Source organism: Capra hircus, chromosome 13, assembly GCF_001704415.2.
Source record: "Capra hircus breed San Clemente chromosome 13, ASM170441v1, whole genome shotgun sequence".
Taxonomy (NCBI): domain Eukaryota; kingdom Metazoa; phylum Chordata; class Mammalia; order Artiodactyla; family Bovidae; genus Capra; species Capra hircus.
Window position 1 is genome coordinate 36,496,683 of NC_030820.1, and position 72,089 is coordinate 36,568,771.

Consider the following 72,089-nt stretch of genomic DNA (forward strand, 5'->3'; position numbering starts at 1 on the left):
CAATGTAAACTGGATATGGAAAAAGATATATAATAGTTTTGATGTTAGCAACACTAGACTTTTGAGTTAATTACTTTTCTCTTTGTTATATATCACTGCACTCCTCTTGTGTCCTTGCTATGTAAGAATGTAACTTTATTTAGTGCTTTCTGAGAGTGCACCAGACTTTGGGAAGATCAACACAAATAAGTCTTATGGTTGACAAACCCTTATCAGAAAAAAGGCTGTAAAATGTTAATTGGCCCTTTTGGCCAGAAGATGATGTAAATTACCTAAGACTTGTGTATACAACTAGGTATGCAGAGAGAAAATCCTGGTTTTGATAAGATCTGGGCTGCTAACGCTGCATAACTTTGTGTTACCCACTGATCTCTATGTATAATCAAAAAGTATAAAAGGCCCTCTGAACAATAGAGGACGGGCAAGTCGCTGGACTGGTTTCCCCCGTGTCTCCTAGTTTCTGGCTGAATTCCCATCTGGGGCGTGGAGGCTCACCATGTTAATTACTGGTCCCGGCTTTTAAGATCCACGCGAGGGGGAGCCCAAGGCGGGGCACCCCCCGATATTCAAGAGGACGCCGGTGGCCTAACGTAGATGGTGCAAGCTCCTTGTCTGGAACTTTATTGGCTTCCCACGTAAACCAAGTTATTCAGCCTTCTTTCTCCACTTAATTTTCCTACTACACTATTTCTCCCTAATCTAATCTTATATTAATAAATAAATAAGTTTCTTCCTCGCCGACTCCATCTACCCTTTGAATTCCCTGGATCCACCGGGGCTGGACCCCGGCAATTTCTGTCCTTTATTGTGCCCATCTTTGCATGAGATGTTCCTTTTATATCTCTAATTTTCTTGAGAGATCTGTATTCTTTCCCATTCTATTGTTTTCTTTATTTCTTTGCATTGATCACTGAGGAAGTCTTTCTTATCTCTCCTTGCTATTCTTTGGAACTCTGCATTCAAATAGGTATATCTTTCCTTTTCTCCCTTGCCTTTAGCTTCTTGTCTTTTCTCAGCTATTTGTAAGGCCTCCTCAGACAACCATTTTGCCTTTTTGCATTTCTTTTTCTTGGGGCTGTACGATGTCACAAGCCTCCATCCATAATCTTCAGGCACTCTGTCTATCAGATCTAATCCTTTGCATCTATTTGACACTTCTACTATATAATTATAAGGTATTTGATTTAGATCATACCTGAATGGCTGCAAAGAATGTAATCAATCTGATTTCGGTAGTGACCATCTGGTGATGTCCATGTGTAGAGTCTTTTCTTGCGTTGTTGGAAGAGGGTGTTTGCTATGATCACTGCATTCTCTTGGTTAAACTCTGTTAGCCTGTGCCCTGCTTCATTTGTACTCCAAGGCCAAATTTGCCTGTTACCCCATGCATCTAATGACTTTCTACTTTTGCATTCCACTCCCCTATACTGAAAAGGACATCTTTTTTGGGTATTTGTATTAACACCCAGATTATCTAGAATTATCTAGAAGGTCTTGTAGGTCTTCATAGAACTGTTCAACTTCAGCTTCTTCAGCATTACTGCAATTACTGGGAGTTGATATACTACTTAATAAATGACAGGGAGCAGGAGAAAAAGGCATCTTGTAAAAAACAGGTGATTTGGGTGAGGAGGGATACTTATGGGAGAACAAATACCATATAGGAAGGATAAATGGTACCTCAGGTGGACATATGGGAGATAAGGGAGTTTTGTGAAAATGTTTGTTTGTCTGGTGCTTTTTCCAAAATGAAAAGTCTTTTCCCAAGACTTTTTCCAAAAAGCAAAGCAAAAATAGATAGCTAGATAGGTAGATAGGTAAAGAAAAGGCGAAATTCTTAAGCAAATCTTATTTATCCATGAGGAACTTTCTCTAATTTTAACAGTCTCCAAAAGTAAATCAAAAGTCAATTAAAACTGACTCAAATGCATTCCTTTTTATAGCTGAATAATACACAGCTTCTTTATCCATTCATCTGTTAATGGTCATCTAGGTTACTTCCATTGGAGAAGGCAATGGTAACCCACTCCAGTACTCTTGCCTGGAAAATCCCATGGACAGAGAGCCTGGTAGGCTGCAGTCCATGTGGTCTCTTAGAGCCGGACACAACTGAGCGACTTCACTTTCACTTTTCACTTTCATGCATTGGAGAAGGACATGGCAACCCACTCCCGTATTCTTGCCTACAGAATCCCAGGGACAGAGGAGCCTGGTGGGCTGCCATCTATGGGGTTGCACAGAGTGGGACACGACAGAAGCGACTTAGCAGCAGCAACAGCAGCAGCAGGTTACTTCCATGTCCTAGCTATTGTAAACAGTGCTGCAATAAACACTGGGGCACATGTGTCTTTTTGGAATTTGCTGTATGATGCAGGGAACTCAAAGCTGGTGCTTTGTGACAACCTAGAGGGGTGGAAAGGGGAGGGAAGTGGGAGGGAGGTTCAAGAGGGAGGGGGCATGTGCATACCTATGGCCGATTCAAGTAAATGTATGGCAGAAAACCATCACAATATTGTAGAGTAATTATCCTCTAATTAAAACTAAAAAAAAAATTTAAGTTCATTCATTTAAAAGGCGAAAACTCAGGCAAACATTATTTATCCATGAGGAAGGACCTATGAATCTGTGCTTAAAGTTACATATAGTAAGTTTTATGCCTCTATAAACAATTGTAATACATCAAAACATTGATGGTAGCCATAATATCAGTATCTAAATCTTTGGTTTATATATAGTGATAAAAAGTGGGACATACAAAAAAGCTATCAATCAACATCACTAAAAATTAATGACAAGTCTGGCTCTTTGGGTGCTGTTTAAACAGCTGGTATTAGGGCTCGGTCTGAGTTTGTAAAGGGTGTCCCTGGAGACTCAAATGGTAAAGAATCCACCTGCAATGCACGTGATCCGAGTTTGATCCCAGGGTCTGGAAGATCCCCCTGGAGAGGGAATGGCTCCCTGCTCCAATATTCCTGCCTGGAGAGTTCCATGGACAGAGGAGCCTGGTGGGCTACAGTCCATGGGGTTGCAAACAGTCGGACGTGATTGTATGACTACACTATTGCTTAGAATATGGAAAACTCAGCAGTGTTGGTTTTTAAATCTGCTTAAAAGTAAGTTAGATGCAGAGAAACATCACTTAAAATGCTATATAAATTTTCATCATACAGATGTAATACAAACATAGTTTCCTTTAATAAAGATTTTTCTCATCATCTTTAATGGGAAACAATGAAATGTCATGGAAACAGTCCAGTAGGGAAACTTTAATGATTTATCATTCTAAATCATAAATTTTTCCTTCAAAATCTGTGTATACTGTGCTTTTGTTTTCAAAATTTGTTCATCATACACATTTGACCCATCTGCAGATACCTGAGACACTGTAAAGGCATCAGATGCAAATTCAGCATCAACTGGAAAGAAAAGGAAAGAATTATATTCTTTACCTAAAATACTTGAGTTAACTAAGTATTAGTAAAAAAAAAAAAAACAAAAACAACTGCCCAAAAACCTGAGACCTTTCCTAGTGTTCTGGAAAATGAAATATATCTATAGATCGCATGACATAAAATACAAGATTACAATTTTATAATCTGCTCATGGTCACACATATGACTGAGTACCAGAGTTTCTAGTTTTCTCATCCTCCATTCATTTACTCAGTAACTATGTGCAAAGGTGCGCATAGTGACAAGCACTGGAATTATAAGATGAAGGTGACCCAGTCCACCCTGAAAGATGAAATGCAAACTGGAAAAATAAACAGGTAATCTCCATATGGAGTCATAAATACAAAGACAGATATAAAAGATGGCACAAGGAACACTCAGAAGGGACAGCCAGCTTTGTGTCAATACTGCCAGCTTTTTGGTGGAAGTGATATATATGTAGCTACCTGAAGGACAGGGAAATGTACAAGAGATAGAGGGGAGAAGCACATACAAGGACCAGAGATGAGGAAGCGCACCTGTGGGATCCTACACAGTCTGGCTGGTTAGATGCAGAGCTGAGGGGCAGAGTAGGGTGGTAAAGAGATAAGGCCAAATTCTTTGGCAGGACCCAAATTGATGTGGGTGTTTGGGGCTTTTCCTGAGAATAAAATATAAACTGGTGACAAAGTCAGTGACAGAAATTTTAAAGTCACCCACCCAGTGGCAGCTACACAAATGTGACTGCTTGAGTCTGGATTTCTTAGCCTTAACCACTACCAACACTTGAGAAATTGATGAACTCCACGTTTTCTGAGAATAGTGTCAGGTGTAGGCAGATAGTTTCACAGGGATGGAGGAAGTAGAAGAAGGATATAACCAGAAATAAAAAGAAATACATAGACCTTTAGAGATTGTTTTTCAAGCTATGGAACATGATGAATAAATGAGGAAGAAGGATATTTTTCACTATGACTGCTCATACTTTCACATTTTTCATTAGCTATGTATAAGAAGAAATACTTAATATGCCATCTGTTATCCAAACAGTGGACAGAGATCCCATTTACTGCTTACAGAGTATTTCAGAAATCAATGTCTAAATTTAATTCATATGTTTTGGCAACATACCTTTTCTTATTTCTCTAGTTATACTCCTGTCCAACTCCTGCTGCATCTGAAATAAGTCAAATATTATTTATGTTTAAGATAAACGAGATATTATCATAGGAATGACATAAAACTTACTAAATGTGACTTTGAAATAATACTTTTAGAGACTAGACTTAACTTCAAGATTACTTCAGTAGAAAAAAAAATCACATAAATAAAAGAAAATGAATTCCTACTTATTCTGCTTATAGATAAAAGAACCATATATATGAATGCTATTTAGATTAATCTGATAAAAAGTACAATAAATATCAGTCTATAGTACACATAATTTCAGAGAATTAGGGAATGACCCATAATCCTAGGAATGACCCACAGAATTACTATCTTCTCCCCCAACAGCTCCTGCCCTAAATATGTACTTCTGAGACCTTTGATTTTTGGTAAGGATCGTGTTCAAATGGAGGAAGTCTGAAGTCAAATGTTAATAAGGAGAACACATCTGTGATTTTCTTTACATTTCTCCATTTAACGAAAAGACAGAAAGGTGAGAAAGTTACACACAAGAAACGATGTACCAGCAAGTTTCAATTCTGAAGATGTTTAGCAAGAAGGATTCTCTCATAAGTGTTAGTTTCTGAACTATGTCTCACAGAAGGGGAAGGTCCCACAGGGGTCACTGCAGGGTTGAGGACCAGAGAAGTCACAGCTGCAGTGCCTCGGCCACTCTTTAGCTAAAAGGCTCTATACTCGGCTCTGTTTTATATAACACAGTTCCATGCAGAAGTTTTTTTTTTTTTTTTCAAAGAAAGGTTGTTTTCTTTGGGGAAAAACAAAACAAAACAAAACTTTTTTTAAGGTATGAGAATCATTGATTTAGTCAAGGTTCCTAATTCTACAAAAGAAGTAACAATGTCCTTCTTACTGAGTCCAGAGTCCTATGCCAGCTATTTCCTCAGATTAAGGAAAAAAACACATAGATTTTAAACAATAACATAGATAAAATGAATGTGTAAAACCATGCTATATAGTTCAATAATGCTAGTGGGCATGACATGACTTTCTAAGTAAATGTGTTTTAAATGCATGAACAAGAATAAAATCAATATCAAATTCTGATTTGTAGCAATTGATACAGTTAATTTAGAAAGCATAAGTATTTTTTAGACACAGGACAGGGAACTTGAAGAAATCTTTAGTTGATCAAGCAGGCCAAAACTGAAGAGATTCAACCTTAAAAGGATGTTTGTTCATTTTCTCTAGATAAAACCTGGCTTGCTAAAATGAGTCAAGAATGAATTATCCAAATTTTGGGTTATTGAGGACAAAATTTAAAACACACAACAGATCTCTGTTTACTGTTTAGCATACTTCTATCCAAGCTCTCATCATCAGTTGGTATATACAAAAAGTATGCATGTAATCTCAATTATCTAAATCTGGTCAGAAATTGCAGTTGAACTTCATTTCCTCAGCCTGAAGTTTCAAGGGGAGGACTTATACTCCTACCCTCCTTATGAGAAGTGAGGAGATTTACCTAACAGGTGAGTTCGGGAGAAGGAACTACGAAGTGCTTGCTTGGTTCTGAATCTCTTTTTGAAAAGATGTATGTTTCCACAGCACCGTGAACTTGGGTCTACAGTAGGCAGCCTGCCCCTGGGACGGGGTCAAGCATTTGCTTCCTCCTCTTAGGCCTGCGTGGGGAAGTGTCTGACTTGGTATGAAGTGTTTGGAGGCCTGCTGTGATTGCACAGCTAAAACACGTCCTCCAGGTTCAAGGCTCTCAAGTACTAAGACCCAACATAGCTGCAGTGCTTTCGAAGAAACCTTAGACTGCTCTTCTATGATGGCAAGAAGCCAAATGAGAAAACAGGTTGCGACTGCATTTAACAAAGGCTATTTTTCTCTGCATCATCAACATCATGAAAACACCATCAAAACCATAAAACCCATGTGCACTGACTGAAATGGATATTTTAATTATAATGACTACACAATGAAAACTAGTTGCAATTTAAAGACTCCCCATCATTGCTATCTCAGTCATCATTCATTCAGGTGATGTCAAAAGAGAGACAAAAGTGAGCTTCATTTACAATTTTTAAATATTTGATTTAACTGCAAACTTAGAAACATTCTAAAACTGTTTAGCAAGATATTTTTTAGAAATTTAAATCAAAGTTCTGTAAGTAAAATAGCAGTTAAAGATGTACTCTTGTATAAGAAAATAATAAAAAATGTTAACCTAAAACCAGAAATTAATCTTTGATTAAGTATTACAAGTTTGTTTAATTCACAAAAAGGATTTATCTAGGATTCCTTCAAATAAAAAACATCTATATGTGGTTAGTGTTTAGATGCCAGTCATTCACTTATGCTTAGGGGTAGAAAAACTGTGGTGGGTGCAGCAGAGCCTGGAAATGATTATGAACCACTGCCAAAGTGAAATAATTTAGAAAGTAAATCAAACATCTGAACGTATACTTTTGGTTACTAGACAATAAGATTTCATTTCTAAAGTTGAATTTAAATGCAGCTTTTCAAGAAATTTAAACATTTAATAAGTATCTCTTAAAAATGAGAGATCTAGGACAAAAAAAATCATTAAATGTCTCCTTGATTATCACAGTTAAGTATGGTTTTACTTAGTGCGCATAAGTCAAAAAAAAAAAAAAAACAATGCAGAAGTTCACCAAATTTTAAACAAGGATCATTCATATCAGAAATCGGAAACCCAATGAAAAAAATAGAATAGAACTAACCTTGGTCAAGTAAGTCTCCATGCTGTCATTTGAAGGGCATGGGATTGAGGTAGAAAACCCTCTGTTCGCTCTTGAAATAACATTTGTGTTGAACCCTGAAGCAGGATTGAAATTTCCAACAGAAGAGGACTCCAGGACCGGCCTTGTGCTAAGAGTGCTGTGTATAGATCTGTTCTGCTGCTTCTCCACCTCAAGTTCAGCCCTGGTCTCTATCAGCCTCTCATCAGTCCTGGGGAAGATGGAAAACACCAATTTCGTTCATGTTTCCCTAAGTGATTTGCGTTGTTAAGGTTGCCATAGAGTAAATGGAATTCCCATTAAACTGTTTGAACACTGAAAGCACAGACCTCTTGTAAACAATGACAGCTGTAACCTTGTTCTAAAAAAGTACACATGTGTCTGGGGCTCCTCCAGTAACAAGCCACAGCTGGGAGAGGAGAGAAAGGGCATCAGAGAGAAAGGGAGGTGGCCTCACAGTGACACCTGCTGCCGCTGGGACACACCTCCCTCCAGGAAACAGTTCAGGGACGAAGAAACACACCGTGCCACAAAGTTACTTTCAAGTGTTTCCTTTCACCACCCTTGTATATATGTTTCACTCATGACCTTGGAGAAATTAAGCATTTGGCTCTGGGATATCATCTAGAGCCACAATGTCAAGGGGAGGATGAGAAAGTCAGTGGGTGAGACTGAAAAGAGCTAAAACAGCCCCAGGAATAATTATAAGTATCCCCTGCTTTCCCAAAGTCCACTTTATGTTACTTCACTTCTACTATGGGCCTATGTCAGCACCTGTTTCTGATGGTCCAAAAAAAAAAAAAAAAAAAAATCTGAAGACAAATTTTGGTCTCATTTAAAAAGCCAAAACTCTAAACAGTAGTGTATGTTTTAGAGTGAGAGGCATCACGCTCCCCAAGCAGGGAAACTGGCCCCACCATGCTCCTTCCCTGGGAGCCACACCCCACATCTCAGCATCAAGTTGCCACAGCCCTGAACCTTGTCTGGGATCACCTGTGCTTCACTTGGGCCCATTCATTTTAGCGTCGACTTGCAGGATGTGTCCTCGGGTACCTGCTTCTTTGCTTTATGCTGTTTTGGCTTATGAAAGGCGTCCTAGGAATGCTTTGCTTTCAGATGGTGGGGAAAGCTGGACTAGGCACTGCAGGTGGGATCTGCTCTTTCCATCGTCCACACACTCCCTGGGTAAGGTCACTATATTATTTCTAGCCACTTTGTGATTTATCCTGCCTTTCACCCCTGTGTTAATTTCCCCCCTTTTCACAAGCATGCCTCTACATAGTGTGGAAAAACTTGATACAGTACTAATAGTTTGTCTTAAAGCGCCCCCTCAGCAGTGACTATCCAGTTAGCTTTCACTTCCTAGTAATCTCAGAAACCACACTCTATAAAAATAGGCTTTAGAGACAAATTAATGACCTAAATTTATTTTCTGTGATTCTGTGTTTTGACTTACTTGTCTAGTTTATCTTGCAATGACTTTCTAACTTCAAGTTCTACTAGGTAGAGATGCTTATATTTTTCCAACTCAGCTTTATTAGAATCTTCTTGCAAAGTTTTCATCTTAGACAGTTCAGATTCCAAGTCTTTAATTCTGAGTTCCATCTGTTGAGATCCTGCTTGTATCTAAGGCAAGTTGAAATAGATGACATTTAAAATAATTATAACCTGGAAAATTATATTTGTTTCCTTTAGTTTTGAGTCAGTGATTCAGAGAGTGATTACAAAGGCGAAAACAAAAAGAGCAGAAGTTTAAAACAATTATCATCAATGTGAAGTGAATTAAATATGAATTATAAAACTAAAGTGGAATGACTGTTATAGTAGTATTTATATAATCTGATAATTCAAAGAATAGGAGGATCAACTTAAAATCTTAAAAATTGAACGAGACAACTTTAGAATAATTCAAGAGGATGATATCAGTTCTAAACCACAATATTTTCTTTTCTTCCTGATGGTCTTATTTTATACCAACTGGTCTTATAAGTAAGAGGATTCTCTAGTAAGAATCATTCTGATAGGACAATTCAGTGAAAACTGTGGGGGAAACTGAAATATTTAAAGGGAAAGCAAGTGCCCTCCCCTTCCAGAAACCTACAAAACATACTGCTCTAAGGGAGGTAGAGGAAACACACAAGTTGTATATGTCTGAAATGTAATATACAGTGAAAGTGACTTCAAGCACATGACAGAGCAACAAATTAACCTACAAAGATAGGTTGACTTCTTTTCATTTCTCTGCTTAAGATTCTGTCTCACTCTTTCTTCAGTAGCCTGCTGATACTGCTCTACTTGACTGTGTCCTATCATATTCATGTTTATATGACTTTTGAGAGTCACTACATCTTGCTCCAACTTTTTTTTTCTTCTCTCTAGTTTTTTCACATTTCTTTTGCATTCATTTCATAGAAAATTAACTTCTGTTGAAATCCTTGATTTTTCTGCATCCACATGCAGACATTTTGAAGATGCAGTTTCCAGCTCTGCTGGAAAATCATCACTCTTCAAGAAGAAAATGAGACTATTTGGTAATGAGGAATGTGGATTAAGCACAGCCTAATTCAAACCCAGGATCAAACTAAAAGGGTGGTATGTGTATTGTAGAATGTAGGACCAGGGATTACTCAGAGAATCAAGAAAGATGTTCACACCACCAAGATTCACAAAATATATTCTTCACTGTCATCTTTGTCAAACAACATTTGCACTTGATTTTATACTCTTTTATTGTTCTACAATAATATTTTTCTATCTTTCCTCCATAAAATGACTACAAGGCCCCTCTCAGTAGAACGTCTCTTAATCCTTCCCCCATCTTAATGACCCAGGGTTTTAAAGTAGTTTAAGGGATACTATATTGAGTTATCTAGGGCTAAGTTAATAAATGCCTCCCAAAAGAAGTCTGTGAGAATAAGACTCTAATTAATAAATCTTATAAATACAGAGTCTAATCCCATAAGCCTTTTTCTGAACTACAAAGACTTTTTGCTAATTTGAATTGCAATCCAAAGAGAAATGATTTGCAAAGATAAAGATATCCCATCTCCTAATAGTTTACAGAGATGATCCATACATTTTTCTGAACAGCAACAACAAAAAATGCCTCATTCTTATAATCCTTTGTTACTGTCCTTTTATGCAAGACAAGTGCGATGCATATCTTAAAATATTCCCTATAACACCAATGTATACTTAGACAAGATTCCCCCTCATGGAAAAAAATGGCAACAGTGTAAAATTAGGGGTTAAACTCTTCCTCAGAGACTAGATAACAATGGCTGAAGTGAAAAGGCTCCATGAGAGGTGGACATTCAGGAAAGCTCCACGAAGGAGGAGAGACTGGGCACCAAGTCTCAAATAATGGAGGCCTAGTCAAGAGGAAACGGAGAAGGTGATGGCACCCCACTCCAGTACTCTTGCCTGGAAAATCCCATGGATGGAGGAGCCTGATAGGCTGCAGTCCATGGGGTTGCAAAGAGTCAGACACGACTGAGTGACTTCACTTTCACTTTTCACTTTCATGCATTGGAGAAGGACACGGCAACCCACTCCAGTATTCTTGCCTGGAGAATTCCAGGGACAGGGGAGCCTGGTGGGCTGCCGTCTATGGCGTCACACAGAGCCGGACACTACTGAAGCGACTTAGCAGCAGCAGCAGCAGCAGCAGCAGCAGCAGCAGCAGCAGCAGTCAAGGGGAAAAGAAACTGTAAGCATAGCCTGAGCAAGGGCAGAGAAAGCTGAAATCAGCCAGTTACCTCTGAGGATAAAATTCAACCACAGGGAAATAAAAACATGTCCACACAAAAATGTGTAAATCAGTATTCACAGCAGCATTATTAATTGCCCCAAAGTGCAAACAACCCAAAGCTCCATCAACTGATGATGGACACATGGCTTAGCCGCATACTATTGATTGATTGACAAACAACAAACAGAAGAACTGATGCGTGCAATCACACAGGTGAACCTTGAAAACATGACGTCAGGTGAGAAAAGCTAATCCCAAAGAAGCACATATTGTATGATTGCATTCATATAAAATACCCAGAACAGGCATGTCTACAGAGACAGATATTAGACTAGGGGTTGCCTGGGGCTGAGGGATGGAAGGCCATAGGGGGTGGCTAAGGGATACAGGGTTTCTTTTGCAGGGTGATGGAAAGGCTCTAAAATTGACTGTGGTCACAGGTGACACATCTCTAGACTAAGAGATACTGAACTACACATGTTGAGTGGGTGAATTCTATGATATGTGAATTATTTCTCAATAGCTTTAAAAAAAAATCCAATGGTAGGATCTAGATAATCTTCTTAATTCTCTAGTTTGGATGTACGTACTATACATCATCTGAGAACCTCCATGCTTTTGCAATATACTTAAAATGAAAAGGAAAGAAGGCAATGCCTATATTTCACCTGGTTTTTGGAATACCCTTTCTGCACAAGTTATTCTGAAATCCATGAAATAAATAAATACAGAACTCTACAGCCAGTCATAAAAAGAAAGATGAGAAATGATAATTTTCTGGAACCTTCCATTAAACATTATCCTTTGATTTTATCTGGCTAGCCTCATTATGTAATACAGCTATCACTACAAAAAAAAAAGTATTATTTTAAATAAAAAAATGTCTCTCAACTTGTGTGAGCAGTGAGGCACAATTCTCAACTTTCCTAAGGGTAAATAATATAAGAAAAAAAATGTATAATGCAAATGGCAGAATGAAAGTCAGAGATTAAGAAATGAGTGCATTATAAAGATAAGAAAATTGTAGTTAATTACTTGTAACAAAAATACAAAAGAAAGCTGACCATGAAAATGAGTGTCCTAAAACCCTTCATCCTACATATCAACTGTTGACACGTCAGTTTCATACATACCTGACTTGTGGGTTGATGTAAGTTGTTCTTGAAATCCTGTGTCTCAGCCTCTAATTTAGCCCAATAACTTGACATGATTTCCAGTGAAGCCTCTGACATAGACTTCTTTTGCAGGGCATCAGCCAGTTCTTGTTGAAGTTGTCTCACAACTGCCTAGTAAGACACTCTGTCACTGAGTTTATCAAATCACTTTACTATTCCGTTACATTAAGAATAGATAACTCCAACATATGTACTTTGAAAACTATCACCACAGACAGCAACTCGCCTTCTTTTCCCTCCTCACTGAATTTGGTTACAGACACGGAAGGGGCCACCTTCCGGCCTTTCTGATATTAAGTTATTCGGACAAAAGATGCAGACCTGCTGTCCACGCCCTGCTCCTCCCAATAGATCTGCAGAGCTTCATTACCTCACAACCAGAAAGAAATGGGTTTGAATGTGGGACAAATGGTGGAAAATTCCACTCTATGGAACATTTTCCCTTTTTCTTTATTAGAGGCTTCTATTAACTTCAGAGATCTTCACATATTCCAACCAGTGCTCAGATCTTCCCAACAGATTCCTAGCTCAGCAGAAAACTGAGGCCATTCCCTTGTGGCTTAACTATTTTCTATCTAATAGTATGTCTATGTTAATCCCTAACTCCTAGTTTATCCCTCCTCCCCACCTTTGCCCTTGGCTAACCATAAGGACCTACTGTAGAGCACAGTGAACTCTACTCAATATTCTGTAGTCACCTATATGGGAAAAGGAACTGAAAAAGAATGGATATATGTATAAGTATAGCTGAATCAATTTCCTGTACATCTGAAACTAACACAAAATTGTAAATCAACTACACTCCAATATAAAAGAAAAATAAAATTTTAAAAATCAGGTTGCTCCCATGGCCTTCAAGGAGCCTCGTTAAAGTGGCCTCTTCTTCCTGTCTCCAGACTGCAGGCCCTACAATCCTCTCCCTGACTCACTCCATTCCTGCTGATCATGAATCCTGACACCCTTCATTTTTAGTGGACAAGCTTGTATCTAAATGATATTAATTGATACTGAAAATGAGAATTATGAGCAAATTGTTGTAAAAATATTCTACGTAAATCATAAATAGCAGTGGGAAGATTAAATCAAGAAGAATTTTGCTAAAGCTCACCACTTGAGTCCCAAATTATGTTTTAATGATAAGTAGATGCATTTAAAGAGTTGAGAGGCTTTAAGAATAAATGATTCAAGGCTAAAATGTTTCCCATATTAACTCAAATTGACGTGAATAAACATAAAATTATACCAACAAATATGACACAAAGCTATGACAAGCTACCAAAGCCAAAGTACGATATAGCCTCTGGGAAATCTGGAATTGACCGTCAAGGTAATCCATGTAACTGAAGCTAAATTTTGTAATGTTCATTTTAGATTTGAGCATTTCATTTATCTGCTTCATCACGATACTGACATGTGGTAACATAAAGATTAAAATGATTACCTTAATAGTAAAAGAGTAAATTACTAATATCTGTATTAACAATTTAGAACTGAATCTCTTAATATTTCATAAGACACGATGTCTCTACTCAAAGTAAAGCATTTCCTGGGTCTAATTTTTATTTGCTGGATACAAGTTGTGCTTTTAGGCTGGTTTAGAGACTATAGATTCATAGCCTATGTATTTTTTATATTCAACTAGATTCAACATTTAGCCAGAATCAAGCCAAAATCAAAACTTTGAATTTTCTTTCAGGAAGTCTGAGAATTATTTCTCCTTCTGGATACTTACTTCTCTTTCTGTTTTTTCATTTTCGTACTGATACATTCTCTCTTTTAAATGATTACGTTCCTGGATTAACTCCTTGTTTCTTTCCTCCAGTATCAGACCTTGTTTCTCATTTTCAGCGTGAAGTTTTCTCACGATCTGCTGAAACTGGTCTTGTATGCTAATGTCTGTCTTCTCCTTACTGTTGGCTTTGTTTTGTGTATCACCCAGTTGCTGTCGGAGCAACATGTTTTCACTCTGGAGTTGAGATAATGTTTCCTCTAAGGAGTCCTGCTTTCCAAGGTATTTATTCACCTTGCCTTGTTCATTCTGATACATGTGTTCAGTTTCCTGCTTTTGACACTCTGCTTGGCGAAGGTCTCTCTGGACACGTTCTAACATCAAAGTCTTTTCTCTAAGATTATCTCTTGTGTGCTGCAACTTGATTTTTACCTGATGGAATTTACTTTCCGCTGTAGAAAGTTGCTGGGAAAGTGCCTCATTCTTTTCTTTTAGGTTAGCCACATCAGACTTCATTTTGTCCTGCAAGCATAACCACTCATCTTTTGCTTTCTGGAAGGCAAGCTCCAGGTCTCTTTGTGATGTTTGATCTTGATCATGATCGTGAAAGGCAGCAGCCAGTCTAGAACGGTAGGATTCCACTTCTGTTTCCAGTCTTTGTTTGTTTTCTTTTTCGTTCTCCAGCTTAGACTTTAACATTATATTCTCAGCTGTCAGAACATTAAGCTGGCCTGTATACTGGGATATAGTTTTTGTTAACCTTTCCTCATTCAATTTTATTGCCTTTTGAGCATCATCATTCTTTGCTTTGACAATTTCAATGTCCTCAAAATAGTTCTTTTCCTTTTCCAAGTTCTGGTTTTTCACTGTGTCTATTTCCAGTTTTAGCATGGCAATTTCATCCTGCAGCATTTGGTTTTTGCACAACAGGTCTTTTGGTTCTTCAGGACCAGCAGAAGCCTAAGTGAAACAAAGGAGATTTTTAGCTAGTACACAATAAAGTAACATTTCATGATTTCCTCTGAAATGAAAGACGATCTTGTATGCTTATACAATGAAAGGCTGCACCAAGTATGTCTCCAAACAGAAAAAATAAGGCTATATACAAACCTCAGACTTTATAAAAGCAGAAATTTTCAAATGTTCAAAAAGTTAATTGAAGACAATGAATCCATGAAAGTAAAAAAGAAATCCCAAGAGACTTTTCAAGAAGCTCAGACCTGGAGAGGCTTTTCTCTGAACTATAATAAACCCAAAAGGCTTAAAATATAAGATTTACAGACCTGACTACACTTAAAAATGGCATGTGATGTGAATATTTATACAATGGAAAACTACTAAGTCATAAAAAAGAATGATATAATGCTATTTGCAGCAACAGGGATGGACCTAGACATTATCACCCTAAGTGAAGAAAGTCAGACAAAGACAAGTATTATATCATACTGCTTATATGTGAAATCCAAGATGAACTTATTCACAAAACAGAAAGACACAGAAAAAAAACTTACGGTCATCATATGGGATGGGGGGGTAGGGGAGGGGATAAGTTAGGAGGTTGGGATTAACATATACACACTAGTAGATGTAAAATAACCAGCAAGGATCTACTGCGCAACATAAGGAACTACACTTAATGTTCTGTAAAAAGAATCTGAAAAGGAAAATGTGTGTATGTATGAGTGTGTGTGTGTGAGTGAGTGTGGATGTGTGTTAGTCACTCAGTCATGTTTGACTCTTTGCGACCCCATGGACTGTAGTCCACCAGGCTTCTCTGTCCATGGAATTTTCCAGGCAAGAATACGGGAGTGGGTAGCCATTTCCTTCTCCAGGGGATCTTCCCAACCCAGGGATTGAACCCAGGTCTCCTGCATTGCAGGCAGGTTCTTTACAGTCTGAGCCAGCAGGGAAGCCTCATTTATACACACACATATACAAATATATCTGAATCACTGTGCTGTATACCTGAAACTAATGCAATATTGTAAATCAACTATAATTCAATAAACAACAGCACTTGCTGGCTTTACAAATACTACATCTGATACCTCCTATACAGCCACTTCACAGTAAGAGTGATTACTGTGTATATATTTAAATTTATTTAAATATATCAAATATATTAAATTTAATATTTAAATTTAATAGACTTAAATAGGTTAAATTTCATACAAAGATTTTCCTTGAGAATATGCTACCTTCTAACATTTTCATAGGCAATTATAAGAATTATACCTATTGACAACTGTACTAAGTACTTCTACAAACATCAATTAACTCATTAGCTATAATGATTCTGGAAAGGGAGAAGTTAAAAATATAAGTAAGCTGCAGGCATTTCACCAGGTCTTTTGACTCTACTAGTCCTCTTACATCAAACTACAGTTACTTCTCTAATACAAACATATAAATTCAAAATAAGCCTCCTATTTCATTCATGGCACATACACGAATGGTAAATAAGGTGAAATTTAGAGAGCTCTTCTTAGAAAACCATGAGATTATTTGCTGCTGCAATAAATTTCATTATTTTTCCATAATGTTTAACATAGTGAGATGGGGGAAATACAATGAAAAACACTTAATAGCTATCACTAAATATATATTACGGCATATCTATCACTGTTTTCAAAAGTTCCTTGTACTGAAATAAGACACTACACAGAGCAGAGTGTTCATTTCCTCACAAGTAGCAGAATGACTTCCAAAATATGATGTCTGAACTGCCTATAGTTTCCTCCTTACCATCAGTGGAAGTGATGAACTACCCTAACGATCGATCAAGGAAGTGAATTCACTACCAAAACCCAGAATATCTATTATTAGTAGCCAGTGTTTTTTTCCCCCTGCCCTTGGTGGGGGAGAGGCACTTTTATAAGTTTATTCTAAAGAAACAACTTTTTAAAGTGTTCAAAAGTGTTTTTACAATGGATGTCGCACTTTTTACAAATTGAAAAACAATAAATGATGTGAAAAGGTCATTGACAGGGTATTGGTTAAAGAAATGACAGTGGAACCAAGAACGGACTCTGATTTAGACACTGATGGTGATGACGTGCACTGAGTGACGCTCACCCCAAAGCAGAGGGACTCTGTCGGGTAGCTCAGTCGATGGGGGAGCACACGCGGTCTTCCTGGCCTAAACCACAATCAGGGTTCCGGGTCCTTCGAGACAGTCGCAAAAGATTTGAGATCAGTTTCTATGGAAAATATTAAAGGCCTCTCCTTGGACAAAGCCATTGTATGTCCCTACCTGACTGCTGTAGACAAACGGATTTGAATTACAAATAATACTTTTCCTGAGCTCTCCCTGAGAGCTTTTCATTGTAGGAGATCTGCTAGGACCTTGGGGATGAGACCCAGTCTGTATTTGACAGGGATATCAGGCAGGGGAGTGAATTCCTCTGCTCTGAGATGCCACTCGACAACTCTTCAGAATGAAGGACAATCAACTTCAGTAGTGTCTGGTTTCTACCAACTGCTGGAAAAAAATTCCCCGCGGAGCATTCCTGCTCCTCTCGAGGATGCCAGTTAACACCTATCCTTGACTCTACTGTGAGGGAGAACTCAGCTGGGAAAGCTGGAGCCAGCTTCTGAGCTGTTCAGGGGGAAGGTGGACTGGAGGGCTGGACAGCACAGAGGGAGGGGTGTGGTCCATGACCCTCAGCCACCTGCCAGATTGAAGGCCAGAGGTAACTTCATGTAAAATTAGGTACCATCTTCCCTCCCAGTTCCCCTTCTCTTCTAGACCTATTCACTCATGAATTGTCCCTCAAGGCAGAAGGATCTGTTGCCTGAAGTGGGCAGAGAGCTTAACCTCTAGTTTCTACACCAATCTCAACCCTGTGATTTTTCAGTATCTATTGTGTGAGCTACTGACCATGACCTTTTCGTCCCTCTGATCATAAAAGTGCACCCAGCATTTTAGGATTATAGAATTCTTATTTCCAGCCCTATTATTATAGAATTCTTATTTCCAGCCCTGTTACTTTGGGAATTTTTAATTTCTTTGCTTTGGTTTTTAAGATGCAGACTAAAATTTCCTATAACACTAAATAAAATGACACTAAATAACTGGTACAACACAAAATAAAATGGTATTTTTTCAAAAAAAAGGGGGATATCAGATATAATAATGATGAAATAGTGTTAGAAATTTGAAATTTTCACCACAGATAACTCTACCTGACTCTGATTATTTGTCACAGTCTTCAGTTCCATTTCTAGTGCTCGGAGACTGAGTTCAAGTTGCTGCTTCATTTCAACTTCTTTGCTATATTTATCTTCATTTCTTCGTAACTGCTCCCTAGTTTTTTCATACAACATATTGGCATTTCTTCTATTCTCTTCTTCTTGCTTTAAGGTGAATCTGCAAAATTTAGAGACCTCTTTTTAGAAAATTATGAGATTATTCACTGCTGCTGCAATAACTTTTGTTCCCTCTTCACAATGTTTAAAATAGTAAAAATGGGGGGAATACACTGAAAAACACTTAATAATGATCACTGTTTTCATACAGAGGGTTAAGAATAAAATTGCATAAAATTTTGTTTTTATTTTGTCTGGAGAAAAATGGCTACTTCATATATCTGGGGGTCAGAATGTAAAGCAATATAGGCTTTCCTAAGAATAGTTTAGAAATATAGGTCACAGATCTTTTTAAAACTTCTCATATTTTAACCAAATAACACAATATTATTAAAGAAAATGTATTCAAAATAATTAGAAAGGTAGAAATGAATTTATAGAAAAGATGTTCCTTGCAGTATTAAATAGAATACACAAAAGTGGAAAACAAATGAAAGTCAATTTGGTAAATAATTAATGGGGTTTCCATTATGGTGGACTTCTGTATGGTCATCAAAATGATGTTTCAGAAAAAATATACATTAAGTTATTAGAAGCATTCACTATTAAGAACCTGTTATAGTATTTCCAAGAATTTCACACTCCACAATACTAATGATGTTTTCTCCCCTGTAAAATCTGAGAAGGCAAGTTAGTCCTTATAATTCATCTACATCTCTGCAGTATTAAGGGAAACAACAGTTCAAATATTTCTTTAAAAGTGAGATGTACAGTACCTCAAGCTTCTGTGCTCTTGTTCCCACTCCACTTTCTGATGCTCTAACTGTGATTTCACTTCTTTGGTTTCTGATAGCTCTTTTTGTAGCTCACAAAACTTGCTTTTCATTCTGTGAATTTCTCCTCTAAGTAGTTCACAGTGTTTTCTTTGAAAATCTACTAATCTGTCATGTGAAAAAATTGCATCCTGAATTTTCAACAAGCTACCAGAGTCTGCATGATGAGAAAACAAAGCTAGAAACAAACAAAAAAAATTATGTGAGTAAGTTCTGAATATAAAGGACAGTGCCTTTCACGGTCACTCATTCACGCACTGAACAAATATTAAGTGTCTATAGTGCAGAAGACATTATTCTAAGCCCTGACGATAAAACAGACATCCCTGGCTCTTGTTTAGCTTGAAGTCTAGTACAAGAGAAAGAGAAATCAAATAATTATGATCTCAGATAGATACTATAAGAAAAGAGAGTTCTACGATAACAGAACTTAAAATAGACTGGGTCCAGGAAAAATTTCCCTGGGGAAGAGATGTCACGCTGAGAAATGGAGGATGAGCAGGAAGTAGTAAGCAGAGTAGGAAGAACAACCCTGTGGACAGTCTCCAGCTGCCATATGTTTCTAACCAAGACAGAGTGAACAGCTACCGATCTACCTTCCTGAGCGGAGCAAGCAAACACGACACAGACAAAATACATTAAACAATGATTTTCATGACAAGAACTTCAGGGAATGAAGGACAATGATCCTGGAAACACACGAGGTTATCCTAAGGAACGCCCCAGCTCACTGCCTTGAGAGAATTTCTAAGCCCCGACATGGGGGGAAGGAACAGAAGCACAGTCCACTGGACTACCCAAGTGGAGGTGATGAAGCTGAGAGTCTGGTGAAACCAACGTGGGCAGAGATCACAGGACAGAACCATGGAGAGGAAAGAGTGGAACAGAGAAAAAGGACCCAGGAGAACTGAGGAGGAGCCCCTCGGGTATTCAGCAGAGGAACAAACAGTGCACGTAAGTGAGAAACCACCTGAGAACAGGGAAAAACCACATGGAAAGAAAACCGTGCCTGGTGCTCACTCAGTCAGAGGAATTCTATCTATTCTCCTGAGCCAGCCTGGAAAAACTCCTACTTATAGCAGAATGATGGTAGTCAGCAAGTCCTTGCCTCCAAGGCAGGAAATAGTTGGCGCTAGTCCCAGGGCCCCTTTGGATGCACCTAACAAATCATGAGAGGCAAGAGCACAGCAGGATCTCTGGAAACCTCTCAATATTTGGAAACTAAATCATATGGATCTAAATAACCCTTATCAAAGAGGTAATGAAAAGAGAAAGTACAAAGTATTTTGAACTGAAGGAAAATGAAAACGTTAAGACCAGCAGACATATTAGGACATTGACAAGCTGATTCTAAAATTCATGTAGAAAGAAGGATAAAAAGTAAAACCAAATGAAGTTAGACAGTTGTGACCTTTAAGCATGCAGCAAAAAGAATCAACAGTTGGGCTTTAAGCAAAGGGGAAACATGATGAGACCTGAATTTTTCAAAATAGGTAATAATAACAGTTGCTGTGAAGACTGAGGTTCCGTGAGGTGGAGTGGCAGGGAAAGAAGTCTTGATTATTTCAGTTATTCTAGGAGGAAAATGATGCTGACCTGACCATGGGTGAAGGTACAGGAAAGAATAAAAGTCAACAGAAGGTACAGTGAGTGAGAGGATCATAGGCCTGTGGCTCAGAGTATACACTCACTTCCATGTTCCTTTAATGCAAAACATACTTCTGAGATGCACAGCACTGTAACACACCCCTGGCTCTAGAGCAGTACTGACAATGTGTGCATATATCACTGCTCTATACACAGACAGGCTTTCTGTTAACATTTACACTGTGGTCCTACCTTCACACCCCAAGTCAAGAGGTTCTGCTTGCAACGTGGAATTTGTAGAGCAAAGAGCGTCGCCATCCTCAGAAACCATCTCAGATGACTGAGTTAAGTCATCCAGGTCGTTCACGTAATTCATTTGTTCTTTGACCTACACATAAATAATACTGTTTCACAATGTCCTTAAAATATGTATAAAATATACTAAGTGTACAGAGGTGGTAAATATCTCTTTATCAAAGCAAACACAGGCATTTCGTAAAAGAAGAGAGTTTTATCAAAAGGGTAAATTTACCAACAGTGTTTCTAAAAGATGTGTTCAAAATAAACTTCTCTACAACAAAGGAAAATTTTTTACTTTACCACTATTTCTTTTACAAAGTATTTTTGACAAGGATAATAATATTTTTGAAAGTTCATTTTTTTTACTATACCTTCTTCTTTTCATACGGTGTTTTCCTTGCAGGCCTAAAAGAACAAATGATTCTTGTCAGGCTAATAGTAAATATTCAAAAATACAAACAATACCTAAACTTTTATTTTTTTATATAAACTCTTTGCATTGGCAAGTAATTTTCTATAAAAAGTGCAACAATAAACAAGAGGAGCATTAAAGCACAAAGAAAATATGTCAGTAATATTAATAAAGTATTAAAGTTAGATCCAGGAAAAGGAAAAACATAATATTACTTGCATTATATGATAGGAAACAGTATACCAGTGTTTTTTGCACCTGTCCTTTTCAATAAGAACTAACTTTCATGGCAATAAAACCTATCTGGGAGGTATTCCTTCAGTCCTTCTAAGAAAGAAACTCATTTGAATAACCAAGATATTAGCTTTTTGAGGACTTCCTAGGCATCGGTTATGCATTATTAGAAACACTTGACATGTCTCAAAGGCATTTTAATCCTCACAGTCATTCTGGGAGATAGGTATAGGGAGAAATGGAGCACACAAAGGCTGAGGAACTTGCCCAAGCCCACTCAGCATGTCACCAACAGACCCAGAATTCAAGCGCAGGAAATCTGGCTTCAACACTGCTTTTCCAAAATATGCTGAGAAAGGAATATTGAGAAGTCTTTTTAAGTAAGAGCAAATGAATCTATAGTATTATTCCATGTCTAGCTATAGCTATAAATAATAATTTCTGAATCTTAAAACATATTTCTCAAAAATTATAAAGACTTCAGAGGTAGGCAAGACTGGAAACCTACTTTAATAAAGTTTTGTTTTTTATAAAGAAATTCATCAATAAGCCTTCATTCAGCCATTCTGCTGTTTCTTCATTCATCTGACATACACTTATTGAGCACACAATATGTGTTAATGACACTCTTAGTACAGGAAGCATGGTTTTTGTCATTTAGATGTTTATCATCCAAAAGGAATAATTTGTGAAAGACTGTTAGTAATTTTTTTCTATTGAATATAAATAAAATCTTCCCCTTTTGCCTGGAATCTATAAACAACTATGAAGTTAATATGATGTGATGTTTCAGAGTATCTTACCAAATCAAAGCTATTCACGATGTTACTATCAACTGAATCATCAAGAATGATCAAATCCTATTCAGTATAGCCTAAATGTTTGTAAATTCACAATTATGTAATTTTTGAAAATCTTTCTATGATAGAACTAACTTAAGTAATCATCTGCATATTCTATTACATAGCAATATTACTCTTCAGAACCAATGAACAAGCCCTTATCATAAAACTAATACATGAACAGAAGTTATTATGTACAATTAGTTTACTGTAATGGTTTAAAGATAATGTCATACAATCAATAAGCTTTCAGGTACTGGAAATGCAAACAACATGAAACTAAACACATCCTCTGCTGGCTCATTTCCAATAACATACATACTCTGAAAGCTTCCTTCTTAACATAAAACAAGAAACACCTTTGAACTCCACATTCCTCTTCAGTTACCATCCAGTTCTGCATTGTCTGTCCCAATAATATTCCCCAGGGAATGTTTACATGTATTCACTACAGTCCAGCTTCCAAATGGACCATTTACTGAAATGACTTCTGGCCAAAGGCACTGGTCCTCACCTTAACCTTTCAGCAGTGTTCATCCACTGTAGTTGAGGAATCTCTTGTCTTGGCCCGAGCACTGTATTATGCTGCTCTGTTTCCAGAAGAAGTATTTAATGCTAATATTTCTTCCCCTACAAACAAAGAATCTGTAGAATGTACCTGTCATCATCCTGATGCACTTCCCTTAAAATGCTGTCATCGTTCACGTGCAGCAGATCACCAGTCAGCGAATCAGTCTTTTCAAATACTGGTACAATCACACATTCTTCTGGTGTCCGTTTGTCATTGTTCTTTTTCTTTACTTCTTTCTTGTGCACACCAGGATTGCTACTTTAAAAAACCACAAAAAAGCCAATGTTTTCTAATCATTTGACTGATAAAGAATAGAAAAATTTTTAATAAAATTCCAACTCTTACCCATCTAAAGTCATTAATTCACAAAACAATTATGAAGTACCAACCATATACAAGAAAACAAATTCTTCCTTCAAACACAGATATACAATTATGATACAATATGATACGTGAAGTTGACATATGAAAGTGATAAGTGAAATAAGGAAGAATTTGCAGAAGTGAAGACAGGAGGTCGTGAGAAACAGAAAAGGAAGAAAATCATTGTACTTGAAGATTCGAATATGAGTGCAAACATCAGGCACATGGCATCTAGGTTGTTTCCTAGGAACCTGGAAGGAAGAGTACAAAATACATGGAAGAAAGCAGAGAGATGGATCTGGAAAGACATTGAGAAGAACCTCAAGAGCTATACTGAAAACCTGGATGGAGCCCACTGGCTAAGCACCTGACTCTTAGACATGGGAGTCATAATTAGATTTACACTATATTTGTTATTTTGCTTCTAAATATAACAATGGTGAATTTAGGGATTTCCTTGGTGGTCCAGTGCTTAGGAATCCACCTGCCAATACAGGTGGCATGGGTTCAATTCCTGGTCAGGGAAGATCCCACATGCCATGGTGCAACTAAACCCATGCTCTGCAACTACTGAAGTCAGCACCCTAGAGCCCATGCTCAGCATCAAGAGAAGCCACCACACTGAGGAGCCCAAGCACTACAGCAGCAAAGAACCAGCGCAGCCAAAAATAAATTTAAAAGGTAACAATTAATTTAGATGGTATTTGAAATGATGTGAGGCATATATACCATGAAAGAAGAAATCAAGGAAATATTTGGCCAGGGGAGGGGAGTTTACTTTTAAACATGATGGGGTGACATCAGCATCATGGCTGAAAGACAGGTGCCTCATCAGTTTTCTTGCCACCAACAACAATTTGGCCTCCATCCATGGACATACTCAAAGGAGGAAAAACCCTGCCAACCAAGGGTACTCTATCCAGAAAAGTCTTTCAGAAATGAAGGATCAATAAAAACTTTCCCAGACAAAGCAAACCTGATGGAGTTCATCACCACTAGTCTCGCCTCATAATAAATGCTGAAAGAAGTCCTCAAACTGAAATGAAAGGATGTTCATTAGTGACATAAAATAAATTTAAATATATAACACACTGGTTAAGGCAAATATGCAGTCAAATCCAGAATACTCTAATATGTAACATGGTGGTATGTTAACAAAGGAACTCTAGTATGAAGGCTAAAGAACAAGAGTATTAAAAATAACTATATCTCTAGTAAAATAGAAAATCTGTAAATCACAGACATTAGCTCAAGTTAGAAATTATTTTATAGGAAAATAACAAGTGACTTGATGTTAAATATTGATATAGGATTACCTATCAGAATCTTCATTCTCCATAGCAGGAAACTCCTGGTTGCTGTTTCCTCCACTCTTTCTCTGCTGAATCAGTCCACTCTCATCAGCAGCATTGCATACACTGTCTGATACTTCCACTTCACTACTTTTGTGCTTCTTTTCTTCTTCAATCTTTAACGAAAGTTTGACACTAAGAATAATTGCTACTTCTTTATTATAAAGATCTTTGTTTTCAATTTTATTATTTGACTCAGTGTTTGCCCTGAATTTAACTGATAAAAATATTTTTCTGTTTATTTTATCACTTACAAGTCACTGGAATTTTTGTAAAATCTGCTCCTTTCTGTTTGAGGAAAAGAAACAAAATTCTCAAAATTTCAAAAACGGCTTTCTTAATAAGATGCAGTTATTCAAATTCAGTCTTCCCCATCTGACTGGCAGAGACAGAGAAATAAAAAGACAAAGATGCAAAATCTGTCCTCTTTGGTCTTTACCACCTGGATTCTCCATTAAACAGCCAGACGTAGAGGATGTAACACCGTAGTGCCTCAGAAAGGAAACATTCTTTCTGCACGAAAGCTGTTCTTTCCCCACTGCCTTTTACGATTCTTTTTTCACTTGGATCTGGGAGATAGCAAAAAGGTGATGGTGTTCACTGAAATAAATGAACCAAAGTTTACCAAAACACAAGGAGCAGAAAGAAACTGAGGAGTTGTTAGTTAGTGTGGAATTCTGGAAAATAAGTAATGCTTCCCAATTCCACATTCAATAACCATCAAACCTTACAGCTAGAAGGTATAGAAATAATTGCCTATTACTGCCCCACTATTTAACAAAAACAGTAATAAAATTAAAAAAATGTTCAAGGTTTTGTTCAAAGCCCCTAAAGCAGTACTCCCTAGCATTTTATGGCACCAAAAGACATGATACAATTCTGTTGACATTGAATGTAATAAATTACCAAATGAATTCATCAGATTAATCAGAAAAGTTAAAACCATGACTTTGGCACAGTAATTCAATGCCTTAGTTGGGGGTAGGGCTCATCTTTTTTTTTTTTTTTAACAGGAGAATATAGTTTTTTCTTTTTTTTTCCCATCTATTGTTCAAAGTCAGTCAAAGCACCTCTTACACAAAAGAGCAAACAAACAATTTTAAAAACCTATTACTGAAGAAAGAAAAATCTCACATTATCTCAAAACTCAGTTTTCTCCTTTGGAGATAAACACTTAAAATTTTTTAATTTTTCCTTTTTTTCTCAGGGTTTATACTACCTTTGGGTTTCCCCGGTGGCTCAAATGTTAAAGAATCCACCTTCAATGTGGGAGACCTGAGTTTGAGCCCTGGGTTGGGAAGTTCCCCTGGAGATGGGAACGGCTATCCACTGTGGTATTCTTTCTGGCCTGCAGAAGTCTACGGACAGAGGAGCCTGGCAGGCTACAGTCCAAGGGTTCGCAAGGAGTTGGACATGAGTGAGCAACTTTCACACACACACACACACACACACACACACAAACACACAAAATCATACATGTCAAAACTTTCTACATTCTAGTAAGCAACATAATGGAATGGTCTGTCTCAAAAGAAACATCTAAGAGTGGTGATTAAAGCATATGTGGGAGCACATGTATTTGTTATTAAAAAGATCCTAAAGCGGTCATGCTGGAAATCTAAGTGCCCAGGGACTGCGGAAAGCAGAGAAGATCACACATATTCAACCACAACGAAGAGATTAGAGGGAACATGCATTCATGTCCCTTCTCTCAGTCACTGCTTTCTTCCCATTCTATGGAAATACAAATTATATTTAACCCAACAGAGCTAAAGGAAAAAACCCCACAAAACCCTAGCTGATTATACTTCTTAAGCAATTTCCTTGGTGCTTATTCTGGCTCAGAAGATCACATGGTAGATAGTTAAATGAGTTTCCCAGTCCACAGGAAAGACTGATAGATACAGAATTAGATATTAGATTGATTGAAGGACAAAAGTCATGAAAATAGTTTCCCAAATTCCTATTATTGAGATAACAATTGATTTCTACACAATTACCTATTTAGATGACCCCGCTTTATTCATAAGTGGAAAATCAAAATGGACCAGATCAGCGAGAAAGAGAAGAACCAAAGCAAGAGTAAATGAACCTCTACCTCTTTTGGAAGGTGAATTTTCTCTTTTTCCAGAGCCAGCAACTCTACTTGTAACTTGTCTGTTTCATTCTTAAACCTCTGCATATCCTTCTCTAATTCTTCATTTACATACACTTCAGATGCTCTGTGACTACCAGGTGGAGAAGAATTCGCATTTTCTAATTTGGCTTCCACTCTTTTGTTGTCCCTAGCGCTGCAATTATCTGCGTGCAGCAGCTTCTGGAACCAGTCTTTTATTGCTTTATTTTTCAGATCAGTATTTTAACAACAGCAGGAGGACTGTGAATTTTTATCTGAACTATGTGTTTCATCTTACCAGAGCAGACTATTGACATGCCTGTCCCATGTCTAATTTCCGATTAGTGGGATCTTGCCTCATATTTTGTGACATTCGCATATCAAACTCTTGGTCTTCTTTCACTTCAAATGTAATTACTGGGTCCCCTACATTTTTATTTTCTCTATCATTATAAAAACTCTCCTCAGTTTTGATAAACACATGTTCAATGTCTAGCTGATCATTTTCAAAGTCTACTTTATTTTCAGGGAAACAAAGTTTTGAAGATGACTGACAAGTCTATCCCAGGGACCCAGAATTTACAGATGATGGGAAAACATTTTTGAGACTGGGTTCTTTTTGTTCAGAAAATGCTTAGACTATTAGAGAGACAGATACTCTAAATGCATCTTTTTCCTCACAATCAGGTATATTATTTGTGAGATAAGGAGATATTTCCTTTTGGTTTGCTCCTTCTTTAGGGTTATCACATAGTAGATCTTCCTCAGGACAAACGATAATTTGATATTCCTCACAAATTTCACCGAACTTCTGCTTTAACTCACTTGTGATGGGTTTTAACTTATCTTTCCATTCTCATTTGCCTTGTTTGATACACATTTTCTCATACAGTATTAAACCAGAAATTGAAATTTACAGTTTTACATACCTGTGAATGGTTATTTTCATCTCCATCAAGTTTTTCTTGTTCTTCCTCTGATATCATTTCCAAGTCTAGTTTTGTTGACAATTCTGCATGTTTAGTTAAAATTACTTAGAATGTTTAGATAAAAGACATAATCTTCATTTAAAACATAGATCTACAACATTGTATCAAATGACAGATTAAGTCAATCTCAATCTTCAGCTGAATATTTACTTCTTTTTTTGTGTGCTCTTCATTTTTTATTTATTTATTTTTTTTACTTTACAATACTGTATTGGTTTTTGCCACACATTGACATGAATCCGCCACGGGTGTACATGAGTTCCCAATCCCGAACCCCCCTCCCACCACCCTCCCCATATCATCTCTCTGGGTCATCCCAGTGCACCAGCCCCAAGCATCCTGTACCCTGTATCAAACCTAGACTGGTGATTCGTTTCTTACATGATAGCATACATGTTTCAATGCCATTCTCCCAAATATTTACTTCTTTAAGAACTACTTCCAATGATCTAAAAACTTCAACAAACCATTTGGGATATACCAGATGTCACCAGGTTACAGGCAAACAGCTCAAAGATTCATTCACAGATTCATCCAAATATCAGTGAACAAAACGAAATGTCAAAATACAGGACAGACATATAAAGTCACCATATATTCTTGTCTCTACTTCATAACAGAACCTTTTTAACAATACACCAAGCTTCAACTGTAACATTATCCATGGTTTATAAAATTCCTCTTACTTTTTATGCTTTTATCAGTTCTTTAATCCGAAATGCTTCCCTGTGCTCTTCTGACAAATTACTTTTCATCTTTTGAAGCTCAACCTGCTTTGTGAAGTTGTCTTTGATTACGGCTATCTTTCCCCTGATAAACAGGTATCTCTCTCCTTGTAGCTACCTTACGTTAAAGATTTTTCTAGTGTATCTTTCTAGATTTTCCTAGTGATAGATAAACATCTGAACTGTAAATTATTTCTTCACACGTCATCCCCTTGTCTCCTAGACTACACAGGAGAAGCTCTTAAAAATCATGTGGGTATAAATTGTCCTTTTTTCCCATTTGTTATTTTACTGAAGGATAATTACATTACAGAATTTTGTTGTTTTCTGTCAAACCTCAACATGAATCAGCCATAGGTATACATGTATCCTCTTCCTTTTGAACCTCCTTCCCATCTCCCTCCCCATCCCACCCCGCTAGGTTGATACAGAGCCCCTGTGTTTCTTATTCAATAATTATTTCTCAGGTTTCTTAGTACTAGACCCTGGAGTTTAAAGGAAAATGTAGATAAAAGGTGTCAGGGATGGCTTTTCTAGAGATAATGACTGAGTGCAGACTTACACAGTTCAAGGGCACAGAGGGCAGGAGGGGGAGAGCACTTAAGGCTGGAGCAAGACGGGGAGAGAAGCACACTCACAACAGGGTAGATTCTTGTCCAAAGTAAAGGGACAGGGGCTGATAGAGATCATGGCATCTGGTCCCAACACTTCGTAGCAAAGAGATGGGGAAACAATGGAAACAGGGACAGACTTTATTTTCCTGGGCTCCAAAATCAATGCCGATGATGACTGCAGTCATGAAATTAGAGGATTCCTGCTTCTTTGAAGAAAAGCTATGACAAACTTAGACAGCGTATTAAAAAACAGATATTACTTTGCTGACAAAGGTCTGTCTAGTTAAAGCTAAAGCTTTTCCGGTAGTCATGTATGGATGTGAGAGTTGGACCAAAAAGAAGACTGAGCACGGAAGAATGGATGCTTTGCAACTGTGGTGTTGGAAAAGGCTCTTGAGAGTCCAGGGGACTTTCTGCAAGGAGATCAAACCAGTCAATCCTAAACAAAATCAGTTCTGAATATTCACTGGAAGGACTGACGCTGATGCTGAAGCTCCAGTACTTTGGCCACCAGATTCGAAGAACTGACTCATTAGAAAAGACCCTGATGCTGGGAAAGATTGAAGTCGAGTGGAGAAGGGAATGACAGAGGATGAGATGGTTGCATGGCATCACTGACTCCATGAACGTGAGTGGAGCAAGCTCCGGGAGATGGTGAAGGACACAGAAGCCTGGTGTGCTGTAGTCCACGGGGTTGCACAGAATCAGACACGACTGAGCAACTGACTAACAACAACAGCTAGAGGTGAGGAGGGCATCCACAGCAGTTGATGGGCACCAGTGGCACTTTAGGAGGTCTAGACATTAATATGATTTAGAGTGCTTCATGGTCACGTGTGCTTTTGAGATTGGTGACTCTAAATGCTATGGGAGGGGTGAATTTGAAGGGCATACAAATAACTGGAGGAAGACAAATCTGAAGGCATTAATACTGGGGGAAAAAAGGTGATGCAGGCCTGAACTGAGGGAGTGTTTACAGAAATATTTTAGGATATAAAACTTTCAGGGTACAGTATAGATAAGTTTTTAAGAAACCAATAAATGTACAAATCCAGGGACTCTGAAAAAGTAGATTCTGCTTATTTTATAAAAGGTATCAAATGAGAAGGGAAATGATCAACATGAACTGACTGAATTTGCTTCTATTTATTTCGTAGTTTTCCTATTTCACATTGTCCAGTGTTGAAGGGACTCGTGTAGGTGTTTTATTTGAATTTGCTTTTCCTGGACCTACCAAGCTCATGGAGAAACAGGAGCAAACGACTCAGTTGTATAGATTAAAAGAAGAAAAAGACAAACACTTTGAGTTTAGAGCTTGTAGTCACTGTTCTAGGAGATAACTGAGAATCTTCTGTAAGTGCAAAGGTGAGGATAGAAAAGAAAAAAGTACAGGAGTGAAAAAAGAAACAGTGTATAATTTCTTACTATCAGTTCAGTTCAGTCGTTCAGTCGTGTCCGACTCTTTGCGACCCCATGAATCGCAACACACCAGGCCTCCCTGTCCATCACCAACTCCTGGAGTTCACTCAGACTCACATCCATTGAGTCAGTGATGTCATCCAGCCATCTCATCCTCTGTCGTCCCCTTCTCCTCCTGCCCCCAACCCCTCCCAGCATCAGAGTATTTTTCCAATGAGTCAACTCTTTGCATGAGGTGGCCAAAGTACTGGAGTTTCAGCCCTGACCATATGACTGTTTAAAGGTGCTAAATTAATTAGTATTTATGGACAACACATTATTAGAAGTGGTTACTCAATAGATTCGGCATTCTAGTAGAGTCAGAATTGACTTTCTATATACTGCTTTTAAATAATACAGCTCTCCTTTATACCAACATCCCTTGTGAACTCTTAATTCATTACAAATAATAAAACAAGTTGATATACTATGTGGACACAGCTGAGAACAAGGTACTATGTAGCAAATTTCCTATGACCTCCATTACCACTGGCAAAGCCAATTCTAAAATATATGAAGTAAAAAAAAATATATATATATATATATATATATATATATATATATATGAAGTCAGAGAAAACACAAGAAATATTTTAGCATTTGGTATCACAATTGCTTTTGCAGTTATACTGATATAATCATAACTAATACTTATGAATTGACAGCTATATAAAAATATTACTAAGAAGTCACATTTTTAGAAGGCAATCTCTAGATGTCTACTTAGTTTCCCAACTAGTCCCAGAGTTCTAAACATAATCCTGCTACCCACTCTCAGGTGTATGCTTAATACTAGCCTAAATGAACTCACTTTTTCCTAACTCTGTTATTTATTGTATTACTATGGTCAGAAAAAGAATGCAAAACCCTTGCTAAGAGGTATTGATTTGCTATAGGTTGCATAAAAGCAGTCAGCACAAGGTAGATTTTGCCACAAAATCTAATTTGGAACCATCAGAAGGATGGTAAGGCCGTGCCCAGGTGGCCCACAGCTGACTGCTCTGGGCTTTTGCATTACCTTCTTTGCTTTCTCTGTTTTCTGGCAGCTGTGACTTGCACAGCTGATGGAGCGTGTAATTCCCTACCATGAACACTGCTGCAGTCATCATCTTTACTTTATCTATTATGGTCTTCTGTCCAAATTCTGTGGATGCTGACTGATTTTTGGTCATTGATTGGGATACCAATGCAAACTGATCAACAGCTTTCAACAACAAGTTGATCAACAACTTGCCTCTTTGACAAGTCTCATTATTGAGGCTCAAAGCAGTAGAAGCCCAATCAGAAAAATGTGAAAACATAGTCTCCATTTATTAGAACGTGAGTAAGAAGACAATTCTGACTAACTTGTACAAAGTTCTTCTTCAGAGAATCAGTTCCATGTCCTCCTCGCCCCTGAAACTCACTAGTCCTTCACAGCTTTCTGTATCTTACACATCACTGTCATTCATGAAGAGATGTTAACCGGTGTGTCTCATTTGTTCTACTTTTTAACTTTCTAGTATTACTGATTTTGATTCACTCAATTTCTATTACATATTCTGTATTCCAAAAGAATTTTACCAATAATTATTTTTTTCAACATACGAAAAATTATTAAGAAAATCTATGTTTCCCTTATTTTGCACTTAATTATGTCTAGAGATTATGCCTTAATTATGTTCTAGAGACCATGGTTTTAAAAACACTTTTAATGAATGCTACTACTTTATTAATGTTACTAACCTAGACAATGTTAAAAAGCAAAGATATCACTTTGTTGACAAAGGTCCGTATAGCCAAAGCCATGGTTTTTTCAGTAGTGATGTACAGGTGTGAGAGTTGGACCATAAAGAAGGCTGAGCACTGAAGAACTGATGCTTTCAAAGAGAATTACTAGAGAAGACATCTGAGAGTCCCTTGGACAGCAAAGTCATCAAACTAGTCAATCCTAAGGGATATCAACCCTAAATGTTCACTAGAAGGACTGATGCTGAAACTGAAGCTCCAATACTGTGGCCATGTGATGTGAAGAGCTGACTCACTGGAGAAGACCCTGATGCTGGGAAAGACTGAGGATGGGAGGAGAAGGGGACAGCAGAGGATGAGATGGTTGGATAGCATTGCTGATTCAATGGATATGAACTCGGGCAAACTCCGGGAGATGGTGAGGCACAAGGAGGGCTAGAGTGCTGCTGTGCAATGGGTCACAAAGAGTTGGACCTGACTTAGTGACTGAACACCACCAACAACAACTTCTTTAATTACAATGAGACATCTTTCCTCAAATCATCAATATCTTTAGAACTGATGTTTTACGCCTTAGATAGACATCATAAACTTACATAAGAAATGAGTCTTGTGGGTGACTAATTATTTCCATGTGAAAATAGGATAAGTCTAGGAACACACTGGCTCTAGAGAGCACAGAGTGCGATGAGGCAAGAATGAACACAACACAGAAATATTCGCTTTAGAAAAAAAGGACTTGTCAGGTCTAAATTACTTAAGAGAAATCAAAGAAACAAGCAAGAAATGTAAAAGTGAAACTTTAAACTCCGTGTCAACACAAGGGCCCCTTTATCATTTCACATCCAACCGGGTCAATGGTTTAAAATTGGTTCTGAAGTGTGACCTGAGAATCCCTGAAATCCAGAGATCCACTGGGCCAGGGGTCCAAGAGGTCAAAACTATTTTCACAACTCTAAACATTACTTCCATCCTCATTCTTTCTGAGTGCACAGCGAAGTTCTTCAGAGACATTTTAGGACTCAGTGAACTAAAATGGACTGGTTTGTTGTTTAGTCCTAAGTCGGGTCTGACTTTCATGACCCCATGTACTGTAGCTTGCCAGGCTCCTCTGGTGATAGGATTTTCCAAGCAAGAATGCTGGAATGGGTTGCCATTTCCCTCCCCAGGGGATCTTCCTGACCCAGGCATCGAATCTGGATCTCCTGCACTACAGGCAGATTCTTTACTGACTGAGCTACCAGGGAAGCACCCAAATGGACTGGAGTGGGTGAATTTAACTCAGATGACCATTGTATCTAGTACCATGGGCAAGAGTCCATTAGAGGAAATGGTGTAGCCATCACAGTCAACAAGAGTCCGAAACAGTACTTGGATGCAATCTCAAAAATGACAGAATGATCTCTGTTCGTTTCCACAGCAAACCATTCAATATCACAGTAATCCAAGTCTATGCCCCGACCAGTTATGTTGAAGAGACTGAAGTTGAACAGTTCTATGACGACCTACAAGACCTTCTAGAACTAACACCCAAAAAAGATGTTCTTTTCATTATAGGGGACTGGAATGCAAATGTAGGAAGTCACAAGATCCCTGAAATAAGAGGCAAATTTGGCCTTGGAGTACAGAATGAAGCAGGGCAAAGGTGAACAGAGCTTTGCCAAGAGAACATACTGGTCATAGCAAACACCCTCTTCCAACAGCACAAGAGAAGACTCTACACATGGACATCACCAGATGGTCAATACCAAAAGCAGATTGATTATATTCTTTGCAGCCAAAGATGCAGAAGCTCTATACAGTCAGCAAAAACAAGACTGGGAGCTGACTGCGGCTCAGATCCTGAACTCCTTATTGCCAACTTCAGACTTATATTAAAGAAAAGTAGGGAAAACCACTGGATCATTCAGGTATAACCTAAATCAAATCCCTTAGGATGATACAGTGGAACTGACAAATAGATTCAAAGGAGTAGATTTGATAGAGTGCCTGAAGAACTATGGACAGAGATTCATGACATTGCAGAGGAGGCAGTGATCAAGAACATTTCCAAGAAAAAGAAATGAAAAATGCAAAATGGTTGTCTGAGGAGGCCTTACAAATATCTGAGAAAAGAAAAGAAGCTAAAGGCAAAGGAGAAAAGGAAAGATATACCCATTTGAATGCAGAGTTCCAAAGAATAGCAAGGAGAGATAAGAAAGCCTTCCTCAGTGATCAATGCAAAGAAATAGAGGAAAACAATAGAATGAGAAAGAATAGAGATCTCCTCAAAAAAGTGAAATATACGAAGGGACCATTTCATGCAAAAATGGGCACAATGAAGGACAGAAATGGTATGGACCCAACAGATGCAGAAGATATTCAGAAGAGGTGGTAAGAACACACAAAAGAACTATACAGAAAAGATCTTCATGACCCAGATAAGCATGATGGTGCGATCTCTCACTTAGAGCCAGACATCCTGGAATGTGAAGTCAAGTGGGCCTTAGGAAGCATCACTATGAACAAAGCTAGTAGAGGTGATGGAATTCCAGTTGAGCTATTTCAAATCCTGAACAATGATGCTATGAAAGTGCTGCACTCAATATGCCAGGAAATCTGGAAAACTCAGTAGTGGCCACAGGACTGGAAATGGTCAGTTTTCATTTCAATCCCAATGAAAGGGAATGCCAAAAAATGTTCAAACTACCACACAATTGCACTCGTTTTACATGTTAGCAAAGTCATACTCAAAATTCTCCAAAGCCAGGCTTCAACAGTACATGAAACACGAACTTCCAGATATTCAAGCCAGATTTAGAAAAGGCAAAGGAACCAAGATCAAATTGCCAACATCCATTGTCATAAAAAAGCAAGAGAGTTTCAGAAAAACATCTACTTCAGCTTTATTGATCATCCCAAAGCTTTTAACTGTGTGGATCACAACAAACTAGAAAATTCTTAAAGTGATGGGAATACCAGACCACCTGACCGGCCTCCTGAGAAATCTGTATGCAGGTCAAGAGGCAACAGTTAGAACTGGACATGAAACAACAGACTGATTCCAAATAGGGAAAGGAGTATGTTGAGGCTGTATATTGTCACCCTGCTTATTTAGCTTATATGCAGAGTACATCATGCGAAATGCTGGGCTAGATGAAGCACAAGCTGAAATCAAGATAGCCAGGAGAAAAATCAACAACCACAAATATGTAGATGACACCACCCTTATGGTAGAAATCAAAGAACTTAAGAGCCTTTTGATGAAAGTGAAAGAGGACAGTGACAAAGTTGGTTTAAAACTCAACATTCAGAAAACGAAGATCATGGCATCTGGTCCCATCACTTCATGGGAAATAGATGGAGAAATAGTGGAAACAGTGACAGACTTTATTTTGGGGGGTACTCCAAAATCACTGCAGAAGGTGACTGCACCCATGAAATTAAAAGACGCTTGCTCCTTGAAGAAAAGCTATGACCAACCTTGACTGCATATTAAAGAGCAGAGACATTACTTTGCCAATATCGGTCTGACTCGTCAAAGCTATGGTTTTTTCCAGCAGTCTTGTATGGATGTGAGAGTTGAACTGTATACAGAAACCTGCACACTGAGGAATGATGCTTTTGAACTGTGGTGTTGGAGAAGACTCTTGAGAGTCCCTTGGACTGCAAAGAGATCCAACCAGTCTATCCTAAGGGAAATCAGTCCTGAATATTCATTGAAAGGACTGATGCTGAAGCTGAAACTCCAATACTTTGGCCACCTGATGTGAAGAGCTGACTCACTGGAAAAGACCCTGATGCTGGGAAAAACTGAAGGCAGGAAGAGAAGGGGACAACAGAGGATGAGATTGTTGGATGGCATCACTAATTCGATGGACGTGAGTCTGAGTAAACTCAGGGAGTTGGTGATGGATAAGGAAGCCTGGTGTGCAGCCATCCATGGGGTCACAGAGTCAGACACGACTCAGCGACTAAACTGAACTGAACTCAATATAGTAAACATCAGTACACATAAACAAATGTTCTTTGGAATTCTTAATAATTTCTAAAAGTATAAAAGGATCCTAAAGCAAACAACTTTCAGAATCACTGTTTAAAAAGATTATATCTATCAAATATTCATTAAAGTATGATTACTTCCCCTACTTTTAACAATCAAAGACACCACAAACTCACACACACATACACAAACATAGACACATACAGTCTGCTAATCAAAATATCTGATTGGCCTACTTTCATCTGTGTAACAACACTATAATGAAATAATTATAAGCTGAAATATAACTGATATAGTAGCAAGTGAAGTTTTACTCTAGGGAAAGTTCAGGGTTCAAACAAACATTTTTGGACATTGGAAAAATCTTAAGAGTCTAACATTTAATCTCTGAGAATTCCTGAGAAGTATAGAGGTTCCAAACTGAGAACTTCAGGGTACTGAAACATATACAGAAACATCTTGAGTTCAAGCTTACATTTTAAAAATTTCTTTTTCTTATGCTTGTAAATATCTTTTGTTTCAAAGCACAGGTATCAACAATAACATTTGCCTTATTTAAGTTAAATTCTTACATTAAATTTGCAAAAATAAGTTAGAACTTTGAAGACTGAGCATTTCAAATATTTCAGTGTCCTTCTTTCCAGAGTTAACTGTGTACTGAAAAATTTACCTGAACCGGATGTTCGTAAATCTTTCATTCTGACTGTTTTATTAGGAACATAATCTTTCATTCTGGCTGCAGGCTGAATGGGGTTTGGAAACAAGTTGATTACTAAATAATGCATATATGATACAATCCACAGTTCATAATTCAAGATAAAATCATAAACATTTTTACCTTCATGTTAGGATATTTCTCAGGAGAATCTAAAAGGGAAAAGGGACATAGAGTTAATTACATGTAAATATGAAAGCCAGCTAAGGAAATGGCAACCCACTCTAGTGTTCTTGCCTGGAGAATCCCAGGGATGGGGGAGCCTGATGGGCTGCCGTCTATGGGGTCGCACAGAGTCAGACATGACTGAAGTGACTTAGCAGCAGCAGCAGCTGCATATTCATGCAGAGTTAGTAATGAGCAGAGTCCTTGTCTTTGCACTGAATACATTTCGTTTTAGTGTCTTGTTTTTAGGGGGATCTTAGGACACTAGTAAGACAGACTTATGAATCCACTAAAGACAGTGAAGAAAAAATAGGAATACAGGTTTACCAAAACATGCAGTTAATACTCCAAAAGTAACATTACGTTTTCAATGGCTTTACAAAATATTAAAGTGCATACAGATCGATGTGAACATGTTGACTGATGAGGAGAAAATGGATCTTAATCAGAGGAGCAAATCATGAACCTAAGAAGATAAATGTGAAAGCTGATGGTAAAATGCAACAGCATATCTTGAATGCAACACAGCAGTTATCATTTGCACCATTATATTACAAGTATTTATCATGTTCTTCAATCTGTCTAGTCATTTAAGGAGTGCACAGTTGGGGTGACAGTTCACTAAAATGTATAATTCATTTCTCATCAGAGACAGAGTAATGAACTGATTAGTCTGGATATATACTTGTAGAAAATGGCTCATAAAAATATTCATTTTTTTCCCCATATCCATGTGGGCTACTGGTTTGCCCACATGTCTTGGCTCCTCTAGTTTAGCCATCTTAAAGTTTCTTGATCCACTCATACAAGAAGGTATATAAGTCACATCTAGGAAATAATGTATAATAAATTCTCAATATTGAAATACAATTATCAAAAAGGAAATAATAAATTCAATTGCCAGAGAATTATTAGAAATTAAAAATTTGCATGTTTCAAAATCAGTGTAGTATTTATTAAAAGTATTTCTAGCATTTAGGGAATGAACCTGATTAATCTGTTTGGCTTCAAAACTTAGTTTGGTATGGTACATCATGCTAATGCTTCAAAGGATTTCTATGAAACAGCTTTCAAAAAATCAGCTATGTTTAAAAAAAACGAATCCTTTTTCAAATTAATCTAATTTGAATAACAAATACTGGTACAACATATATCTTTGATGCCTGAGAGCCTGTAGTTTTCCCCACTTTGAGCATCCCCTCCAACCTCCAGGATTCTCTGGAGCAACAGTGATCTTATCTCTTTTCCTTGTAAATACACTGAAGCCATCTAGAAGGAGTTCTCTCAAGGGTCCTCATCAACTCCAAACTCACCTCCCTAAGGCCTTACTTTCCTCCCTTTGTCCTTTCAGTAGATTCTCTCCTCTCCAAATGGTAATCTCTGGATCTGTGGTCTTAAATCTTCCCCCTTTACATCCTTTCTATGGATCATCCCTACCATTTCTTTCTCCCTCTTTGCTTAGCAATGGTATTTTACACCTATAATTGCTAGTTCAACTCTTTGTTTCCCTCTGGTTATAAATATGCTCAGAAAGAAAAACAAAATAATGCTTTTCCTTGATCCTGTTATGTTCTCCACTATCCAAAGCTCTTCTTCCAGATTTCTCTAAATGCAAGACTACACCCTTGCTACTCTGAGAGCTTGTTAGAAATGCAGATTCCCAGACCTCCTGCTCAGCATGTATACTTCACACTTGGTCCTCAAGCTACTAATTAAAATTTGAGAAACTCCAGTCTATAGGGAATCTGCTTCTACATTCAGTTCAGTTCAGTTCAGTTGCTCAGTCGTGTCCGACTCTTTGCGACTCCATGAATTGCAGCATGCCAGGACTCCCTATCCATCACCAACTCCCGGAGTGCTTCTACAGGCATGAAAGCAAGTCCACTGGAAAGTTTCCAACTTCTAATGCAGTTTCAGTTTGGGAGGAAGTGTTAGAGTGAGGAAACGGAGGCTAAGTTTTCAGGAGAGTGAATTAAGTTGAAGTAACACTGCATTAGATACTGAAACTGCATTAGAAGTTGGAAACTTTCCAGTGAACTCGCTTTCATGCTGTGTGCTCCTTGTCTCCCCATCACGCCCCCTGCTCTCTCCTTCTTTCCAGTTCTCTTGTTGTGGCCCATGTGACACCGTCCTAGAAAGCAGCAACATTTCGTATGACATCAATTTGAAACATTTACAGCTGAGCACCTATGCCCGTGCTCCCCCACAGAGGATAAAGCACAGCTCTGCTGTCGAGACCTCAGTTCTCAATGTCTTCCTAATAACGAGTAAAACAGGAAGAGGGGGAGAACTTTGCGGTTCTTCTCTGACAAGTTTTGGTGCCAGAAGCTCACTTCAAATTCATCGTCCATGTCAAATACTCTCCGTTTATCTAAAGACCTTTATTACTTATTGCCACCTTCCCCCACAGACCCATGCTCCCCTTTCTTCTTTTCCTCCCTGTGCCCTCTGCCTCTCTCATTCTTCATTCCCTCTTGCTTCTTATTTCTTGACCTTCCTTAGGGTGTAGAGTATCTTGAAACAGAACTTATATATATATATATATATATATATATATATATTTTTTTTTTTTTTTGGTCATGTGTCACATGGAATCTTAGTTCCCTGACCAGGGATAGAACCTGCACCCCCTGCATTGGAGAGCCTTAACCAGACAAAGTCTTAAACATTGGACAGTGAAGTAAGCTTAATAACTAATAATTTAGCTTCTTAAACTGGATTCTCAATGTAATCTGTCATTGGAACCTGATAAGATACACAAAATTGCCCTGGTTTTCTCTTTTTTTCTCACTACCCGTCCAACAGGTGATTTTCTTTGCTTATTAGAATATATCAGCATTCCCATTTTCAATCAAGGTTCTGTCAAATGACTTTTCTGTAAAATACAGTTCTTACCTTCTACTTGTCCATTTAATGTCTTTTTTCCTCTTTCACCAGCAGTTCCAGATAAATGATCCACATACTTCTGTGGAAGGCTCTCAGAGATACTCTGCTAGAATTAATGATAATAATGAGTTGCACAAAGAGTTCCTAATCCCTTTTGAAGAAAATACCGTACTTTTAAAAACTGCCTACTTTTAACCCAGTGAAGACAGGTTTTACCAATATCCCACAGCTGCTATGTGACAGAACCAGGATGTTGAATTCAAACACGGTGCTGGATCACCAGGCAGTGGCTGCCTGCATCTAAGAGATCAGGCCCTTCTTATCTCCCTCCATAGCTCCCACCTTCAAACAGGACATTGTTACTTTATGTTACTTCAAGTACAGATGCCATAAATGTACTCTGCACGTGCTACTTAAGTGATCCAAAATGGTTTGCACTTACTAAAACATCACTAAAGCTAACTGCTGTTATTATAACCCCACATATTTATTACTATTTCCCATGCTTTTACTTCTCTTGAAATGTTCTTTGCAAATCAACCTGACAATCCAAATGTAGTAATAGGTTCAAGTTTCACATAGTTACTTTTCAATGTCAGTGTTGCAAAAACCCACAATTCAACCTGTTTCTCTCTGACCCTAACAGTTTTACGCATGCATATGTACCAAATAAACATACATTTGGTTCAGAGATTGGGACTGACACATACACACTACTGTGTATAAAATAGACAAATAATAAGGACCTACTGTATAGCACCAGGAACTCTACTCAATATTCGGTAAAAGCGCATACGGGAAATGAATATAAAAAAGAGTTGATTTAAATATATATGTATATATATGTAACTGATTCACTTTGATGCACACAGGAAACTGACACAATACTGTATATCAACTGTACTTCAATAAAAATTGAAAGAAGAAAGGAAGGAACAGAGGAAGAAAGAAAGAAACATTTGATCATAGACTGACTTGGAGTAATGCTACAGTTTTCAGATAAATGTAACTTCAGAACCCCAACGGATTCCTTAGGACTTCTAAGCCTTGGTTTCTGTACAACACTGATTTCATTAGGTGAATCTTGCAAATGAACAAAAGTGTACTATTTGGTAGTTTTTAGCACAGAATTATTTTATTCAATACAGGTTTAAAGTAAGAACCAAGTTTTGATGGGGAAATGCAAAGGTGAGAAAGTCATAGCATCTCTTGCTTTTATGTTCTTACATCACTTGGTGCTTACATTTCAAAATAATAATAGAAGACAATACCTCTGAATCCCAAGGTGATTCTATGTCTTCCTCTTCTCCCAATCCTAAGGCTGACAGCATATCTGGAAAATGGTGTCACAGATACATTAATGAGAACATTTACTAACTATGAATTTTAAAGACATATATAAGCCTATCTCTATCCATGAATATTTCAATAAAATAAAGTAGTGGAAAAGAATTTCAGAGAGTTGAAGCATTTTCAGGAAGAAAAGGTTGGTAATAGGTGGGATAGTTCTGAAGAAAGAGAGCAAAAGAAATATACTTCAAAAGAAATGCATATCATATTTGGATGCGTGCTCTTTAGATGGTTTTATATGAGCTTTTAAGCATAGGAAAAATTCACAGATGTTCACTAACTTACCACTTCTAGTATTTTTGTGTGCTCCATCAACAGAACTCAAATGGTCATGATTTGTTTGATCTTGGGGAGCCCTGTCAATAATATCAGTATCACTTTCTTTTGCAACAAGTTCTGACTTTGTGGCTCCTTCCTATACAAACAAGACAAATTAAAACAAAAACCCAACTTCAGAAAACATATTCATTCATTTGGTCACTCACTCAATCAGTAAGATGGCAAACATTCACTGTGTCTAGGAAATCATAGACACTGTCCTGGGAGAAGTTAGAAATGTAAAGAAAAGAGTGATTCTGCATTGTGTTCTAGGCAAGGTAGAGACACATGAAAAGAAACAAGAGCAGAAAAGTATCCTTCAACAGCTCTGCAACTGAAGCAGATGGAGCACAGGAAAGGCACAAAGGAGAAAGGAGGCAGGTGAACCTGTGAAGCTCAAGGAATGCTGGGACAAAGGGCTGTGTCTCAGAAGACAGAGCACAGAGCCAGGACATGAGGGGGGTTCTAGGAAGGGCGGACCGAGCACATGGGTGAGGTGTGAAACAATGTTCACCAGTCACGTAGAAAACTAGAGCAGAGTTACTGGGAACCATACAGAGAGACAAAACTGGAGGATCAGGTTCAAGTGGGAGAAAGCAAGTGTCATCCTTTTCCTTCACATGATGGGGATCTACTACACAAGTAAAGGTATTCAGTTCAGTTCAGTCACTCAGTCGTGTCTGACTCTTTGTGACCCCATGTACCGCAGCACGTCAGGCCTTCCTGTCCATCACCAACTCCCAGAGTCCACCCAAACCCATGTCCATTGAGTTGGTTATGCCATCCAGCCATCTCATCCTCTGTCGTCCCCTTCTTCTCCTGGCCTCAATCTTTCCCAGCATCAGGGTCTTTTCAAATGAGTCAGCTCTTCCCATCAGGTGGCCAAAGTATTGGAGTTTCAGCTTTAACATCAGTCCTTCCAATGAACACCCAGGACTCATCTCCTTTAGGATGGACTGGTTGGACCTCCTTGCAGTTCAAGGGACTCGCAAGAATCTTCTCCAACACCATAGTTCAAAAGCATCAATTCTTCTATGTTCAGCTTTCTTTATAGTCCAACTCTCACATCCATATATGACCACTGGAAAAACCATAGCCTTGACTAGATGTACCTTTGTTGACAAAGTAATGGCTCTGCTTTTAATATGCTGTCTAGGTTGGTCATAACTTTCCATCCAAGGAGTAAGTGTCATTTAATTTCACGGCTGCAATCACCCTCTGCAGTGATTTTGGAGCCCAGAAGAATAAAGTCAGCCACTGTTTCCACTGTTTCCCCATCTATTTGCCATGAAGTGATGGGACTGGATGCCATGATCTTAGTTTTCTGAATGTTGAGCTTTAAGCCAACTTTTTTACTCTCCTCTTTCCCTTTCACCAAAAGGCTCTATAGTTCTTCTTCACTTTCTGCCATAAGGGTGGTATCATCTGCATATCTGAGGTTATTGATATTTTTCTCAGCAATCTTGATTCCAGCTTGTACTTCCTCCAGCCCGGTGTTTCTCATGATGTACTCTGCATATAAGTTAAATAAGCATGGTGACAATATACAGCCTTGACATACTCCTTTTCCTATTTGGAACCAGTCTGTTGTTCCATGCCCAGTTCTAACTGTTGCTTCCTGACCTGCATACAGATTTCTCAAGAGGCAGGTCAGGTGGTCTGGTATTCCCATCTCTTTCAGAATTTTCCACAGTTTATTGTGATCCACACAGTCAAAGGGTTTGGCATAGTCAATAAAGCCAAAGGGTTTGGCATAGTCAATAAAGCAGAAATAGATGTTTTTCTGGAACTCTCTTGCTTTTTTGATGATCCAGCAGATGTTGGCAATTTGATCTCTGGTTTCTCTGCCTTTTCTAAAACCAGCTTGAACATTTGGAAGTACGGTTCATGTATTGCTGAAGCCTGGCTTGGAGAATTTAAAGTGTCACTTTACTAGCATGTGAGATGAGTAGAGGTGTTACATCATCACAAATATATTTTATTTTATTTGGTGCCATGCTTTTATTCAAATATATTCATATTTACACCAGGAAGTAGTAAATATGACAGGATTTTAAAGACAGCATCATGGAAAAAACAAAAACCTATAAGCAATACTCCACAGAGGACAGTAAGCATACTACATACTGTACATATATGTATGAAAGTGTAATTAAAAAGCAAACTTGGCTGTAAATAACAGTCAAATAAAGATGGTAAGAGTCATTCTAAAACCAACTGCAGAGTCAAGAGGAAAGAAAAGATTGGCAAGTATGTTTTAGAATAATTACTCTGGCAGCCACATAAAGATGAACATCAGGAGAACAAAACTGGAAAAGAATATTTCAAGATCATAGGTGAAAAATGAATTAGGGTAATAAGATATAAAAAATGTTAAGCAGATAGAAAATACTGAACTTGCTGAGTGACTGGATACAGTAATTCCAAGGAAGGTGGAGCCCAGAGCTTTTCCTCCTGTAGCATTTCAGTGATTCTGTCTACTAGGATGGGGAGGACAGATGACAGGGTTGCTTACAAAGAGGCAGGAAGGAGGGACGCGAGAAAGGACAATGGCTTCAGTTTGGGGTGTAATAAATGAATTTGAGGCATGCAAGGGACTCAAAAAGATTTGATAAATACCATTGTGTTAGAAATAGAGAAACTTTTTCAGGAAAAGCATATACATTTAGGATAATTATTTGTAAAATATACTAAGCTGGTATAATTAGTATAAACATAGGCAGAATTCTGAACTTTTGAAAATAAAACAATACCAGGAGAAGAAAACTATGAGATTAAAGTTGTCAATTATATATTTCAGCATCTGTTTCAAAGATATAAAGCTGTAGTTTCATAAATATAAGAAATATTCACTTGTAGGATATTACAATAATAAGCATTTTTAAGTTTAATGAAAATTTTAATTATAAAACACCAATTCAAGATGTGATAAGAAGACTTCTTTTTAAAACTGATCTTAAACAACAAGTTTGAAATTGTAGAAGAGAAATGTTTATGTGAGGATGTAATTATGAATCATTACAAAGTACTATTATGCAAGAAGAAAGAAATAGAAAATCCTATTTGAAAAGAACTCATACAAAATTGATAGAGAAATCAAAAGCTTTACAGATAAGCAAAAGTTAAGAGAATTTAGCACCAACAAACCAGCCTTACAATAAATACTCAAGGGACTTACATAGTCAGTAAACACAAGAGAAAGGAAAAACCTACAAAAACTAACCCAAAACAATTAAGAAAATGCCTATAGGAACATACATATCAATAATTACTATAAATTTAAATGGATCAAATGCACCAACCAAAAGATACAGAGTAACTGAATAGATAATGATAACAGTTCAGTTCAGTTCAGTTCAGTTCAGTCGCTCAGTCATGTCCGACTCTTTGCAACCCCATGAATCACAGCACGCCAGGCCTCCCTGTCCCTCACCAACTCCTGGAGTTCACTCAGACTCACATCCATCAAGTTAGTGATGCCATCCAGCCATCTCATCCTCAGTCGTCCCCTTCTTCTCCTGCCCCCAATCCCTCCCAGAATCAGAGTCTTTTCCAATGATTCAACTCTTCGCATAAGGTGGCCAAAGTACTGGAGTTTCAGCTGCAGCATCATTCCTTCCAAAGAAATCCCAGGGTTGATCTCCTTCAGAATGGACTGGTTGGATCTCCTTGCAGTCCAAGGGACCCTCAAGAGTCTTCTCCAACACCACAGTTCAAAAGCATCAATTCTTCGGCACTCAGCTTTCTTCACAGTCCAACTCTCACATCCATACATGGCTACTGGAAAAACCATAGCCTTGACTAGACGGACCTTTGTTGGCAAAGTAATGTCTCTGCTTTTGAATAACAAGAGCCATATATATGTTGCTTACAAGAGACCCATTTCAGACCTAGAGACATATACACACTGAAAGTAAGGGTGGGAAAAGATATTCCATTTGAATGGAAATCAAAAGATGTGTACTCCTTTCCCGATTTGGAACCAGTGTGTTGTTCCATATCCAGTTCTAACTGTTGCTTCTTGTCCTATATACAGATTTCTCAAGAGGCAGCTCAGATGGTCTGGTATTCTCATCTCTTTAAGAATTTTCTACACTTTGTTGTGATCCACAGAGTCAAATGGTTTGGCAAAGTCAATAAAGCAGAAGTAGATGCTTTTCTGGAAATCTGTTGCTTTTTTTATGATCCAGAGGATTTTGGCAATTTGATCTCTGGTTCTTCTGCCTTTTCTAAATCCAGTTTGAGCATCCAGAAGTTCATGGTTCACGTACTACTGAAGCCTGGCTTGAAGAATTTTGAGCATCACTTTGCTAACATGTGAGATGAATGCAATTATGCGGGAGTTTTAACATTCTTTGGCATTGTCTTTCTTTGGGATTGGAATGAAAACTGACTTTTCCAGTCCTGTGGCCACTGCTCAGTTTTCCAGATTTTCTGGCATATTGAGTGCAGCACTTACACAGCATCATCTTTTAGGATTTGGCATAGCTAAACTGCAATTCCATCACCTCCACCTGCTTTGTTCCTAGTGATGCTTCCTAAGGCCCACTTGACTTCGCATTCCAGGATGTTTTGCTCTAGGTGAGTAATCACACCATCCTGGTTATCGGGGTCATGAAGATTTTTTTTGTATCAGTTTAGTTCAGTCGCTCAGTCGTGTCCGACTCTTTGCTACCCCATGAATTGCAGCACGCCAGGCCTCCCAGTCCATGACCATCTCCCGGAGTTCACTCAGACTCATGTCCATAGAGTCTGTGATGCCATCCAGCCATCTCATCCTCAGTCGTCCCCTTCTTCTCCTGCCCCCAATCCCTCCCAGCATCAGAGTCTTTTCCAATGAGTCAACACTTCACATAAGGTGGCCAAAGAACTGGAGCTTCAGGTTTAGCATCATTCCTTCCAAAGAAATCCCAGGGTTGATCTCCTTCAGGATGGACTGGTTGGATCTCCTTGCAGTCCAAGGGACTCTCAAGAGTCTTCTCCAACACCACAGTTCAAAAGCATCAACTCTTCAGCGCTCAGCCTTCTTCACAGTCCAACTATCACATCCATACATGACCACAGGAAAAACCATAGCCTTGACTAGACAGACTTTAGTTGGCAAAGTAATGTCTCTGCTTTTGAATATACTATCTAGGTTGGTCATAACTTTTCTTTCAAGGAGTAAGCGTCTTTTAATTTCATGGCTGCAATCACCATCTGCACTGATTTTGGAACCCCCAAAATAAAGTCTAATACTGTTTCTACTGTTTCCCCATCTATTTCCCATGAAGTGATGGGAACAGATGCCATGATCTTCATTTTCTGAATGTTGAGCTTTAAGCCAACTTTTTTGCTCTCCTCTTTCACTTTCATCAAGAGGCTTTTTAGTTCGTCTTCACTTTCTGCCATAAGGGTGGTATCATCTGCATATCTGAGGTTATTGATATTTCTCCTGGCAATCTTGATTCCAGCTTGTGTTTCTTCCAGTCCAGCATTTCTCATGATGTACTCTGCATATAAGTGAAATAAGCAGGGTGACAATATGCAGCCTTGACATACTCCTTTTCCTATTTGGAACCAGTCTGTTGTTCCATGTCCAGTTCTAACTGTTGCTTCCTGACTTGCATACAGATTTCTCAAGAGGCAGGTTAGGTGGTCTGGTATTCCCATCTCTTTCAGAATTTTCCACAGTTTATTGTGATCCACACAGTCAAAGGCTTTGGCATAGTCAATAAAGCAGAAATAGATGTTTTTCTGGAACTCTCTTCCTTTTTCAATGATCCAGCAGATGTTGGCAATTTGATCTCTGGTTCCTCTGCCTTTTCTAAAACTAGCTTGAACATCAGGAATTCACGGTTCACGTATTGCTGAAGTCTGGCTTGGAGAATTTTGAGCATTACTTTACTAGTATGTGAGATGAGTGCAATTGTGCAGTAGTTTGAGCATTCTTTGGCATTGCCTTTCTTTGGGATTGGAATGAAAACTGACCTTTTCCAGTCCTGTGGCCACTGCTGAGTTTTCCAAATTTGCTGGCATATTGAGTGCAGCACTTTCACAGCATCATCTTTCAGGATTTGAAACAGCTCAACTGAAATTCCATCACCTCCACTAGCTTTGTATGTAGTGATGTTTTCTAAGGCCCACTTGACTTCACACTCCAAGATGTCTGGCTCTAGATTAGTGATCACATCATCATGATTATCTGGGCTATGAGATCTTTTTTGTACAGTTCTTCCGTATACTCTTGCCACCTCTTCTTAATATCTTCCTCTTCTGTTAGGTCTATAACATTTCTGTCCTTTATCGAGCCCATCTTTGCATGAAATGTTCCCTTGGTATCTCTAATTTTCTTGAAGAGATCTCTAGTCTTCCCCATTCTGTTGTTTTCCTCTATTTCTTTGCATCGATCACTGAAGAAGGCTTTTTTTATCTCTTCTTGCTATTCTTTGGACCTCTGCATTCAGATGCTTATATCTTTCCTTTTCTCCTTTGCTTTTCGCCTCTCTTTTCACAGCTATTAGTAAGGCCTCCCCAGACAGCCATTTTGCTTTTTTGGATTTCTTTTCAATGGGGATGGTCTTGATCCCTGTCTCCTACACAATGTCATGAACCTCATTCTATAGTTCTGTGTATTCTTGCCACCTCATCTTAATATATTCTTCTTCTGTTAGGTCCATACCATTTCTGTCCTTTATTGTGCCCATCTTTACATGAAATATTACCTTGGTATCTCTAGTTTTCTTGAAGAGATCTCTAGTGTTTCCCATTCTATTGTTTCCCTCTATTTCTTTCATCACTGAGAAAGGCCTTCTTGTCTCTCGTTGCTATTCTTTGGTACTCTGCATTCAAATGGGTATCTCTTTCTTTTTCTCCTTTGACTTTTGCTTCTCTTCTTTTCTCAGCTATTTTTAAAGCCTCCTCAGACAACCATTTTGCCTTTTTGCATTTCTTTTTCTTGGGGATGGTCTTGATCACTGCCTCCTGTACAATGTCACAAATATCCATCCATAGCTCATCAGGCACTCTGTTAATCAGATCTAATCCGTTGAATCCATTTTTCACTTTCATTGTTTAATCATAAGAGTAAATACTATATGAAACTAAATTCAGAACAGGAAAACTAATTTCACAATGGAACGCTTTACCTTGGTTTTAAAATCTAAGACTTCATCGTCTGATGTAGGCCCTAAGTCAACACCAGGTTTATTGGGAAACCTTTAAAGCAAAAACATACAATAAAAATGAGTGAGTTCATTTCTTTGAATAATGACAACAACAACAAAACAAGTGAAAGTTTTTTATATATTAAATGAACTTTCTTGACATGAATAAAATTTGGCCTGTTTTAAAACAGCTTTTTTTTTTTTTAAGATTTTTTTGATGTGGACCAGTTTTAAAGTCTTTATTGAATTTGTTCCAATGGTGCTTCTACATTATGTTTTGGCTGTCTGACCCTGAAACATGTGAGATCTTAGCTTCCCTGACTGAATATCAAACCCACACTGCCTACACTGGAAGAGGTCTTATTAACCATCTTAACCACTGCAACCCCAGGCAAGTCTCCAAAAAAGTTTTTAGTTACCTATTTCTGCTTCCATCTCTCCCAACCTATGAAATATCCAGTTAACACTCATTCTTTTTTCCATAACAGAGAGTGACAGCCAATATATCGGCAGAGCCTAAAAATAATCTGTTTTCACCAAAAGTTCTAATAGCTGAACAGAAAATCCAACTGGTGGATTGAAATAATTTTTGTTTGCCCAAGCTGGAATAAACCTGATAACTTAAAACAAAGTGGAAGAATAGGCTTTTCCTTCTCCATTGTCTGTTCCTGGTTCAGAGACTAATCTGAGTCCATCCAAAAGGGGAGTCTAGGTCCGTCAGCAGGGAAACCACTTGTTGAGAAGGCCCAGTTCTCTCCTTTACTCTAAAAGGGAGTACAGGGAGTTTCCCCACAATGTCAAAACTTAAAATGTAGACAAGTCAAAGAACTAATTTATATCTATCTTTAACTTATATGCTATATGGGTACTTCTCAGTCTCTGCTGAGGGACATGGGAGTAGACGTGGGAGCCAGGAAGGCCAACTGTCAAATCACAGGTCAACTCATTTTAACCACGGAATCACAGGTCAATTCATTAACCTCCTGAAACCAGAGTTGCCTAATTAAGTAAAAGTAGGACACATCTACTTTACAAAGCTGCTGTGATGACTCTATGAGGTCACAAATGTTAAGCACGTAATGCAGTGTCTAACCCAGAGTAGAACGCTCAACAAACAATAGTTTCTCTTCTCCATGTTCCCTTAGTTAAACATATAATTTAAAACATCCTGAAAATCCTACCTGCTTAAAGAGTCTTCTTCAGAACTCTCATCCAATATTAAAGAAAAAAGCAAGACACATTTTAAATCAACAAAAGAAAAATGCAGAATATTAAAACCTCAAGACTGATGCTTTGTTTAAAAGTATTCCTTTCAAACCACATCTGGGGACCACACTAGAGGGAACAGTGATTGTACTACACTCGTAGGCCACTAATGCCTAAGAACCACTTCTCCCCTTTATAGTCATCAAATGCAAAACAAAAAAACAAAGAACTTCTGTTTACAATGACCATAATTCTAACCAAACTCCAGGAGACTGACAGAAAATGATATTATACCATTAATAGAATCAGTACCATAAACAGACAATAGCACGCTTAAACAGCTCAGTGTTTCTGGACTTCCATTGCTTGGAGCAGCAAACAGAGGCTATAGGTGTCTTGCAGGGACATAACTTCTCTGACTCTTCAGTTCACAATGAAAATGCCCTATCACAGGGAAGCTAGGTCTACAGGCACTGAACTTCACAGTGTGGTAAGAAATAGGAAGTAAAGTCTTCTCTTCCTGGCCCGCTTTCCAAAGGCAAGAGAAGTATGAAAGATGTAGTGATTCCAGATTTAGAAAGGATAATCTCTTGAAAGGGAGGTGGGAGAGGGCAAATGGGTAAAGGGGGTCAACTCGGTTGTGAGAATGGGGACTGGAACTGTAGTGGTGAGCATGCAGTAGGGTACACAGAAGCTGAACTTTTAAAAAATGTCTAAATACTTACATATATATATGCACACACACTAATATATTTAAAAAGAATCTCTTGATATTCTCTCCTTCCATTGCTCAAGAGTATCTGGACCACATAGAGCAGGATGGTCCAAAGAGTGCTGTGTACTAATGAGGGATATCATTATATCAATCCTCCCCATTATATGGCAAATATTTATAGAAATCATGCTCTTTCAGCTTGGAAGTCATACATCATCACAGCCTAAGCTGATGAACAAGGGGAGAGAGGGAGGGAAGGATGGAGGGAGCCACGGACTCTGGTGCTTTTGGACAACATTTCCCAGGGGTCATCATGATCTGATGCTAGAGGGATGACTCACATGCAGTGACTCCCTGGGGAGAGGAGCCCGCAAGCTCGAGCCTGAAGAGCAGGGGCAGTGATTTTTAAATGTTTGCACCCTGTGACATCAGAACAATGTACATAAAAGACTCTTGAAAGTTATCTGTTTAGTGAACAAATGAACAACTAAATAAGCATGTTTTCTTTGAAAATTTTGTTTAGAAAAATACAGAAATTAACCAGAGACAACTCTTTTCTATTATGAATATATTGAAGATTAAGACTCTGTCATCTCTGTATCTCCTCTGACTAATGTATTAAACCAACCTACAGTTCTTTGATAGATGTTTTTGTTGTTCAGTTACCAAGTCGTGTCTGACTCTTGCAACCCCATGGACTGCAGCTCACCAGGCTCTTCTGTCCATGGGATTTCCCAGGCAAAAGTAGTGGAGTGGATTGCCATCTCCTTCTCCAGGGGATCTTACCGACACAGGGATCAAGTCATATCTCCGGCATTGGCAGGTGGATTCTTTACTAGTGAGCCATCTGGGAAGCCCCCTTTGATTAGATAGAGGTCTACTCAGTTAAAGGTATCCTCAGACACCCTGCGCAATGTGCCACATCGAGCAGGCCTAATGCTGTTTTTGTTAATCCGAAGTATTTTTTGTGCTTTTAGTAGAACCTGCAGAGTCCCAAGTTGATCTATTTGAATATCGATTATGATAATCTTTTAACTGATGGCAAGAGAACATCTTGTTCTTAAAAAACTATACTGTCATGACAATTATGTAACACATGGAAGAAAACATTTGGTCCTAATGAAGTCAACCTACCTCACTCTCTTTGGATCTGTAAGGAATGAAGTTGGTAATAGAGACCTGCTTGGTACAATACTAGGCGAAATAACTGGATCTCAACCAGGCATTGCTTTTCCGCCTTCTGTACTGTTGGTAGGTATCTTTCAGAAATAATCTCTCACTATTATGCTGCACACTGGCTCTGCTTTGCAGTTCTTATTGTTTATCATTTCTTATCCTACCAGGAAGGGATTATTCAGGTTCTCAGGTAACTATTTTAGTGAGACTAATCACTACATAGTAACTACTAACTATTCATTCACTAAATGCAAACTATTTCTAAAAATGAATGTTCAGTCTCATAAGAAGTCCAATTTGATATATGACTATAGAAATATACATCATACTAAGTTAAATTTTTTTTTCTTATTTACACTAAGGTCTAATATAGGACTTTAGGGGCCATATTAAATACATGGATTTCTTTTCAGACAATACTGTCTTTGATGTTAAATCACCTATAATTAACCTCTTAAAGAATTGTGAATACTAGAGTATTAAAAAATTAATTTAGAAAATAAAACACACATGCAATTTACACCTATTTTTTCATAGTTCTTTCATTACTGAAACTTCCTCACTCCTACTTTATCTATGGTAGAATCACCAAGAGTAATTCAGTATCAGATGATGTACCTGAGTTGCTATTTTCAGGAGAAGTTTCAGGTCTCTTTTCTTTATATTCAGAAATCAGTTGGTGAGTGCTATGTATTAAAAATGTGATAAATAATATTTTAACACTAATATTAAAAACAACTACAAAATTCTTAGATCATTTCAGATAAAGTTGTCAGAAGATATTAATCCTCAAAAAAAATTCTAAAAAAAATTGAAAGCACCAAATTATTTTTATCTGTACTACATTCCTATTAGTGCCAAAAAGACCAACCTTGTCTGCTAATCTGACTTGCCTATAGACAGCTTGATTGACAAAGAGTTTTACATTTTTTTTGAGTTGTTAAAATGTTAATTCAACCTCCAGATTTCTTTTCATTTTTTTTGTGTGTGCCCAAATCCAGGAAACTCAAGAATTCTTGCTTTTGAAATAATTCTTAGTGAGGCCTTTGGGGTGGGAAGGAGGCTCATGAGGAAGGGGATATATGTATACTTAGAACTGATCTATGATGTTATACAGCAGAAAACAACACAACATTGTAAAGCACTTATTCTCCAATTTAAAAAATTAAGGTTAAGAAACAATAGAAATGGAAAAAAAAGGTCACTGTCAGCAAGAAAAACAATGTATAAATAAGAATTTGAGTTTTCTTCTGGTACTTTTCTCTCTGTGCATATTTAAAACGTTTGATCCACACTCCATCTGAAACTTTTTGGTGAGATAAAAATATAATCACTTTTCTCTTTTATCAGGTTATTTCTCCACCATCTACACACAATTTATCTTTCCTAACAGAAAATGCCATCAGTATCAAGTTCTGAAGTTTTACCTACATTTGGGTGTTTGGGCGTTTTCTATTCTGCTCCATTCATTTATCTATCCCCTTTACAGTTGTTAGGGAATGAATATTTTGTGGGCACTTATGGCACATTTTTATATCAAGAAGGGCAAGTCTTAGTCTACTATGTACAATTTTAATTTCATCACAATAATTAAAGACAGCATACATAACCCAAAATGTTTAAAATCATGATATATTGATTTGGTTTAAGTATAGAAAAATCATACATCCTAAGAAAATGTCTTCCTATTCAGTACACAGCAAGCTGTCTTCTAATGTCCTTCAGCAAAGAACATATACACCTAAGTATACACTGATATAAAATGGATATTGAATTGTATCTGAGGAATTTTTAATCCAGAAGTTGACCTCTCATGGGAATTATTTTGCTCACTATGCAGTTTTCTGTAATATATACCTATGGTATAAAAATATGTAAATTAAAAATAAGATGCTGACACAACACCATCAGAAATCTGTCCACTGCCATGATCCATGGATTGGCGATCTATGAAGAAGTGTTTTCATAAATCACATGAGAAAAAATGTGAGAGCCAGGAGGTTCCAGAAGATTTCTTGAAGGCTATAGAACTTGAGAGCTCTTACTCATGAGTACATCATGCTAACCCATGCAAATAAAAAGTAGGAGGAAGACAGAAAAAACAGATGTTATTCATGTTTCATTTCATTTCTGTGATTACCGACATTCAGTTAAATGACTTCAAAACCACCAGCAAAGTGCCCTATAAGGGGAATTACAAGTGGGTCTGAAACCAGCTAAGGCTTTCTGCTGACTACAAAGTCTGTGGGGTGCTGGATCTCAGGAAGGTGTCCAAGAGCCTTCGAGGGGAAGCTCACAGGAGGGACCCCTGCCAGGCCCTTCACCCCACTTACCTGTTCATCTTCTCCCTGTCATTCAGGCCATTCCTCCTGGGCAACAGAACCTGCTGCACTTTGGCTACGTTGCCGACACTGGCAGCTTTGTGGATCTTTCCGAGGTCCTTGTCTTGGATGCAAGGACCTCGGAAGTTGATTCTATGACCGCTGTCTCTCACTGGGTTGACGGAGGAGCCAAAGGGCGAGATGCCCTTCTTCCTCCTGAAGCCAAAACTCTTCTTCATTGCAGAACCTACAAGCTCCAACACACCTCACCTCCCCCTCAGCTCTTCAGAGTCCCCTAAACCCAACACAAACACTACAGGTAAGCCAGAGCAGCCCTGCCACAATGTCCCCACTGGGAAGCTCAACAGTTTAGAATCTTTCACCCCAGAATGATCGTTGCTAAGCAACTCCTCGAAACACATTGCCCATGCGCACAGAGGCTTGGCCTGCCAGACTGACAAATGTGCATGTGCAAGAACTATAAGCTCATTTTCTGAAAGAAACAATATCAATAATCCCTTACCTAAACTAAGAGGGAAAGACAGGAAACTGAAATAAACAGAAATCAAAGCTACATTATAGCTATATAACTGCCAAAATAACTATACTACCCAAAACAATCTACAGATTCAGTGCAATTTCTGTCAAATTACCAATGGAATTTTCCACAGAACCAGAACAAAAAAATTTTACAGTGTATTTGGAAACAGAAGGCCTCAAATATTCAAAGCAATCTTGAGAAAGAAAAGCAAAAAGAGCTGACAGAATCAGGTACCCTGACTTCAGCCTACTCTGCAAGCTTCAGTAATCAAAACACCGGTCCTAGCACAAAAACAGAAATATACTGACTGATCAATGAAACAAGACAGAAACTCCAGGGAGAAACCTATGCCCAATGGTCAATTAATCTATGATAAAGGAGGCAAGACTATACAAAGGCACAAAGACAGCCTCTTCAACAAGTGGTGATAAGAAAACTCAACAGCTACAGGTATAAGAAGGAAATTAGAACACTCCCTAACATCATACACAGAAACAAACTCAAAATGGACTAAAGACTTAAATATAAGGACAGGCCCTATAAAAATCTTAGAGGAAAATATAGGCACGACCTAAATTAAAGCGGTATCTTTTTTCATCCACCTCTTAGAATAATGAAAATAAAAACAGAAATAAGCAAATGGGATTCAATCAAACTTAAAAGCTTTGGCACAGTGCAGGAAATCATAAACAGGACAGACCACAACCCACATGATGGGCAACAATATTTGTAAATGATGCAACTAACAAAAGATTAATCTCCAACATTTTCAAACAGCTCAAAGAGCTCAATATCAAAAAACAAACAACCCGATCACAAAATGAGTGTAGGATCTAAACATACATTTCTGTAAGGAATGGCTACAGATGACCAAAAAGCACATGAAAGGATGTTCAGAAAGGATGCTCCACATCACTAATTATTAGAGAACTGCAGAAATACTACAATGAGGTATCATTTCACACCAATCAGAATAGCCACCATCAAAAAATCTATGAACAATAAATGCTTGAGAGAGTGTGGAGAAAGGGAACGCTCCTACACTGTTTCTGGAATGTAAGTAGGTACACCCACTGTGGAGAACTCTATGAGGTTTCTTTAAAAACTAAGTATAAACTTGCCATGTGATTCAGCAATCCCAGTCCTTGGCATATATCTGGAGAAAAGTGGAAAAAGTGAAAGTGAAGTCGCTCAGTCATGTCCGACTCTTTGTGACCCAGTGGACTGTAGCCCACCATGCTCCTCTGTCCATGGGATTTTCTAGGCAAGAATACTGGAGTGGGTTGCCATTTCCTTCTCCAGAGGATCTTCCCAACCCAGGGATCAAACCCAGGTCTCCCGCATTGTAAGCAAGATGCTTTACCATCTAAGCCACCAGGGAAGTCCTGGAGAAAACCATAATTCAAATAGATACATGCACCCCAGTGTTCACTGCAGAACTATTGACAATAGCCAAGACACGGAAGCAACCTAAGTGCCCACCAACAGAAGAATGGGTAAAGAAGAGGCAAGTACACACAGACACACACAAAAAATGGAATATAACTCTGCTATAAAAAGAATGAAATACTGCCATTTGCAGCAACACAGAAGGGTCTCGTCTCAAAATTACAATACTAAGTGAAGTAACTCAGAGAAAAACAAATATCACATCACTTACGTGTGGAATCTTATCAAAATAAGCGTATTTACAAAACAGAAACCAACTCACAGATCTCAAAATCAAATTATGTTTATGAAAGGGGAAACATGAAGGGAGGGATAAATTAGGAGATTGGGTTTAAAACATAGATACTATTTTTCCAGTAGTGATGTATGGATATATGAGAGTTGGATCATAAAGAAGGCTGAGTGCTGAAGGACTGATGCTTTTAAACTGTGGTGTTGGAGTAGACTTGTGAGAGTCCTTGGACTGCAAAGAGACTAAACTAGTCAATCCTAAAGGAAATCAAGTTTGAATATTCATCAGAAGGCCTGATGCTGAGGCTGAAGCTCCAATACTTCAGCCACCTGATGTGAAGAGCTCACTCATCAGAGAAGACCCTGATACTGGGAAAGATTGAAGGCAGGAGGAGAAAGGGGATAACAGAGGACGAGAAGGTTGGAGAGCATCACTGACTCAATAGACATGAATTTGAGCTAACTCCACAAGATAGTGGAGGACAGAGGAGTCTGGCAGGCTGCAGTCCATTGGTCACAGACAGACATGACTGAGTGACTAACACTTTGAATTTGAAATTGGAAAACTTAACAGTGCTGGGTTTTAAATATGTCTAAAAGTAAGGTTCGTGACACTACAGGAGACAGGGATCAAGACCATCCCCATGGAAAAGAAATGCAAAAAAGCAAAACAGCTGTCTGAGGAGGCCTTACAAATAGCTGTGAAAAGAAGAAAAGCGAAAAGCAAAGGAGAAAAGGAAAGAAATAAGCATCTGAATGCAGAGTTCCAAAGAATAGCAAGGAGAGATAAGAAAGCCTTTCTCAGCAATCAGTGCAAAGAAATAGAGGAAAACAACAGAATGGGAAATACTAGAGATCTCTTCAAGAAAATCAGAGATACCAAGGAAATATTTCATGCAAAGATGGGCTCGATAAAGGACAGAAATGGTATGGACCTAAGAGAAGCAGAAGATATTAAGAAGAGGTGGCAAGAATACACAGAAGAACTGTACAAAAAAGATCTTCACAACCAAGATAATCACGATGGTGTGATCACTCACCTAGAGCCAGACATCCTGGACTGTGAAGTCAAGTGGGCCTTAGAAAGCATCACTACAAACAAAGCTAGTGGAGGTGATGAAATTCCAATTGAGCTATTTCAAATCCTGAAAAGTGATGCTGTGAAAGGGCTGCACTCAATATGCCAGCAAACTTGGAAAACTCAGCAGTGGCCAAGGAACTGGAAAAGGTGTTTTCATTCCAATTCCAAAGAAAGGCAATGTCAAAGAATGCTCAAACTACCACACAATTGCATTCATCTCACACACTAGTAAAGTAATGCTCAAAATTCTCCAAGCCAGCCTTCAGCAATATGTGAACCATGAACTTCCAGATGTTCAAGCTGGCCTTAGGAAAGGCAGAGGAACCAGAGATCAAATTGCCAACATCCGCTGGATCATTGAAAAAGGAAGAGAGTTCCAGAAAAACATCTATTTCTGCTTTATTGACTATGCCAAAACCCTTGACTGTGTGGATCACAATAAACTGTGGAAACTTCTGAAAGAGATGGGAATACCAGACCACCTGACCTGCCTCTTGAGAAATCTGTATGCAAGTCAGGAAGCAACAGTTAGAACTGGACATGGAACAACAGACTGGTTCCAAATAGGAAAAGGAGTATGTCAAGGCTGTATATTCCGACCTTGGTTATTTAACTTACATGTAGAGTACATCATGAGAAATGCTGGGCAGGAAGAAGCACAAGCTGGAATCAAGATTGCCGGGAGAAATATCAATAATCTCAGATATGCAGATGACACCACCCTTATGGCAGAAAGTGAAGACGAACTAAAAAGCCTCTTGATGAAAGTGAAAGAGGAGAGCAAAAAAGTTGGCTTAAAGCTCAACATTCAGAAAATGAAGATCATGGCATCAGGTCCCATCACTTCATGGGAAATAAATGGGGAAACAGTGGAAACAATGGCTAACTTTGTTTTGGGGGGCTCCAAAATCAGTGCAGATGGTGACTGCAGCCATGAAATTAAAAGACACTTACTCCTTGGAAGAAAAATTATGACCAACCTAGATAGCATATTAAAAAGCAAAGATTACTTTGCCAACAAAGGTCCATCTAGTCAAAGCTATGGTTTTTCCAGTGATCATGTATGGATGTGTGAAGGCTGAGCGCCGAAGAATTGATGCTTTTGAACTGTGGTGTTGGAGAAGACTCTTGAGAGTCCCTTGGACTGCAAGGAGATCCAACCAGTCCATCCTAAAGGAGATCAGTCCTGGGTGTTCATTGGAAGGACTGATGCTAAAGCTGAAACTCCAGTACTTTGGCCACCTCATGTGAAGAGTTGACTCATTGGAAAAGACCCTGATGCTGGGAGGGATTGGGGGCAGGAGGAGAAGGGGATGACAGAGGATGAGATGGCTGGATGGCATCACCGACTTGATGGACATGAGTTTGAGTGAACTCCGGGAGTTGGTGATGGACCGGGAGGCCTGGCGTACTGTGATTCATGGCGTCTCAAAGAGTTGGACACAACTGAGTGACTATACTGAAAAGTAAGTTAGGTGCAGAGAAAATATTTAGTATAAAAAGTACTCAGATACTATTGCTTAAAAATAGTATAAATACTACTTAAAATTAGTATTTTTAAAATACCATATAAAGTTTCATCATACAACAAAAATATTTCCCTATAATAAAGACTTTCTCATCATGTTTAATGGGAAACAACTAAAATGTCATGAAAATAGTCCAGAAGGGAAATTTTTTACTATTTATCTTTCAGATCATATATTTTTTCTCAAAACCTGTACATATTCTTGTGATGTTTTCAAAAGTAGATCCTGATACAGATTTGACCCATCTGTAGATCCTAGAGGAGACACTCCACAGGACTCAGATTCAAATTCAACAACAGCTGGAAAGAAAAAGGATTACATTCTTTATCTAAAATACTTGAATTACCTAAGTATTAGTTAAAAACAAACAAAAAAACCCAGATATTTCTAAGTGTTCCAAAAAATGAAACATATCTATAGATGATGGGAAACAAAATATAGGATTACAATTACATAATCTGTCCTTGGTCCCACATGTGGCTGAGTATCAGAGCTTCTGTTTTTCTCACTCTTCATTCATTTACTCAATAACTATGTGCAACGCTGCTGTGACAAACACTGGAATTACAAGATGAAGGTGACCCAGTCCACCCTGAAAAGTGATATCTCATAAACTGGAAAAATAGAGAAACAGGCAATTTCCATACAGAGTCATAAGTACTAAGATATAAAAGACGGCACAAGGGACACTCACAAGGGACAGCCAACTTCGTGTCAATACTGTCAGCTTTTTGGTGGAGGTGCTGTGGAAGTAGATACATGAAGGACAGGAAAAAAGTACAGGAGATAGAGGGGAGAAGCACGTACAAAGACCGAAGGTGAGGAGGCACACCTGTGGGATCCTACAGTCTGTCTGGTTAGATTAGATGTAGAGATAAACAGCAGAGGAGGGCGGTAAAGAGATAAGGCCCAATACTTTGGCAGGATCCATATTGATGTGGGTGATTGGAATTCTTCCTGAGGGCAAAATGTAAACTAGTGACAAAATCAATGACTGGGAAATTTTAAGGTCACCCACCAAGTGACAGCAATACAGACATGATTGCTTGAGTCTGGGTTTCCTAGCCTTAACGTCTACCAGAAACTTGACAAGTTGATGAAATCCATGTTTTCTGAGAATAGTGTCAGGGTGCAGGCAGATAGTTCTATGGAGATGGCAGAAGTAGAGGTAAGATATAGCCAGGAACAAAAAGAAATATATACTGTCATGATGACTGTAGCTCTGTAGTATAGTCTGAAGTCAAGCAGGTTGATTTCTCCAGTTCCATTCTTCTTTCTCAAGATTGCTTGGCTATTCAAGTTTTTTTGGGTTTCCATACAAATTATAAAATTATTTGTTCTAGGTCTGTGACAAATACCATTGACAGCTTAATAGGGATTGCATTGAATCTATGGATTGCTTTGGGTAGTATATTCATTTTCACTATATTGATTCTTCCAATCCATGAACATCATATATTTCTCCATCTATTTGTGTCATCTTTGATTTCTTTCATCAGTGTTTTATAGTTTTATATAAGTCTTTTGTTTCTTTAGTTAAATTTATTTCTAAGTATTTCATTTTTGCTGCAATGGTGAATGGGATAGTTTCCTTCATTTCTGTTTTCTCATTGTTAGTGTATAGGAATGCAAGGGATCTCTGTGTGTTAATTTTACATCTTGCAACTTTATTATATTCATTGATTCGCTCTAGTAATTTTCTGGTGGTGTCTTTAGGGTTTTCTATGTAGAGAACCATGTCATCTGCAAACAGCGAGAATTTTACTGTTTCTTTTCCAATATGGATTCTTTTTATCTCTCTTTCTTCTCTGAATGCAGTGTCTAGAACTGCCAAAACTATGTTGAATAGTAGTGGTGAGAATGGGCACGCTTATCTTGTTCCTGATTTTAGAGGAAATGCTTTCAATTTTTCACCATTAAGAATAATGTTTGCTATGGGATGAGAAGCGAGGAGATTTACTTAACGCTTAAGTTCGGGACAAGGAACTTCTCCCAGAGTGCTTGCTTGGTTCCGAATCTCTTCTTTGAAAAGATATATGTGCCCACAGCACCATGAACTTGGGTCTGCAGTAGGCAGCCCACCTCTGGGACAGGGGTTAAACATTCGCTTCCTCCTCTTAGGCCTGCATGGGCAAGTCTCTGACTTGGGATTAAGTGTTCAGAGAGGCCTGCTGTGACTGCACAGCTAAAGTACATCCTCCAGGTTCATGGCTCTCAAGTACTAAGACCCAACATAGCCACAGTGCTGTTGAAGAAACCTTAGATTGCTCTTCTGTGATGGCAAGAAGCCAAATGAGAAGACAGGTTGAGACCGTATTTAACAAGGGCTATTTTTATCTGTACCACAAACATCATGAAAATACCATCAAAACCATAAACCTGAGTGCATTGAGTGAAATGGATATTTTAATCACAATGACTACACAATGATAACTAGTTGCAATTTAAAGACTCCCCATAGTTGCTATCTAAGTCATCATTCATCCAGGTGATGTCAAGATAGAGATGAAAATGAGCTTCAGTTACACGTTTTAAATATTTGATTTAACTACAAATTTAGAAACTTTCTACAACTGCTCAGCAAGATATTTTTTAGAAATTTAATTAAAAGGCTATCAGTAAAATAGTAATTAAAGATGTACCCTTGTATAAGAAAATAACAAAAACTCATAACCTAGAACCAGAAATTAATCTTCTGACTTAGTATCACAAGTTTAATTCATGAAAAGGATTTCTCTTATGATTCCTTCAAATGAAAAAAAAATTCATATGTGGTTAGTGTTTAGGTGCCAGTCATTCACTTATGCTTAGGGGTAGAAAAACTGGGGTGGGTACAGTAGAGCTTAGAAATGATTAGGAAGCACAGCCAAAGTGAAATCAATTGGAGTAAGTCAAACATCTGAATGTATATTTTCAGTTACTAGGCAATAAGATTCCATTTCTAAATTAGAATTTAAATGCAGCTTTTCAAGAAATTTAAGAATTTAATAAGTATCTTTAAAAAAATGAGAAACCTAGGACCAAAAAATATCACAAAATTTCTGTGTCCTTGATTACCACGTTACTTATGGCTTTTACTTAGTGTGCATAAGTCAAATAAACAGCTCAGAAGTTCACCAAATTGAAAACAAGAATCACTTAACAGAAATCTGAAACTCAAGGCAAAAAGATAATAGAACTACCCTTAGTCAAGTAACTTTCAAAGCTGTTATGTAAAGGGCATGGAATTGAGGTAGAAACCACTACATTTGCTCTTGGAGTAAGATCTCAGTTGAGCACTAATGTATTATAGAAATTTCTAACACAAGGGGGCTCCAGGACTGGCCTCATGGTGAGAGTTCTGAATAAAGATCTGTTCTGTTTCTCCACCTCAAGTTGGATGCTGATCTCTTCCAGCCTCTCATTAGTCCTGGGGAAGATGGAAAACACCATTTTCATTCATGTTTCCCTAAGTGATTTGCATTTTTAAAGTTGCTGTATAGTAAACGGAATTCCCATTAAACTGTTTGAACACTGAAAACACAGAGCAGACCTACTATAATCAATGACAGCTGTAACCTTGTTCTAAAGAGTACACATGTGTCTAGGGCTCCTCAAGTAACAAGCCATAGTTGGGATAGGAGAGAAAGGGCATCAGAGAGAAAGGGAGGTGGCCTCACAGTGACACCTGCTGCCGCTGGGACACACCTTCCTCTAGGAAACAGTTCAGGGTTGAAGAAAGCCACCATCTCACAAAGCCAGTTCGTTTCCTTTCACCACCCTTGTATATACGTTTCACTCATGACCTCGGAGAAATTAAGCATTTGGCTCTGAGGAATCACCTAGAGCCACCAGCTCGCATACAAGAAAGTCACTAGGTTTGTCTGAAGAGAGCTAAAACAGCCCCAGGAACAATTACAAGTATTCCCTGCTTTTCCAAAGTTCACTTTATGTTACTTCACTTCCAGGAAGGGCCTATGTCAGCAACTGCTTTTGATTGAAAAAAAAAAAAAATCTGAAGAGAATTTTTGGTTTAATTTCAAAAGGCAAAAAGTCAAAACTTTTTATAGTGAGAGGCATCGTGCTCCCCAAGTAGGGAAAGTGACTCCACTGTACTCCTTCCCTGGAAGCCACACCCCACATCTCAGCATCAAGTTGTCACAGCCCTGAATCTTCTCTGTGAACATCTGTGTTTCTCTTGTGTATACTTATTTTATGCACCAACTAGCAGAATGTGTCCTTTGTTAACTGCTTCTTTGCTTTATGCTGTTTTGACTTATGAAAGGCTTCCTAGGAATGCTCTACTTTCAGACTGGGGAAACCTGACTAGGCACTGCAGGTGGGATCTGCCCTTTCCATTCTCCACACACCTGCTCAGTCAGGTCACCATGTTAGTTTCAGCCACTTTGTGAATTACCCTGCCTTTCAACCCTGTGTTAATTTCCCTCTATTTCACAAGCATGCTTTTAAGTAGTGTAGAAAAACTTGATGTAGTATTTACATAGATTGTCTTAGAGTGCCCTCTAGGAGGGACTATTTATTTAGCTTTCACTTCCTTCTAAGCTCATGCACCTGGCTGTATAAAAATTGGCTCTCCAGACAAAGTAATGAACTAAATTTATTTTCTGTGATTCTGTGTCTTTGCTTACTTGTTTACTTTATTTTCCAATGACTTTCTGTCTCCTAGTTCTTCTAGGTAGAGTTCCTTATATTTTTCCCACTCTGCTTTATTATAATCTTCTGGCAAAATTTTCATCTTGAGGAGTTCAGATTCCAAGCCTTCACTTCTGAGTTCCATCTGACTTCTTATGGAAACATTATTCTTCTCTCGTAACTACTCTAAGTTCTCTTGAGATGCTGCTTGTACCTAAGGCAAATGTAAAAAGATAACATTTTAAAAATAATTATAACTTGGATAATTATACTTGTTTCTTTAAATTTTGAGTCAGTGGTTCAGAGAGTAATTTTAAATGTTAAAAATAAGAGTGAAAGTTTAAAAAAATTATCGTCAATGAGAAGTGGGAATCAATGTTATAGGGGTACTTAAATAATTTGATAATTCAAAGACTATGAAGATCAACTTAAAATTTTAAACACTGAACAAGACAAGAATAATTCAAGAGGATGGTACTGGTTCTAAACCACAGTATTGTCTTTTCCTCCTACTAATCTTGCTGTATGCCAACTGGTCTTAAAAGTAAAAGGATTCTCTAGTGAGAATCATTCTGAAACGTCAGTTTACTGGTAACTGTGATGGAAACAGAAATATTTCAAAGGAGAAACAAGTGCCCCCTTCCTTCCAGAAATCTACAAAACAAACTGCTCTAAGGGAAGTAAAGGGAACACATAAGCTGTATACCTCTGAAATGTAATGTACAGTGAGGTGAATTCAAGCACAAGACAGATCAACAAATTAACGTGTAAAATAGGTTGACTTCTTTTAATTTCTCTACGAGATCTTGTCTCGCTCTTTCTTCACTCTCCAGTATACACTGCTCTACTTGACTGTGTACTATCATACTCACTTCTTTGTGACTTTTGAGGTTCACTACTTCTTGCTCCAACTTCTTTTTCTTTTTCTTTAGTTTTTCACATTTCTTTTGCATTCCTTTCATAGATAATAACTCCTCTCAAAGAACTTGATTTTTCTGCATCCAGGTGCAGACATTTTGAAGATGCAGTTCCCAGCTCTGCTGGAAGATCACCAGTCTTCAAGAAGAAAACATTACCATTTGCTGATGAGGCAAGTGGACTGAGCACAGCCTAACTCAAACTGAGGATCAAATAAGTATGATGGTGTCTGTATTGTAGAATGTAGGACCTGGTATTACTCAGAGAATCAAGGAAGAAATGTAAACCACTGAGAATCAGAAAATATACTCTTCACTGCCATCATCTTTGTCACACAACATTGGCATTTGATTTTATACTATTTATTGCTCTACAATAAATATTTTTCTACCTTTCCTCCATAAAATGACTGCGAGTTCCCTCTTAGTAGAACATCTCTTACTCCTCCTCACCTGCCCCCCTCTGCCCCATCTTAATGCCACATGGTTTTCAAGGAAGTGCGAGGTATACTGTATTGGGTTATCTAGACTGAGTCAATAAATCCCTCCCAAAGGAAGACTGTGACAACAAAACTCTAATTACTAAATCTGTAAATATGGATGTTAACCCCATGTGCCTTTTCCTGAACTACAAAGACATTTTGCTCATTTGAACTATATTCCAAAGCAGTTAAAGAAATTCCATTTCCCAATAGTTTACTGAGATGATCTATACATTTTTCTGAAAAGAAAAATGCCACATTCTCGTAATCCTTTTTTACTTTCCATTTATGCAAGACAAGTGCTGTGCGTATCAATGAATATTCTCTGTTAGACCAGTGTGTACTTAAACAAGATTCTCCCTCGTGGAAAAAATGATGACAGTGTAAAATTAAGGGCTAAACTGCTCTTCACAGACCAGATGACAAGGGCTGAAGAGAAAAGGTTCCATGAAAGCTGAACAGTCAGAAAAGATCCATGAAGGAGGAGAGACTGGGCTCCAGGTCTGAATAAATGGAGGACTATCCAAGAGGAAAAGAAACTGTAAAGATAGGATAGTCTGAGCGAAGGCCAAGAACTCTGAGGATAAAATCCCACCACAGGGAAATAAAAACATGACCACACAGAAACATATAAATCAATGTTCACAGCAACATTATTAATAGCCCCAATGTGGAACCAACCCAAAGCTCAATCAACTGATGATAGATACATGGCTTAGTCACATACTGTTCATTGTTTGACAATCAAAGAAACAGAAGAACTGATATGCACTATCACATGGATGAACCTCGAAAACATGACATCAAATGGGAAATGCTAATCCCAAAGGATCACATACTGTATGATGCTTTTGAACTGCGGTGTTGGAGAAGACTCTTGAGAGTCCCTTCGACTGCAAGGAGATCCAACCAGTCCATACTAAAGGAAATCAGTCCTGAATATATATTGGAAAGACTGATGCTGAAGCTGAAACTCCAATACTTTGGCCACCTGTTGCAAAGAACTGATTGATTTGAAAAGACCTTGATGCTGGGAAAGATTGAAGGCAGGAGGAGGAGACGACAGGGGGTGAGATGATTGGATGGCATCACTGACTCAATGAACATGAGTCTGAGTAAACTCCAAGAGTTGGTGATGGACAGGGAGGCCTAGAGTGCTGCAGTCCGTGGGGTTGCAAACAGTCGGACACAACTGAGTGACTGAAATGAACTGAACTGATCTGATTGAGCTGAAAATGAGAATTATGAGCAAATTGTTTCCAAAAATGTTCTAAGTAAATCATAAAGAGCAGACAGAGAGTAAATCAATAAGAGTTTGGGTAAAGCTCACCATTTGAGTCCCAAATTATGATTTAATGACAGGTAGATGCCTTTAAATAGTTGAGAAGCCATAAGAATAAATGATTCAAGGCTGAAATGTTTGAAAATTAATTTAAATTGGCATGAAGAAAAAGAAAATTATCCCAACAAATATGACAAATACCTCCAATAAACATCACCCCTTGCTAGTTTAAAAAAAAAAATCTGATAACTAAGCTATATAGCTACCCCAAAGTAAGAGCCTTAGCTCTGTACATATTTAAACAGATTAAAGTTTGTTAAAAAATTTTTTCTGGAGAATATGCTACAGCTCTAACACTGTAATAGTCAGTTACAAGAATTAACCTATTGATAACTGCACTAAGCACTTCTACAAATATCAACTAACTCATTAGCTATAATGATTCTAGAAAGGAAGAAGCTAGAAATATAAGTAAGTTTCAGGTTTTTCACCAGGTCTTCTGACTCTACTAGTCCTCTTACATCAAGCCTCAGTTACTTCTCTAGTACAAACATATAAATACAAAATAAACCTCTTATTTCACTCATGGTGCATACACTAATGGTAAATAAGGTAAAATTTAGAGGGTTCTTCTCAGACAGTCATGAGATTATTTGCTGCTTCCATGACTTTTAATACCTTTTGTAATGTTTAAAATAGTAATATAGGGCAAAAGACAATGAAAAACACTTATTATCACTAAATATATATTATGCCATATGTATAAAGCATGACTATGAGCAAAGTTAGTGGAGGTGATGAAATTCCAGTTGAGCTATTTCAAATTCTAAAAGATGATGCTGTGAAAGTGCTGCACTCAATATGCCAGCAAACTTGGAAAACTCAGCAGTGGCCACGGGACTGAAAAGGTGTTTTCATTCCAATCCCAAAGAAAGGCAATGCCAAAAATGCTCAAACTACCGCACAATTGCGCTCATCTCAGATGCTAGTAAAGTAATGCTCAAAATTCTCCAAGCCAGGCTTCAGCAATATGTGAACTGTGAACTTCCAGATGTTCAAACTGGTTTTAGAAAAGGCAGAAGAATCAGAGATCAAATTGCCAACATCCACTGGATCATCGAAAAAGCAAGGGAATTCCAGAAAAACATCTATTTCTGCTTTATTGACTATGCTGAAGCCTTTGACTGTGTGGATCACAATAAACTGCGGAAAATTCTGAAAGAGATGGGAATACCAGACTACCTGACCTGCCTCTTGAGAAACCTATATGCAAGTCAGAAAGCAACAGTTAGAACTGGACATGGAACAACAGATTGGTTCCAAATAAGAAAAAGAGTACATCAAGGCTGTATATTGTCACCCTGCTTATTTAACTTATATGCAGGGTACATCATGAGAAATGCTGGGCTGGAAGAAACACAAGCTGGAATCAAGATTGCCGGGAGAAATATCAATAACCTCGGATATGAAGATGACACCACTTTTACGGCAGAAAGTGAAGGAGAGCTAAAGAGCCTCTTGATGAAAGTGAAAGTGGAGAGTGCAGAAGTTGGCTTAAAGCTCAACATTCAGAAAACTAAGATCATGGCGTCTGGTCCCATCACTTCATGGGAAATAGATGGGGAAACAGTGGAAACAATGGCTGACTTCATTTTTCTGGGCTCCAAAAACACTGCAGAGAGTGATTGCATCCATGAAATTAAAAGACGCTTACTCCTTGGAAGGAAAGTTATGACCAACCTAGACAGCATATTAAAAAGCAGAGACATTACTTTGTCAACAAAGGTCCATCTAGTCAAGGCTATGGTTTTTCCAGTGGTCATGTATGGATGTGAGAGTTGGACTATAAAGAAAGCTGAGTGCCAGAGAATTGATGCTTTTGAACTATGGTGTTGGAGAAGACTCTTGAGAGTCCCTTGGACTGCAAGGAGATCCAACCCGTCCATCCTAAAGTAGATGAGTCCTGGGTGTTCATTGGAAGGACTGATGTTGAAGCTGAAACTCCAGAAATTTGCCCATCTGATGGGAAGAGCTGACTCATTTGAAAAGACTCTGATGCTGGGAAAGATTGAGGACAGAAGGAGAAGGGGACGACAGAGGATGAGATGGTTGGATGGCATCACCGACTCAATGGACATGGGTTTGGATGGACTCTGGGAGCTGGTGATGGACAGGGAGGCCTGGCGTACTGCAGTACATGGGGTGGCAAAGAGTCAGACACGACCAAGCGACTGAACTGAACTGAACCCAAAATGTGGATAATTCATTTGTGGACTCATTTTAATAAACCAGGTTTTATCTGGGGGAAGAAACATACTTTTAAGGAGGAATCTCTTCAGTTTTGGCCTGCTTGATTCAGATAAGATTTTCTCCTTCAAGTTGCCTGTCTTGCGTTTAAAAAAAAAGTTTGCTTCATAAATTGAATATATTTACTTCTCCAAATAGGAGTTTGATAATAATTTTTTCTTGTTTGTGCCTTTAAAGCATATAATTTTGTTAGAATGCTACTATGTCATGTCATGCCACAGCATTATTAAACTATAAACAAGGTTTTACCTATTCGTTTTTTCTATGCTATAGTTAAAAATATATGTTTTTTCTAATCTGAGGAAGTAGCTGGCATAGGGCTGTGGAGTCACTAAGAAGGCCATTGGCTTTGTTAATTCTTTTGTAGAATTAGGAAATTTGAGTAAATCAATGACTCTCATACCTTAAGAAATTTTTGTGTTCCCCCTCTCCCCCCAAGGAAAACAACCAGAGGCAGTCCTAAGATGGTGGAGGAATAGGACAGGGAGACCACTTTCTCCCTCACAAATTCATCAAAAGAACATTTGAACGCTGAGTAAATTCCACAAAACAACTTCTGAATGCCGGCAGAGGACATCAGGCACCCAGAAATCAGCCCGTTGTCTTTGAAAGGAGGTAGGAAAAAATATAAAACAAAAAGAGAGACAAAGAGGTAGGGACGGAGATCCGTCCCGGGAAGGAAGTCTTAAAAAAAAGAGGAAGTTTCCAAACACCAGGAAACACTCTCACTGGTGAGTCTGTGGTGAGCCTTGGAACCTCAGAGGGCAACATAACCGGGAGGAAAAATATACATAATTAAAACCCACAGAATACGTGCCCAACAGTAACTCCCAGCAGAGAAGCAGCTCAGATGCCCGCATCAGCCACTAGCAAGCGGGGGCTGGGCAGGGAGGCACGGGGTGCATTGCTTAGAGTAAGGACTGGGCCTGAATGCCCCGAGGGCAATCTGAGGGAACTAGCTTGAGATAGCAAACCAGACTGTGGGACGGCTACCCCATGAAAAGCCCTAACCTAAGACACTGCATGGCAACTCACTCCAGTATTCTTGCCTGGAAAACCCCCTGGGTGGAGAAGCCTGCCAGGCTGCAGTCCGTGGGGTCGCAAAGAGTCGGACATGACTGAACAACTTCACAAAACCCTGCCAGGCCTGCTCACAGAACAAAGGCCCATCTCCCGCTGGAGACAGGCAGGCAAGGGCAGCCAGAGACGGAAGGGGCCAATCATGGCCCCAGAGAGGCATCATCTACCAAACTGCAAGCAGGCTTTGTTGCTAACCAAGACTTACTGGGATTCTGGATGGTCGACATCTGCCTGAGAAAGTGTGCCGGTTGTACACCCAGAAAACTTAGCGGCAGGGATGGGGGAGGTGATAAGTCGCAGAGACCGCGCTCGCCAAACACCTGGTCACCTGAGCTGCTCGGACCTGGGAAGGGCACAAAATGCAGGCCCAACCAAGTCTGCGCCTTTGTGGAGTACCCGAGTACCTGAACCTGAGTGGCTTAGACCTGGGAAGTGCATACAACCCAGGGCCAGCCTCAGACCATTCCTGGCAGAGGAATCTAGAGCTTAGGCAGTGTAGACAGTTTGCACACCGTGAGCGGGGGCAAAGCCAGTGTGGCTGAGACACTGTGAGCAAACACCAGTGTTATTTGTTTGCAGTGTTCCTCCCTCCCCACAGCACTACTGAACAAGAGAGCCTATAAAAGTGTCCGCCACCGCCCCCTTGTGTCAGGGTGGAAATTAGACACTGAAGAGACCAGCAAATAGAAGAAGCTAAAACAGAGGAACTGCCTTGGAAGGGACAGATGGAGAAGTCTTGAGGCTACTGTAAGAATAAGACTGAAAACCAGAGGCAGGAGGCTTAAGTCCAAATCCTGAGAACACCACAGAACTCCTGACTCCAGGGAAGATTAATTGATAGGAACTCATCAAACACCTCCATACCTACACTGAAACCAAGCACCACCCAAGGGCCAACAAGTTCCAGAGCAAGATATACCACACAAATTCTCCAGAAACACAGGAACATAGCCCTGAGCTTCAATATACAGGCTGCCCAAAGTCACTCCAAACCCACTGACATCTCATAACTCATTACTGGACACTTCATTGCACTCCAGAGAGAAGAAATCCAGCTCCACTCACCAGAACACCGACACAAGCTTCCCTAACCAGGAAACCTTGCCACCCGTCCAACCCCACCCATAGTGAGGAAACTCCACAATAAAGAGAACACAAACAGCCAGAATACGGAAAGGCCATCCCAAACACAGTAATACAAACAAGATGAAGAGGCAGAGAAATACACAGCAGGTAATACGTGAACCGTGAACTTCCTGATGTTCAAGCTGGTTTTAGAAAAGGCAGAGAAACCAGAGATCAAGTTGCCAATATCCACTGGATCATGGAAAAAGCAAGAGAGTTCCAGAAAAACATCTATTTCTGCTTTATTGACTATGCCAAAGCCTTTGACTGTGTGGATCACAATAAACTGTGGAAAATTCTGAAAGAGATGGGAATACCAGACCACCTAACCTGCCTCTTGAGAAATCTGTATGCAAGTCAGGAAGCAACAGTTAGAACTGGACATGGAACAACAGACTGGTTCCAAATAGGAAAAGGAGTACGTCAAGGCTATATATTGTCACCCTGCTTATTTAACTGCTATGCAGAGTACATCATGAGAAACGCTGGACTGGAAGAAACACAAGCTGGAATCAAGACTGCCAAGAGAAAGATCAATAACCTCAGATATGCAGATGACACCACCCTTATGGCAGAAAGTGAAGAGGAACTAAAAAGCCTCTTGATGAAAGTGAAAGAGGAGAGTGAAAAAGTTGGCTTAAAGCTCAACATTCAGAAAACTAAGATCATGGCATCCGGTCCCATCACTTCATGGGAAATAGATGGGGAAACAGTGGAAACAGTGTCAGACTGTATTTTTTTGGGCTCCAAAATCAGTGCAGATGGTGACTGCAGCCATGAAATTAAAAGACACTTACTCCTTGGAAGAACAGTTATGACCAACCTAGATAGCATATTCAAAAGCAGAGACATTACTTTGCCAACTAAGGTCCTTCTAGTCAAGGCTATGGTTTTTCCAGTAGTCATGTATGGATGTGAGAGTTGGACTGTGAAGAAGGCTGAGCGCTGAAGAATTGATGCTTTTGAACTGTGGTGTTGGAGAAGACTCTTGAGGGTCCCTTGGAGTGCAAGGAGATCCAACCAGCCCATTCTGAAGGAGATCA

General features: G+C 38.5%; 1 protein-coding gene across 1 annotated transcript; it reads right to left on the reverse strand.

Moving 5' to 3' along the window:
- Positions 3,196–54,629, reverse strand: LOC102178183 (ankyrin repeat domain-containing protein 26-like). The gene is made up of 21 exons (XM_005688105.2): positions 54,403–54,629; positions 48,955–49,024; positions 41,795–41,924; positions 41,431–41,492; positions 40,169–40,262; positions 38,004–38,101; positions 37,232–37,261; positions 37,070–37,136; positions 27,827–27,909; positions 24,746–24,897; positions 23,154–23,321; positions 21,379–21,412; positions 20,960–21,095; positions 19,064–19,277; positions 18,165–18,348; positions 13,979–14,939; positions 12,209–12,357; positions 8,781–8,950; positions 7,307–7,535; positions 4,563–4,608; positions 3,196–3,416 (listed from the first exon to the last, which is right to left on the reverse strand). The coding sequence occupies exons 1-21, from the start codon at positions 54,627–54,629 to the stop codon at positions 3,283–3,285; spliced, it is 3,438 nt and encodes a 1,145-aa protein (XP_005688162.2). The 3' UTR covers positions 3,196–3,282.

Bases quoted from the DNA above. Each gene is read 5' to 3' on its own strand.
- LOC102178183 (XM_005688105.2), bottom strand. From the start codon at position 54,629: ATGAAGAAGAGTTTTGGCTTCAGGAGGAAGAAGGGCATCTCGCCCTTT. The intron at 14,940-18,164 runs GTAGAGTTATCT...TGTTTCACTTAG, and splicing joins TGACAAATAATCAGAGTCAG to GCTTCTGCTGGTCCTGAAGA. The intron at 4,609-7,306 runs GTTAGTTCTATT...GACTTATTTCAG, and splicing joins TGGAGACTTACTTGACCAAG to ATGCAGCAGGAGTTGGACAG.